The sequence below is a fragment of the Azolla caroliniana genome, unplaced genomic scaffold (assembly GCF_043228905.1).
Source record: "Azolla caroliniana isolate FFs.n. ecotype wild unplaced genomic scaffold, voAzoCaro1.0.p SCAF_20, whole genome shotgun sequence".
In the NCBI taxonomy this organism is placed as follows: Eukaryota; Viridiplantae; Streptophyta; class Polypodiopsida; order Salviniales; family Salviniaceae; genus Azolla; species Azolla caroliniana.
Genome location: NW_028230455.1, coordinates 1,567,967 through 1,639,742, shown reverse-complemented (window position 1 = coordinate 1,639,742; position 71,776 = coordinate 1,567,967). Strand labels below are relative to the sequence as shown.

Below are 71,776 nucleotides of genomic sequence, written 5' to 3'. Positions count from 1 at the left end.
GTCTTCTCGCCCTTGGTGGCGTCATCTTCCCCATGCGTGGTTGGCTTCGGTCTCTCCTTCGGCTGCTTTCGGACTTTTCCGTGGGTTCGCCCTCGGCTTCTTCAGCCGATCCGAAGTCGAACTCGACAACCGAGTCAACAGCCGAGTCAACCGACTCGGTGTCGCGGCCTCCGCTCCTTTCCTGCTGCTTTGCTTGGTCGTTCGGGACTGTTCTCCCCCTCAACTTTGGCACGTGGAGGTGACGCAATCCGAGCGCACCGGAGAATAGCCGCAACTTGTCCAGACCAAGGGGCTTAGTGAAGATGCCGGCAGTCTGCCGATCCGTCGGAATGTACTGAAGTTCGACTTCACCGGAAAGGACACGCTCACGAACGAAATGGTAGCGCACCTCAATGTGCTTGGTCCGTGCGTGGAAAACGGGGTTTTTCGCGAGCTAGATGTTGCTGAGGTTGTCGCAGTAGATCGTCGTCAGATTTGACACCTCCTCTTGCAGGTCCTTAAGTAGCCGCTTCAACCATATGGCTTCGCATGTCGCGACAGCCACTCCTCGGTACTCAGCTTCGGTGCTCAACAGTGCAACTGTCAGCTGCTTCTTACTGCTCCATGCGATCGCGGCACTCCCGAGGGAGAACGCGTATCCGGACGTGGATCGGCGATCGGCGGCGTTGCCCGCCCAGTCAGCATCGGTGTAGCCGACTAACTGCACGGCTGCACCGGTCCGATATAGCAGTCCCCGGTCCTTAGTGCCGTTGACATACCGAAGTATGCGTTGCGCACACTAAAGGTGTTCCTCGGTAGGTCGCGCCATGAACTAACTGATCACTCCAACCGGATAACTGAGGTCGGGTCGGGTGATGGTCAAGTATATGAGGCTTCCGACAATTTTTCGGAACCTCGTCGGGTCGCATACCGTTCCTGTATCGAGACGAAGCTTGACGGTTCTGTCCAGAGGAGTCGAGACAGACTTACAGTCGGCCATCCCGAATTTGAAGAGCATACTTAGAACGTAGTGACGTTGGCTGATCAATATGCCTTCGGGGGTACGGATCACTTCGATCCCGAGGAAGTAATGAAGGTCCCCCATATCCTTCATGTCGAATGATGCCGCAAGCTGGAGCTTCATGCGGTCGATTTCACGTAGGTCGGCGCCGGTGATGACCAAGTCATCAACATATAGTAAAATACTGACCGGTCCGAGTCGACCTTTCCGGATGAACAGGGAAGAGTCCGATTTTGACGTGACGAAGCCCATCCGACGCAGTTGTTGCGTGATCTTCGCGTTCTTGACACACGGGGCTTGCTTCAGTCTGTAAAGGGACTTCTTAAGTCGGCATACTGCCGAGGAGTTCGTTCTGGAGTGAAATCCGGGGGGTTGTACCATGTACACCTGTTCCTCAAGGTCACCTTGCAGGAACGCATTCTTTACATCCATCTGATGTAAGTGCCACCCTTTCACCGCAGCTACTGCAAGCAAAACACGGACGGTCGTCATTTTCGCGACCGGCGCAAACGTCTCATCGTAGTCGATGCCATGTTTCTGCGCGTAGCCCTTTGCCACTAGCCGAGCCTTGTACCGGTTGACCGAGCCATCGGTGTTGTACTTGACCTTGTACACCCACCTACACCCGATCGGTTTTACTCCTCTTGGTGCGTCAACCAGGTCCCAGGTCTCGTTCTCCGCCAATGTGTGCATCTCTTCCTCCATCGCGGCACGCCAATTCGCGTCTTTAGCCGCTTCTGCGTAGCTCTCCGGCTCACGCACTTCAGCTACACGGGTCATGTACGCATAATGATGCGCCATGTACTCGTTGTATCCAAACCGCAAAACAGGATTCTTCTGGCGGGTAGATCGGCGTAATCTCACATTAGCCGATGTCGAGGCCTTCTCGGTCAACGCGTTCTTCACCTTTAAAGACCCGTCACCGGTTCCCTCGGAGTCGGACTCGCGTCGGTCTGACTCGTTCCTTTCCGTGCCGGAATCCAACACCTTCTTCTTCCCTTTCTCTTTGCGCGTAAGCCGTCTCCTCGGCTTCCTCCTCACGGTATACCCTCTAATGCAAAATGGGCAACCCTTTCACAAAGGGCGTTCCCTTCCTTTTATAGAACAAGGAGAGGGATGCGTTACAATCTGGGATAAATCCCGACTTACACGGGATCGTCTGTCCCGACTTGACTACTCTTCGGCGCCATAAATGCGCCCTCGATATTCACACTAAATGTACATGGGTGCGTACACACGTTGCACCCCGCCGATGTAGCCAATGTTTCCCGGTTTCCGCCTCTGGCCGAAATTCTTCACGACATCCGCCCCCACCTAACTGCATATCCACCGGTACGTGCCAAATCTGGTTGAAGGGTGAGTGTTAACTCTTCGGGCCGGACAATGGCCTAACACAGGGTGTCTACGGGAGACACTTCACCAAAGGGTGTTACGGCAACCGGATTAGACTTCAACGCTTAATCCGACTTAATTAAGTTACTTATTAGGATCGTCTTTTATAACACGCATAAGATATAACAATTAAGACAGAACGGCAATTAACACAGAGAGATAACAACGCTTAAGCTTTCATTAATTAACTGCTAACTATTACATTGTATCCGGGCCTTTAAATAGGTTCCCGGTCTGTATTACAAAACGGTGCCATCCGCACCTGTTCGGGATCGATCCGGATCCGGAACGGCATACCGTTTCCGGTCCATCCGTCCACACTCATAGCTTAATTACAACCACATTCCTACTACTTAATTAGCTCTCCGTTTCCCACTCTGGACTCCTTTGCCGGCCGGTAACACATGGCACGCCCGTGGGACAGTACCTTGTACGTCGAATCCACAACTGACCCTTGCTATTCTTCGTCCAAAATGTCCAAAATGCTTTGTTCGAGAGGCTCCAATGGTTCATCTGGAAGTGGTTGTTGTTGTTGTTGTTGCTGCTCTGTTGTTGTCTGCTGCGGCATGTCCGTTGGTGGTTGTTGCGGCTGCTCCTCCATTTGTGGCTCTGACATGTTGTTCACGGTGCTCGGCCAGAACCGAGGAATAGAATCAACTCACAGAAAATAGGAAATACAAAGTACACGAAGACAATAGAGAGAAGAGTACACAGGATGTTTTACGTGGAAAACCCTAAATGGGAAAAACCACGGGAGTCCTCAAACTCCAACTATCACTATGAACAGAGATGTACAATGGTGAAGCTTCAAGGCAACAACCTTGAACTCACTGTCTTCGCCACAGGCGGCGGTAATACACAGAGGCAACGACCTCTTCGTCACTCTCTCTCTCTCTCTCTCTCTCGGCTGCTCTCTTTTCTCTCTCACGGCTGCGCTCTCTTCACTCCTCTTGAGTGGAAAGACAGAAAAATGAGTAGCACCATAAACTGTTTGCCCTAAGTCATATTTATACACATATGACTTTCGGGCTATTTACAAATATAGCCTCAAGGGCTCTTAGCAAACATATTCTCAAATATGTCCCCGCATCCGGATCTCTCTCCGGGTACATTCGTCATCCGGCTCCGTAACCGGGGTCTTCATCATCCGGCTCCGTAACCGGGGTCTTCATCATCCGGCTCCGTAACCGGGGTCTTCATCATCCGGCTCCGTAACCGGGGTCTTCATCATCCGGCTCCGTAACCGCAACCGGGCTTGTCGTCATTTATCTCCGGGGACATCCCATCCGGAGGGACCGAAATCCCAACATGACACCGGCGTCTCCGTCGTTGCTCCCTGCGTCGTAGTGGTCTCCGGTTGACTGGTTCCCGGCTGGCCCTCAGCCGGCGACGGTTCCTCATCACTAAGGTTAACCGTTGCCGCTTCCCGTGCTTTTTCTTCCCACACCCGGGACCGCTCGTAGCTTTCAAACTGGATTTGAGCGTCCAGCCTATCATCGTCCAGCTGAGTTGCAAGCTGCCTGACCTGCGCCAGCTGTTCATCTGCCAGGACTTGGAAGTCGTCAGCCAGCTCGTCCCGTATGGCGGTGAAGTCCTCAGAAGTCAACGTATAACAGTCATCTCCTTCCTTCCGCCGGTTTGCCACATCCGCCTGTAGCAACTAGAGTTCCGCCGCGTTTTGCGCCCACTTTGTCCACCATTTTACGGAGCTTTCATCAATCAGGTGTTTTGTCTTCTTACATTTTCTCCCGCGTGTTGTCCACATTTTCTTTTTGTCTTCTTCTCTTTCTTCCTTCTTATTTGTGTTTCTGTAGTCTTCTCCCTCCTTGGTGTTAACCGTTGTTTCTTCTCCACTTCTTGTCTTTCTTTTCCTCCTCTCTCTTTCTTCTTCTATCTCTGTCATTCGTGCTCTCGTCTGTCTGTCCATGCCTTTCTCTTCTTCGATTTTCTTCTTTCTCTTCTTCTTTTTCTCTCTTATTCTACCGCTGCTTCTCTTTCCTCTTTGCTTCATCGTTTCCCTGTACGGTGTCGTTTATCTCTTCGTTTGCCCCTATATGGCCGTTGGTTGTTTGGCCTTCGCCGCTGTTTTAGGATTTTCGGCCATTCTCACAGCCATGCCTGTTCCGCCGTCGCAATCTGGTTGGATCCGGTTGCTGGTTATTCTTGGCCACTATTGTTTGTTGTCTGGCCATTGCAACTTCAGTCGCTGCTCCATCGCCATCTGTCATTCTAGCCCTTACGGCCATCTCTCCGACGCTCTGTCTGGCTTGTTTGGCCGCTGTCCCGACCGCCTTTCTCTCCATCTCTGTCATCTGTATTCTGTCATTGTTCGGTGTTTCAGTTGCCATCGCTTATCTTTGTCGCTTGTCCGATCATGACTGTTCCACCCATGTTTTGTCCTTGCGCCGTTCAGCCACTCCGACTGCTCTTCGGTTGCTCTTCGGCCGGCGCTTTTCCGGCCTCTCCTCCATATCTATCAGTGTCGCCATTATGGCTGTTGTCGACCGCTCTTCCGCTCCTATCTGGCGGCACCGATTTCTCTATCATCCCTATCCGGCGCCTGTCCATCCGGCCCGTCCTGCCATCACTATCTTTCCGGCCTTCACTCACCGTTTCTCCATCTCTCCATCTCTATTGGTCACCACTCATCGCTATTCGGTCGTGTCTTTTTGGCTTACGACCCGTCATTTCCAGTCGTGCGTCCCGTCCATCATCCCGGCGGCATGTCTTCTTCCCCAGCCTTCTCCAGCCCTCCGGACACTTCGGCTGCTCCAGCCACTGTCCGACTATTTCGACCAGTTTCCGGCCCTTCTAGCTGCACTTTCCGCTGTCTGGCTCATTCGGCCATGTCTGTCCGGTCCATCTCTAGATGTCTCTGTCGCCGGCCTTGTCGGCCCTATTCGGCCGTCTGTTTTGGCCGAGGTTCGTCGCTTGCCGCTTCAGTCGTCATCCGGTTATCATGTGGTTGTTCATGTCTGACGGTCTGTTCAGTCATCATCCAGTTGTTGTTCGGCCATTACGGCCGCTTCGGTTCTAACCAACTCTGGTTCAGGTTCCGACTCTCACCGTGTTGCTTCTTCTGGAGACTGTGAACACTTCCGATTTCGGTCCCATGCATTCTCAGCACATCATGCCGGCCTCCGCTCCACACACTACGTCTTCCTCCGCAGTCTCTTGGTGGGCGTCTCTATCAGGTCATGCTGGCACCAACTCCCTTCTATCCGGAATTTCTGTGTTGTTTCCTCTGCACACGCATGTTGTCGTTAACCGCACACTCGTACATACGTCATTGCTATTCCCGCACTCTTGTTGATTCCATTGCGGGTTCTCTTGCACAGACTTCCTCTCGCACAACATCATCGTGTTGCATTCATTGACCTTGATGACTTCCAATCACCATCACCATTTCCTACATGTCGTCCATTTGATTTCTTGCATATTTCGTTTTTGTCATGTCTTTGCCGCTTAGTAGTCTTCAACTTCGTCTTCAAAGGGGGGTTGCCATCGTGATCGCCAAAAGGTGTTGTACGTTTTAGGGTTAGGGTTAATGGTAATGATGATTGGTGATGGAGATGGTGTGTTTAATGAGGATGTTGAGCGTTATGGGATCGATGGTGAGAGAGACGACAAGCATTGAGAAGCATTGTGGGGTGGGGGGTGGTGCCTTGAATGGCTCCACCCCCCTCCCAAGGGGGTTCAACGTTAAGGGGAGAGAGAGGAAGAGAGATGACAAAGAGAGAGAGAGAGAGAGAATGATTATTCATGTTTCATTCACTGCCCCCCCGTTACCGGCTCGCCTTCTATGCCGTCTTGGTGGTTGTTGTTTCCCTCACTGGTGTCAGTCCTTCGCTCAAATGGGTTCTTAGGCATCGGTCCTCTATATGCCTTTAACCGGAATCCGTTGACCCATTTGCCTAGCACTTCGCCAGCAAGTGTCCCTAACTGGTAGGAACCATTATACTCCCGTGTTAGCCAATATGGTCCGGTCCATCTAAACCGTAGTTTACCTGGCATCTTCCCCATTCGGGTTTGGAATACTAACACCGGTTTGCCGATTGCGAACATTTTTTCATTACCTTTCCTGTGTCGGTCGACAAATGCTTCCCGTCTGCGTTGCTCCAATTCTAAATGTAGGATGCTGGCCAGTCGTTGTTCCTCGAGCTCACACAACGCTGTCAACCTTATTGCCTCCGACTCCTCGTTCAGCCTTTCCCGTAGTTGGATCCGTAAGCTAGGTACTTGGAATTCTACCGGCATGACCGCCTCGAGTCCGAACGCCAACCGGAACGGTGTTGTTCGGATGCTTGTTTTGTATGTCGTCCGGTATGCCCAAAGCGCGCTATGTAGCTTTGTGTCCCAATCCGTCCGGTTTTCGTTGACGATCTTCCAGAGGATATTCTGGAGCGTCTTGTTTGTTGATTCCGCTAAACCGTTCGCCTGTGGATAGTAAGGTGTGCTCCGTTTGTGTACAACGGCATAGAATGTCGTCAGGCTTTCCACTACTTGGCCGAGAAAGTGCCTCCCTTGGTCCCTTATCAATTCAATGGGGCATCCGTAACGGCACCAGATGTACTCATATAGAAACTTTGCCGTTGACACAGCGGTGTTATCCCGTAAAGCTTTGGCCTCCACCCATTTCGTGCAGTAATCCGTAGCAACGATAACGTACCGATTACCCGTTCTCATTGCCGGTGGCTTGAACGGTCCTACAAAGTCCAGCCCCCACTTTTGGAATGGCTCGAGTGGTAGTACCGGCTGGTGTGGCATACGAGCCTGCTCCGTTGGCTGGCCCATTCTCTGGCATAGGTCACATTCTTTTGCGTACCGTACCGCATCTCTTAATGTCGTTGGCCACCATAGGCCACTTTGCCATATTTTTCTGGCTGTCGCATCTCCGGCATAGTGACCTCCGGCAACTCTGCAGTGGGCTTCCCTTAGTATCAGTTCCTTTTCATCGCTGCGCACCGCCCGTCTCCATATGTCGTTCGCGCCCTTGTGGTACAGTGTGTCTTGCAGTAAGCAGAAATGTCGGCTTTGCACCGCCAGGCGTTTCCATTCGTCCCGGTTCAGCTCTTCCGGAGGCAGTCCTGTGCTCAGAAACTGGTGCATATTTGTGAGCCACTTGTCTTCCTGGGCTACTGTCTCATCTGCTGCCGTCTCCGTAGTGACTCGAAACAGCTCCGCATCTGGAAACTCATCCAGTACTCCGTCACCCGTCTCTCCAGACTCCAATCGGCTTAAGTAATCCGCTACGGCATGCTATATACCGGGTCGGTGGAATATTTCAAACTCGAACTCCTGTAACAATAAGGTCCACCGGGCCAATTTGCCGGTGAGTGACGCCTTGGACACCAGGTAAAGGAGTGCCGAATGATCTACATGGAAGGAAAACTTCCTACCCAATAAATAGTGCCGAAACTTTGTCACACTGTAGATCATTCCTAGAGCTTCCCGTTCCGTAGTAGAGTAGTTCCGTTCTGCTTGGAATAGCTTCCGGCTGGCATAGTACACTGGCCGGTACCACTTTGGTTCCGTAAGCTGCATCAGTACGCTTCCGATTGCGATGTCGGAGGCGTCCACGAACACGTGAAATTCTTTACTCCAATCCGGAGGTTGTACTACCGGTGCCTGCGACAATAGTACCTTGAGGGCCATATACGCCCTATCCTCACTGTCAGTCCACTGGAATGGTGTCCGATGTACGGTGGCATGCAACGATGTAGCCAGGTCGGCCAAGTATCGGAGCATCCGGCTGTGCCATCGGATCTGGCCTAAGAACCGGCTTAATGCCTTTGCCATTGCCTGTGCCGGTGCTTCTAATATGGCTTTCACTTTGTCCGGGTCGACTGCAATACCTTCCTGGCTCACGATATGTCCTAATAAAGTTCCACTGGACACGCCAAATACACACTTTGCCGGATTCAAGCTTAGCCGGTACGCTCTACACTTTTCTAGACAAAGACGGAGGTGCTGAAAATGGTCCTCCTCCTGGCTATAGACGGCGAAATCGTCCAGGAAAACCTGCATAAAAGCCGGTATATATTCCCCAAAGATTTCCATGATGATTCGTTGAAATGTTTCCGGTGCCGTTTTGAGTCCGAACATCATCACCACGGCCACAAACACCCCCCATTCGGTGACGAATGCCGTTTTCTCTTGGTCGTCGGGGTGCATCCGTATCTGATTATACCTGCTGAATCCGTCTAGGAAGCTATAGACCTCATGGCCGGCGACGGCATCCAACACTCCATCTGTGAACGGAAGTGGAAACGCATCTGTTACCGTAGCCGCATTGAGTTTCCGGTAGTTCACACAAACTTGAATTTTTCCGTTCTTCTTCGGTACAACTACGATCGGGCTCAGCCATGTCGCTTTCTTTACCGGACAGATAAAGCCAACTCTTAGCAGTTTGTCGATTTCCTCCTTGACTTTGGCGGCATAATTGGGATTCATCCGGTACCGTCTTTGTGCCACTGGTTTTGCGTCCTTGCTCAAGTGCACTTGATGCTGGTATAACTGAGGGTCGAGTCCTCGCATATCTTCGTATGACCAGGCGAACACATCGCGGAATTCCGTGAGAAGTGTTATCATCGCCGTTTTGTCTTCGGACTTCATCTCCTTGGCGATGTGCATCGGTTTTGCTTCGTCCGTGGTGCCTAGGTTCACCTCTTCCAGTTGCGACGCTTTCACGTGCTGTGAAACGGCCATTTCCCATTCCAACGATTCCTGCGCTTGCCGTAACTCCCGGATTGCGTCTTTATCCGGTTCTGCTTCAGTCTCTTCCGGTTGTGGTAAGTATGGTGCTACTGCTTCGGCAATGTCAATTTCGAAGAGGGGTATGATCTTCGGGTTTTCCTGCAGGTATTGAGCTTCTTCTTCGTCCGCTAACCCTTCTAGCATGTTGACGCATTCCGCATACAACGGTGTACATTCCTTGCCAGTGCTCGTCCTTGGTTGTGTTGGTACCCGTACCTTGGCTTTTCCTCGCCGGAAGGTAATTATATTTTTTCGCCAATTCTGTTTGATATGTGTCGTTTTCAACCATGGCCGCCCCAGCAATAGCGGGTATGCGCCTTGTGCCTGTAATTGTAGCACTACGGCTGAGATGTGAGATGTATGACCGCCGACGGTGACTTCTAATTTCCATATTAATCCTATCGGCCGCACTGAGCTTGTATCGGCCATCCGCAACCAGAACGGACACGGCTCCCACTCGTGGATTCCTAGGTCATCACACGTCCGGAGGCTTATTACATTCACCCCAGAGCCTCCGTCTATAACTGTGCCGGGGAGTTCTTTCCCTTTCACAATGGCAGTGATTACCGGACTACTGGTGTCCACCACCGTTGGTCCCTCCTCCGGATTCGAGAAGAGTACCGGTGCCGGTGATGGTTCTCCTGCCGTCATGGCCGTCTTCAGTCCTTCCGTGAATCTTGGCACGAGTTGTAGGAGTCTTCCTAGTGGTAACGTAATCTGGCATTCTTGCAACGCCTGCCATGTCTCGTTCTCGGACTGACTACCGCCGGCAAGCCCTGCGGTGTTCTCCTTTTGCTGTTGTAAGTCTATGACATTCTGCTCGTTTGCTTTCTTTACCCATTCCGTTGCTTGTTTCCGGATGGTCTCCTGTGTCTCCCATTCTTTGGCCATGCCCTTTGACCTTGTGGTCACCTGTTGCAGATCCGCCACCTCAGGGACTACCATATTTACCGCCGGTCGTTTTTCATAGCTCTTCACCGGGCACCTGCTGCAGATCCGCCACCTCAAGGACTACCATATTTACCGCCGGTCGTTTTTCATAGCTCTTCACCGGGCATTGGTTACTATAATGGCCTTCTTGTCGGCAGTAGTAGCAGTAGGCCTTCCGGGTATTGCTAGATTCGGCATTGTCTGTTGTACCCGGGGCAGGTCCTACGGTACGCGCGGGGTTTTGTACCAGTTGGCTACTTGGAGCTCCTTGTTCCGGATCCCGGGGGTAGCCGCCTTTTTTAAAATGCCGTTTTTTGTTATAGCTCTTCTTATTACGGTACTCTTGACGGGGTTGCCCGTTATATCTGCCGTATTCCTCCCGTTGCTGACGATACCCGGGGGAGTGCTCCTGGTCGTAATGTTCGTATCGTCTATTGTAATCCTGGTACCGATCATGTCAGTCATAGTTATCCCGCCAATCACCGTACCGGACATCATTTTCCCGTCGATCGCCATACCGGACATCATTTTCCCGTCGCTCGCCATACCAGACATCCTGTGTCGGTCGGTCACGGTCCATTCGCCGCCAGCGTTCGTCTTCTTCATCCCGGTTGCTGCGTGGCTCAATTTGTCGGACGGGCGGTGCTTGCCGATTCAACAGATTATACTCGCACCTATCCGTCGTATGGCTCTTGGATTGACAGATTACACATTGCGTCCTCATAGTGCATTCTAGAGCCGAGTGTCCGGAATTCAAGCAGGTTGTGCGTGCTGTATTGCTTGCCGAAACCGGAGGTCTTCATCGGACGGTAACGCCCGTTGAAGTGCTCCCAGTGTGAGCCAGGAGCTTGTCTTTTCCATCTCTCTCACCCGGTCAATGACCTGGTCGATGGTACTTGTGCGGAAGTCGATTACCGTGCAAACCGTGCGTAGGGGTTCCCGGAGCACGTTTAGGAATATCGTCTGTAATTCCTCCTCCGGGGGTGCACGGGCAAGCTGACTATGCATCCGTTGAAACCGGATGACAAATTGGGGAATGCTCTCCCTTGCCTCTTGCCGGATGGTATAAAATAAGCCTACCATTACGGTCTGGTCCACCTCCTTTTGAAAAAAATGCAAGAATTTAGCTTTTAAATCTGCAAAGGTGTTGATGGTAGACGGGTCCTGCGTCCGGCGCCATCTTGCTATCGGTCCCTCCAATGTGACGCCAAACTCTGCTATCTTAGAGCGTTCTTCTTCCTCCGGTGTCAATCGCTGGGACACATGGTTGGCTTCCCATGTCTGTTCAAAGGCGTGCACATGAGCTTCCGCGTCCGGATCATCTCTATACTTGGAGTACTAGAACGGCATGTCGTCGTCCAGTATCGATGCGCGGGCTGGTAGTGTTGGTGCTCATTCCGGAATTTTCTCCGGTGTCGGTGGTCTTTCCCGATTTGATTCCGGTGTCGGTTGTTTTTCGTCTTCCTTTGGTGACGGAGGCCTCTCCTCTTCGACTTCCGGTGTTGGAGGTCGTTCTTCCTCTGCTGGTTCCGGGGTTTCCAGCGTTAGCACTTCCGGTTCCGGTGTCGGTAAAGTATCCGATCCTTCGTCCTCCGGTTCGCCCGGGGTTTCGTTGCTGCTACGGTAGTTCGTGTGCACGCTGTATTACACTTCGGAGTCCGATTCATATGCTGAAAAGGCTTCTGCTTCGCCTTCTCCGTTTGCCAACGCGTGGAGAAGGGATTCGGTTTCCCGGAGGCTGCTTAGGCTGCTGCCGTCGTCCGGGTGCGATGTTTGTTGTAACCAAAGGGAGTCCTCCGCTACTCTCCGGATTACGTTGGAAAACCAGCGATCCACTCTAATTTCCTGCGCCGCTTGCTGGAAAGCCTCGCGTCTCCTTTGCCTTTCGGCAAGGCGTCGAGTTCGATCTGTAACCAGGTCATGCGTTGATCTTGACATCCATCCGTGCCGTCGTTCACTGCAAAAACAGGAATCGTGGTCGCCAAAAACTGTGTTAACTCTTCGGGCCGGACAATGGCCTAACACAGGGTGTCTAAGGGAGACACTTCACCAAAGGGTGTTACGGCAACCGGATTAGACTTCAACGCTTAATCCGACTTAATTAAGTTACTTATTAGGATCGTCTTTCATAACACGCGTAAGATATAACAATTAAGACAGAACGGCAATTAACACAGAGAGATAACAACGCTTAAGCTTTCATTAATTAACCGCTAACTATTACATTGTATCCGGGCCTTTAAATAGGTTCCCGGTCTGTATTACAAAACGGTGCCATCCGCACCTGTTCGGGATCGGTCCGGATCCGGAACGGCATACCGTTTCCGGTCCGTCCGTCCACACTCATAGCTTAATTACAACCACATTCCTACTACTTAATTAGCTCTCCGTTTCCCACTCTGGACTCCTTTGCCGGCCAGTAACAGTGAGAGATTTCGGCCGACGAGAAACCGGTCTTCCGTGATCCGCATCCCGGCTCGCTGCCGGTTTGATCCGTCGGCTTCGATTCTTCCTTCGCGCTTACCTCCCCGTAGCTCATTCGACCCGTCGATGGGTCCTCTGCCGCGATCTCCGTAGTACGCGTACTTCCGCTGGCCCTTGTTCGGTCGTATGAACACCCCGCTCCCGTCGTATGCCCGATGTCCTCCACTTGAGGCATGCCCGTAGTGGCCCGCTTGGCCTCCGTTGATCATTTGCGTCGTCCTGATTGCCGTCCCATGTCGTTTCTCGTTGCCCTCGTCCTCTTGCCGCCACCTTCCTTCTCCATGGTCTTACATCGCCGCGTCGGCTCGAACCGCGCAACCTATCTCCGCGCTCGCCTTTCCGCTCCGGCACCTCCATGTGCCGCATACCCTCATCCGTTGTTTGGCACTGCCTGTGTTGCACTCCTTGTCGGCCCCCTTTCCGGCCAGATCGTGCATCGCCGTTCACCCGCATACCAGTGTCCTTTGCATCCGAGGAACACCCCGTAGTAGCCCGCTTGGCCCTTCCCGTCTTCGTGCTGCCGCGATAGGTCCTGAGTCTTCCGATTGTCGTCGTCCCCTCGCCCCCACCAGCTCGTCATCCCGGCTTGCCGTGTCAGTCTTCGCTACTTCGACGGAGCTACCGAGATCTACGAAGCGAGTGTGGAGGATCCTCCTCCGGCCTCTCTTGCCATCCCCTGACTCCGACCCTGTGCAGTCCACTAGGCACTTGTCACCTCGTTCCCGGCACCTCCCTTGTGTCGTCTTCCGCTTCCTTCGTTCGGCCCCGCCCGCGCTGAACACCGTCCCGTAGTCACGCTTCGATCCAGCCCGCGATGGCCACTTGCGAGACCCTTGTTCTGTCCCAGGTGTGCCTTTCCGGCCTGACACACCTCCCCATGTTTGCCCCTACCGGCTCCTTCCGAAACCTCGTGTCATCGGGTCCCGTTCCCTGCCGCCACCATCCTTCTCCATCGGTCTTACGTTGCCGCGTTGGCCGATCAGCCGAGGTCTCCAGATCGGTGTGAGGGTCCCATAGGACCGGACTCCGTTTCTATGCCTGCCGTAATTCGGGTGTCTTTTGTTTGAGTCCCTCCCGGACTCTCCTCGTGTCTTCCGCGTAGTCGGGTCCTGTTTCCCGCCGCCACCAACCTTCTCTCTCTCGGTCTCATGTTGCCACGTTGGCCGAACTGCCGGAGTCTCTGGTTAAGTGTGGGGATCCCGTAGGACCGGACTCCGTTCCGCCCTTGCCTTCGTCACCTCGCCGCCACCGTCAGTATCTCGGTCTTACGTCGACAGCATTGCCGACTGCCGAAGTCTCTAGAACCGGTGTGAAGGATCCTCCGTAGACCGCCGTTTTGTCTCCCTGACCCTGTCCCGGGTCGTCCTTTTCCGCATGCCGAGAGGGCGTTTTGTTCCGCACCCTCGCCCGTGGTACCGACATACCGTGTCCTCGGCCTCTTCGTAGGCCTGCTCTCTTCCTCCCTCCCGGAATGGTCATCCGGGAGTCCGCTCCGCCCGGTTCTTGCTCGGGTTCGTTCGTCTTTCTCCGAATTGCCGAGTCCCGTTCTCTTGTCGCCACCGATCTCTCTTATAGGACTCACGCCGGCACTCGGACCTGCAGCTGGGTCGGCGTAAGGAATCCCATAGGACCGGCTTTCATTCCCTTTCCAAATCTCGACCTTCGCCCGGTCGGTCTTTCTCCCCATGTAAAAGAGGGCGGCTCGTCCCGCACCCCCTTCCGTGTCGGCACTTTCATGCCGAATCCGGCCCCGATCGAACGATCCACGACCGGATTACGCTCCACACATATCGGAATGCCAATCTCCTCGTGCCGCGTCCATCCTCGGCCTCCTCGCAGGCCGTTTCTCATCCGACTTCGCTTGCATCGTGCCAGGACTCCTCGGTACCGCCATCCATCTCGTCGGTCTTACATGGGCATACGGGCCCGAATGCCGAGTTCTCCGGAATCGGGTCCGTGGGCTTTCGTCCGTTCCTTCCCCGTATCGTCTCGCAGGTGATTCTTGGTCTATCGCCGCCGCCTTCCTCCGCTTGGGCCTTACGTGGGCACTCGGGCCCGACTGCCATCGTCCCGGGAGCAAGTGTGGGAAGACACAAAGAGTCGCTCGTCCGTTTTACGCCCTTGTCCGTAGCCATTGACTCTTCGTGGTCGGCGGTCGTCTTCTTACAGATCGCGCAAGCCCCGTCTGGGCTTGCTTCTCCAATGACCGGGATCTCGGGCTGACACGCCCGAAACCGCTGGTCCCAACGTTCCGGTTCCGCGATCGGTATCTCGGCCTCGTCCTTGGCCGTTCTATCTCTGCAAGTCGAGAGGGCGTTTTGTTTCGCGCCCTCTCCCGTCGTACCGTCGTACCGATCTTTCGCCGTTGCGTGGGGCAGGTCCGTCTCCTCAGTCTCGGCTTGCGGCCTTGATCTTTCCTCTTCCTCGAGCATCGCCTTGAGAGCTGCGTACGCCTCCGCAATCCTGGCCCCAATGCCGACCCTTGCCGACTCCCTTTGCCGTTCGGCCTCTTCCCGCTGTGATGGCACGTCGTCGCGTCCCTTCCTCTTAGCCTTCTTGGCTCGCTCGTTGTCTAGCCGTTGGCACACCCTTCCGACCTTCGACCAGTCCTCCGTAAGCCCATTCGCTCCATCATCGTCTTTGAGCTCAATCCCGATGGCCTCCCGTTCCGTTCGGTCGATCGACCTGACGAACAATAGGACCTTGTCCGCCCCCACCAAACCTTGTTCCCGCTCCGAGAGCCGAGCAAGCCGTCGCTCGAACTCTCGGAACGCCTTGGTCGCGCCCCGGTGGGTCTTTGCCGATGCTACCCACTGGTCAAAGTCGTGTCGTCCCCGGCTCTTCCGCCGTCCTCCGTATGCCTTCAGGAGCGCCTCTTCGAAGGCCTCCCACGAACTATGAGCCTCACGGAGCTCCTTTATTTCCGCATGCATCCGGACAGCCACGACCCGACAGAAGAACTCCAGCCTCAACGCCTCGTCTACGCCACGCTCCTCCATTTCCGCGTTGTAGGCTTCCAAGTAAGATGGGACTTTGTCCCCGTTGAAACGGCCGACTCTTTCGACCACTCGCTCAACCGCTTGTTGCGCTGCTTCTCGCCTCATCACCACTCGTGCCGACTCCAATACCACTTCGGCCACCATCTCCGCGAGGTCGTCGTCTTCCGACTCCATCCTCCCTTGCCGCCTTTCACGTCAGGTTCACCAAATATTTCGCGTTGTTACGCGCATGCGTGGAGAAAGGCGGGACCACGGGGGTCTTGGACTAGGGAGTGATGGAGCGTAGGAAGTCGTGCTTCACCGTTTCCGGGGCATCCCAGAAGCACACCGGAAGCAACCGAAGGGAGAGAGAGAGAGAGAGAGAGAGAGCGCTTAACACCGACTCGCGCACACTCACTCAAACACACACACACACACACACACACACACACAGGCCAACCCGACTCACACCCTTAAGTACAGGAAGTGCAGGAAAGGGGAAGCACCCGACACCAACGAAGACGCAAATATACACAGACAGACGCAAATGTATATATGTATATAAAAGAAGAATACATTCCCGGCTTCGAGCCGGACCGAGGTAGGTTACAGTAGTCGTCAACTGCCAAGCCGCCGGTCGGGGAGCTCACGGGCTCGTCGCTCCGAGTGGGGTCTTGCGCAGGAGATGAGCTGCAGCAAACCCTAAGCGAACACGAAGGGGGAGAAGAGGAAGAAACTAACTCTAAACCTAACGGTATACCCTCTAATGCAAAATGGGCAACCCTTTCACAAAGGGCGTTCCCTTCCTTTTATAGAACAAGGAGAGGGATGCGTTACAATGTGGGATAAATCCCGACTTACACGGGATCATTTGTCCCGACTTGACTACTCTTCGGCGCCATAAAGGCACCCTCGATATTCACACTAAATGTACATGGGTGCGTACACACGCTGCACCCCGCCGATGTAGCAAATGTTTCCCGGTTTCCGCCTCTGGCCGAAATTCTTCACGACAACGCGAGGCAGTATAATACCCTGCTCGCCGATTGCTCCCACAACGGGAAGTCTTTGTGTGTCGATTCGGGTGCCACATCATTAGCTCCTTCGACATAACTCCAGTAGTCGTGCCCGAGCAGGTACTAGTGCATCTTGTAAGACCAAGACGCGTAGTTGGTTCTGTCGAGCTTCTCTGTTGGAAGCGAGCTCGCCATGCCTCTATCCATCATTCTTCTTGTTCTTCTTCGTCAAGCTGTGTCAGCTGTAGAGAGGTTCTCAACCCTCGCGCTCTGATACCATGTAAAAAGTAACGTGCGGAAGCAAGTATGAAGACCGAACAAAAGGAAGAAAACTCAGGTTTAATGGAGAGCTTGAGCTTACGCAGTATACGCGGGAGAGACAGAGAGAGTGAGAGAGAGAAAATACAAGAACTATATTCAACAAAGGATCTCAATTCACTACACTGTACATATGTGTGTTCCATGAAAACTTTTATACAAGTCCTCGAAGGACTAACCGAAGTACTGACCATACTTCAATGCTCTTTAAGAGCTCCTACACTAACTCCCAAATATATTCCTCACATAATATCTTTCCTAACGGCCTCCCGGTTTACGCACTCGGCCTAACCGATCGGTCCCAACCGATCCGGTCCTCGGCTTCTTCAGCCGATCCAGCCGATGTTGAGCTTGTCTCTCAACAAACACTCTAACTCACCTATATGGAACTGTGCTAGAAGCAATTTGATTCCAAGAATCAAAAGGGATTTCTTTATTGGGAGATGCAGCAATAGCTATCCCAACATCTTAGAGAATCCGTATGTGGACTCCAAAAATGAAGTCGTCTCATACAATACCATCTCATCTATTTAGTCCCAACTGTCAAATTAGTTATCACCCAGTCTATTGAAACGAATAGAAGGGGAGGCATGGAAATATGGACTAATGTTAGTCCGACCCCCGAAGAAGCTCTATGTAAGGCACCTAAAAAACTAACCTATTTATTAAAAAAACATTTGCATGTTGTCGTGTTATTTTGCACGCGCAGGAGAAACAAAGGCAGGACCGCGGGGGCCTTGAACCGGGGAATAACTGGACAGAGGGAGGAGCGACACAAAACCACGGCCGAGCCGTGCACACAAATACACAGAGAACTCACAGCAAAGATCAAACAATGAATAAGGAAAATATATATTTATGATTAATATCACAGTCGGCTAGCCGGTGCGTCAATGCGCTAACCCCAACTCACACAACGCACACGGACAACGCGAGATGGAGCCTCTGCCGGAAGCACTCAGGCTTTCCACGAAGCAGAGGCAGCCTCCCAAAACCTACAGAGCACGATGAAAAGCAGAGGAGAAGAGCTCGGTTCCAGTCCGACAACACTTCGTCCTCCACAACAGCCCCCCTCTCAGTCTCGTTTCCTCTCCTCTTATAGCCCAAGGAGAGAGACATTACAGTCTGTTCCATCACTTTTATTCTATATCCTTTTTTATAGAGATACTCCTCGATTCTCTACCTAATGCATACGCGCTACCTAGGATATTCACATCACTGACGTGTACCTAACTATGTATAATACATCAAAACATGTGCCCGTGTGTAAGGGCCGGTTCACGCACACTATTCACCGATTCCTCCTAGGGACGGTTTTCTCCACAACATCCACCCCCACCTAACCGCGCATCCACCGGTATGCGCCAAAATAGACCTTTGCCGGAGAAGACCGACCCACGTTTATCTTTCGTTCTCCGGATCGCCATCCGCTTCGAACCGGTCATCGTCGCTATCCATGTCCTCTATGTCTGGTTCGTCCTCGTGCCGCTTCTTGAACGCCTTGATCTTCTTCCCGACCACTAGCACAACTATTCTCGTTCCGTCGGGCTCCGCGAGATGGTAGGTGCCGTTGTCGTTGGCGCTTGTCACTGCGTAAGGCCTGAACCACCTCTTCGCAAATTTCCGCATCGCCTTGTGCTGGTTGTCAAGGTTGTTGTCGTAGACCAGAACCCAGTCGCCTTCCTCGATTTTCTTCGGTCGTAGTCGGTGAGTCCGGTCGAATCACCCCTTGTTCTTTGTCCTTGCCACACGTAGCTTCGTCGTTGCTCGTTCCACGTCCTCCGGTCTTCGCTCGAGTTGTCGAATTTGCACCGTTAACAGCTCCTCCCGGCTCATCTCATCTCTCCAGTCCACCGTGGCCCATGAGGAGATCGTTCGCTCCATCGGCATGATCGGCTTCGGCTCGTACATAAGCTCCGGCGGCATGAACCCGGTTACCGAACTGTGCGTAGTTTGGTCCGCCCACAACGCGTAAGGTAGGAGCCGCGGCCAGTTTCCGGCTTGGCCGTCACATGCCCATACCAACACCTTTGCGATTGGCCAGTGTCCGCGTTCCACCTTCCTGTTTGCCTCCAGATTGTACGCCGTGGTGAGCGAGAGTTTAACCCCTAACCAATCAAACAACTCTTCGGCCTCTTGCACATCTAGTTCTCCACGGTCCGCTACAATCTTCCCTACGCATCCGTACCAACATACCACCTCTTCGATCAAGAACCGGCACACAACCACGGTCGTCTTGTTCGGTAACGCTCAACCTTCCACTTGGTTCGTTAGGTCCTCTCATGTTAGCACTAGGTATCGCATCTACCCTACCCCCATTTGCATCGTCACCAGATCCACCATCCACTTGAAGTGGATGGTCGGTGGGTAAGTCGGGTGCAGCTTGTCCCGATGTCAGACTATGGAATGCATCTGACAGCTTTCGCAAGTCGTTACGAACCAATGCACGTCCTGATACAGTCCTGACCACCAATACTTCTCCTTCAGCTTCTCGAACGTGTGCCCACGTCCCCCGATGTCCGGCCCAAGGACTCTCGTGGTACGCCATCAGCAATGCTTCCTGCTCCTCCTCCCTCGCCACTACCCGGAGTGGGACGCCATCTCGCTTGTTCGGGTGCTTCCATATGCTTCCGTCCTGTAGGAAGAATTGGTACGCTTTCTTCTAGATCCAGTTAGCCTCTTCCTTCGTCCACGCTGCATCTGACGCCAACGTCCTCAAGAACCTGCCGATCTAGAGCCACTTCCCGTCGTACTTGCTCTCGTCGAACTCGTTAAGCGCCAGAGTGCTCCCCTTTCTCGTCGTTACGTAAGCCGTCTCGAAGAAGTCCACGCTGACTTCCTCGTCCTCTAAGACCATGCTGCCCTCTCTCTCAAAAGCATGTCGGCCATGGCGTTGTCCTTCCCGGAGATGTGTCGTTGTCGTGAAGATTCCGGGCCATGGTGAGAAACCGGGGGATATGAGAAGAATCGACAGAGTGCATCATGTGCACTTACCCTTGTAAAAATGTGTGAATAATAGGGGTGCCTTTATGGTGCCGAGTAGGAGTTAAGTTGGGACACAAAATCCCATGTAAATCGGGATTTATCCCACATTGTTACACATCCCTCTCCTTGTTCTATAAAAGGAAGAGCGTGTCCCTTGTAAAAGGGGTTGCCCATTTTGAGTTAGGAAGGGTATACCACTTAGGTCTAGGGTTTGGTAGTGTTCTTCCTCTTCATCTTATTCTTGTTCCCTTAGGGTTTCTACTTTGGTCTTTTCACTCTATTTTGTTTTAGGGTTTTACTTTGGTCTTCTTTGTCTTATGGGTTTGATTCCTTCTTCTTGAATGGAGGTTTAGTATTCCGTTTAGGTTCTTCTTCTTGTGAGAGTTCGTGCGAGTTAGGGTTTATGCGGTTTCGGGTTTCGGGTTTCGGGTTTCGGGTGTTACTCTCTCTTCTTTGTGTGAGAGTTTGGTTTGGTTCGGGGGTTCCTACAACGGCAGCTTTAGGCATTCCAGTGGCGGCCGGTTCGAGAAGGGAGGGCGAAGTGGCACAGGAACACTCCACCGTCTTCGGGGCGTGATCAACAGTGGACGGCCCACTTGACTTGCCTTCGCCGGTTCCCACTCTTAACTTGTTGTATTAGCCTATTGATATGTAATAGCCACTAGATTCGGGGCATGTAACCGTCTTGTGGTGAAACTCTTGTAATATATATTCATGTTAGTGTATATCTACCTTCCTTGTAACATATTTGAGTCGGGCCCATAGTCGTGGTGAACCGTTTGTGAAGCCCTACATTCGTTGGAGCCGGAAGCCGATTCCGGACCGAAGCCCACAAAGCTTAAGGACTCCACCATCCATCTCCCTAGTCCAAGACCCCCGCAGTCCTGCCTAAGATCCTACATGTACTCACGGAATACCGTGACACCGTATCTCCGGATTCAGGGACTTAATGTACGCTATCCACATGAGCATTGCTAGGTCCAGCAGCGCACATCCGGAAACCATACTGAGAATCAGTAGGCATTCTGTCTCTATTATTACCTCTGTCCCGATCAGGTAGTCTTTGTTGGCCTTGACCACCGAAACAATACCCCAGAGCTCGCGTTTAACCTGGACGTATCCTCATTGTCGTTCACTAAGTACTTTCGCACCAAACCAGATGGGGAACCTCGTGTCGTTCTCATCCTCCTAGTTGATCACCCATCCGATTCCGATCGAACTCGTGTCTACTGTTGCGCAAATCGGAACATGTTTGCCGTAGACCGCTTTCCGAAGTGTTGGTGCCGCGGCAAGCGCTTCTTTCATTTTCCGGACTGACTCCGCATGCTCCCCGCTCCACTCGAACTTGTGCCCTTTCTTCAACAACCCGTAGAGCGGCTCTACGATATGGGTGTAATGCGGGATCCAAATGTGGTAGAATGCGCAAGCTCCCAAGAACCTCCGGATTTCTATAACCGACCTACGGTCTTCCTTCATCGCAAAGATAGCTTCCACCTTAGCCGGAGACGGTTTCCAACCGTAAGGCCCACACAAGTGTCCGACGACCATGATTTTCGACTGTCCGAAAGCCGATTTCTTCCCGGAGAAGGTGAGCCACGCGCCTTCCAGCTTTTGTAGCACCTTCTCGCAATCTCCGATGTGGTTCGAGACGAATTTCCGACACCCGTCTGGTCCGACCGTTTCGTCCTTATCCTCCACCGGACATCCCTTGATCGGGATGTCATCCAAAAACGGCATGGTGATGTCCGGGATACAGTCCCTTAGCACCTTATTCATCACATTTACCATGTGCGCTACCGAGTTTGTCCCCCCTTGCGGAAGGGTACACATCCACACTAGGCCGAGAGGAGTCCGCATTGTTGTAATATCCCTGCTTTCTACGGCTAGTTGGAATTGGCCGTACCCCAAGTACAGATCCCCGATCGAGTAAATCGACCTTCCGGCGAAGGCCTCCGCAAACTCGTCAATGGTCAGTTCGATTCCTGCGTTCTGAATGGTCATCTTGTTGACCGGCTGCAGGTCCTAAATAAAGCGCAATGTGTCGTTCTTCTTTGGCACGGTAAACCACCGATTCGAGTATGGGGCACTCGACGGTTCGAGGATGCCCATCTCCACCTTCTGCTTCAGCAGTTCCATCAGCTTCGGGATGTGAGCTCTAGGTACTGGAATCGGTTTGAGATTCCACGACACATGCGGTACCGTGAAGATAACCATCAGCTCAATGACCGTCGGGTCTACGCACCCGATCTCTTCCGGCGAGAATGCGAAGGCCTTCCTGTGCCTCCCGAGCATTCTTCGAAACCGTTCCTCCTCCGCCGGCAGTAGAAAGCCACCCCCACCGACCTTGAGCTCCCCTAGCGTTATGTCGGTGAACCGGTGTCCTATGCCGGCCGGATCTCGTAAACTTGGGTCTGACGCGACCCTTTTCATCCGTAACTTGCTGCCCTCCGGCAAGGGTGCCGCGACTGGCCTCACCTTCCGGTCCACAATCTTGTACCTTGTATCCACACGGGCCATCTGATCCGACTCGACCCCTTTGCCAAAGTCGGCGATGACTTCGTACATCCGTTCCGAACTAAGCAGAATCATCCGGTCTTCCCTAAGGCCTTCTTCGAGCACGTTCCTCAGACCTCCCAAGGTATCATCGAAAGAGACCGCCTCCACGGCGCTACCTATCACTTCGTCAGGGCCTAGAACTCCGCATGCCCTGAGACGTTCTTCTGCCCGCTTCTTCTCCCAATCGCTAATGCCATTTATTGTACAGCCTCCGTTGTCGGAGAACCAAAATTTCCTGTCTATAGTCCAGGGTTTCCTTCCTATGGTACACGTGTGGGGTTTCTCCGGGGTGTCCAGACTACCGCGGCCCCACGCCTTGATAGCCCTCTCTAAAAATCCCCTCGGCTTTCGCCGCCAAGGGCCTCGCGGTTGCGCTCGTGGTTCGGTCGCACCGTCAAAAATTGGACAAAGTGTCGCTCATCTTGGCTCTTCACACGTGCATACGCCGAACCATTATCCAGCACCTTCGTCTCCATGCATGCTACCGTAATGTATCGTTCTCCGAGTATCACCAGCTGCGAGGATGTCTCCTGCACGAAGAAGTGTTGGTCAATCTCGATATCACCGATTTTCACCCGTACATTTGGGCAGGCCCCCGTGTAGCTCCTTTGTGGCGCGCATCATTGCTCGTATTTTCCACCCGTGTTTGGTGTTGATCGGCCACTTACCCTTCTTGTAGAAGTCCATAGACATCAGGTTGATCTCCGACCCATGGTCGATCAACGCCACTATCGGCTCCTACACGTCCCCGACTCGAACGGGGGTTTCCGTAGTAGCCCTTGCCCAGTGCAACTTCAAATAGTGGCTCTCTGCCAACTCGTCTTCTAGGGCCACATCCTCCAAGTGTGTCGTTCGCACCTCAACCAGCTTCTCCGGCTCCAGCTCCGTTGAGAGCCGTTTACGCTTCACCAAGTCCACAATGGAATCGTGGAACTCCTTCTTGGCAATCCCGAGCACCTTCCTTAGCGACAACTCCACCTTGTTGTCGATAATCTGCTCCTCAAGGACCTTCCACAGGTCCGTCGTCCTCTCAATCTCCGTGCTCAGCCGGTAACCGGCCCGCTTCGTTCTATCCGGTGCACTGGGTTTACCAGCATCATTCTGCTTCGGCCCGAACCGGGTCTCATACTGCTAGGAGGTTCCGTCCCCTCCAGCTTTTCCCGCACGCTTGTCTTCTACCAAAACCTCGTAGTTCTAGCACGCGGCTTCCACGAAGCCGGTCTTTTCCTCGACCAGATCGCTCCACCCGGTGACCTCCCGGACCCGTCTTTCCGCGCGTTCCGCTTCCTCCTTCCTCAACTGCATGCCGGCGAGGCCTCCTAGCACCAACGGCCAGAACCCGGAGTCCTTCGTCCTCCGGCCTTCGTCACTCCCGACCCGTATTCCTGCCAACGCCGAGTAGTGGATGGTCTCTGCATGGTGCGCCGCCGCTTCTTCCATCAACCCTTTCATCCCTCCTCCTTGTTCCACAGGTACACCACGTTAGCCCTTATCGCTTCTGCGAAGTCCACGCAGTCCTTCCGGATGTGACCGACCACGTCACACCACAAGCACCGATGCCCACCCGGAGGCCTCCGGTCGCGAAACTGCTCGTCGTCGTCCCTCCTTTCCTAGAAGTTGTACATGAAGAGCCTACAAACCATGATTAGATTCAAACTTTAACAATCTCAAAGAAAATAAAGGAACAACTGCCTACGAATGACAAGGATAGAAAGACTCTACATGATGAATGGTAATGGTCAATAATTGTTGGAAAGATGATGAATTTTAATAAGAATGTTGGGCGTAATGTATCTATGGAGAAGGTAACACCAATTCAACAAAAAATGTCATGCGGAATAAACCATGGGGTGTTCAAGAGGACTATCCAAAGAAATTGTCTTTTGATAATAAAGGTAATTTGTATGCTCCTTGGAATAAACGGAAACAGGTGCCTCGTCCATAAGAGGAGCCATCGAGGTTGAGTTTTGCATTCCCATAGTAATTCCTATGCAATCTTAGGGAATTTATATGAATATATGGTAGAAACATTAATCCAAGTGACAGAGAAGGAGATTTCTCGTATTAAAGATACAAATAAAGTATGAAGATCACAACATGGAATGTAAGGGGATTGTGTTCTAGGTTTAGAATGCCTAAGTTTTGTGGGATCGTGTTAAGTGAGCAGCGGGATGTTTTATGTGTAGTGGAGTGTAATGATAATTGTAATGTTGGATTAATTAGTTATTCTAAGGGTTATACACTAAGTTATGTTGGCAATGTTCATGGATATTATTCCGGGATTGTCATGTTTATTAGAGACATATTTCACCCAAAAGTAATTGTTTGAGAGGAATTTGGAAGATGTATAGTGGTTGAGATATGTTATGAAGGGCAAGTTCTTTGGTTAGTTGTGGTATATACCTTGAATGATTCACAAGAACGTAAGTTGTTATGGAGATCTCAAATCTTGATGCTTGATAATGGGTGATAGGGTTTATTAATGGGAGATTTTAATGTCTCTTGTAAGGCAAATTAATCAACATTTATTCACTCTATTATGGATGGACTAGAGGCTCAAGAGTGGGGTGAATTTGAGACAGAAGCTATAGTAAGGGATGTATAGAAATGGATTAAGGGAGATGAACTTGGTTGTATCTTTCAATCGCCTCAATATAAGGATACTTGGAGTATGCTAGATTGAATGTATATAATATATACCGAAGGGTTTTTACTAAAGATTTTGGATATTTCAGTGTCTTATGGGGGTCAATTATATTAGATAGATTTCTATTATTTTTTGAATTCTTGCACCCTCAATTAGAGCTTTTCATGAGTTCTTAGAAAAACTATCATTGATTTTTAGTTCTTCTTTTTTGGATTATGATGTCTTCCATGCCTATATGTGCCACTTGATTGATGTATTTGTCTATCATGTTCAATTTGATGGGTATGAAGCATGGGAAGTGTTTGTTGTGAATGTTCGGAAGTTAACAAGATATTATGGAATTCATCACTACCTTTAGAATGAGAAAATACAAAAATACCCACAATGAGGTATATATACATCTCATGTCCAAAGGTGCACATGTGTGAGTAAAATATAGGTACAAAGGTGTAATTCCTATATTAAATGAACATGGGAGTGGAGGATCTACAATGTATCCTACTCAAGTACAAAATCCTATTTAAGGCTTTAAAGTCAACACACTAACTAGATTTTATCTAGGTAACTACTACGTTACGTGTGTTGACTAACTAACTAAATCTAGTTGAGCTTGATATCTCAACAATATTAAACACAATTGTTAGATATATACAATTATGTATTGATGACAATGTTAAAAAGGATAGAGCTGGTTTTTTTAATGGAGTGAAAAATCATGTATCACATGATGTGGCACAATCATTAGATGTTGATATTTCATAGGATGAGGTGGAATACATCATATCACATCTTACTAATGATAAGAGTCTTGGGTGGGATGGATTAATAAATGAAGTCTTTAAGAAATATGTAATTAAGTTAAAGGGGCCTCTTATAGTCTTATTTCAAAAGCTGTGGACATTAGGGGAAGTGCCTCATTCTTGGAAGATTGGTTTTATAAAGCTCTTAGAAGGTACCTTTTCCATCTTCTTTTGCTTAGTGGAGGGATGAGGCCTATTTCATTCATGGGGGGAATGTACAAGATTTTTGCAAAGTGATGGTCAATAGATTACATAAGATTTTACCTTATGTTATTCATAAAGCTTAATATGGGTTTTTAACAAAAAGAGATCTTTTAAATAATATTTTAAATGTTCAAATGACAATTGACTATGCAAATGAGTGTTAACAAGAATTAATCTTGTTACAATTGGATATTGAGAAGGCCTATGATAATGTGGATTGGTAATTATAAATCCTTTGGTGACTCATAAAGGTTTTGGTGATCGTATGTTTAAGTTGATATATACATTAGGGGAGGGTTTTGTTTCATATGTGTGGTTTAATGGAGTAACAAAACCTTTTTCTATTCGAAATCGATTAGATAGGGATGCCCATTCCATCATTTACTATTCACTATTGTGACACGTCCTATTCTTGCCAAATTACACAATATGGATGTGGAAGTAGAATTGTTTGGACTAAGGTTGCCATCAAAGAAGCCGTGTATTGTTCAAGATCTTGTGGATGACGATATCATGTTTTTGGCACTTAATCGAGAAAATAGTAGTAAGACAAGAGATGTGTGGATTTTTTTTCAAATGCTTCAAGTTTGCGAATTAATATGCATAAATTTGTCCTCATTTCATGTACAAAACAAGTTGTGTTAGGGTTAGGTCGGTGGTATAATTTGTGGTCACCTTGGATTTCCAATTGGGGTGGACATAGATTGACACATACGTTGTCGCGAAGTGTGCATCTCACATGCACAAACAAGCACTGGGCCTCTATCCGCAAGTGGTGATGGTGGATCCAAATTGTCAAGTTAATGAAAAGACGATGATGTGAACGTATGAGTTGAGGTACACTTGAGAAGGTGAAGGAGAATATGAAAATGATGATGAAGATGGAGATGATGAAGAACACACAATGAAGAGGACAAAGTGAAACCCTCAAAACCTCAAGTATCTTGATAAGAAGCACTATCAAATGAAGAAGAACATGATGATGGTGATACCACAAAAATTGAGCCCCCCAAACCCTAACCCTAAAGAAAAAGAAGAAGAAGAAGAGCCATGAAACCCTAGTGGTCCCCCCTTAAAGACAAAATGGGCGACCCCCCAAAAAAGCCCTGAAGCGCCTATTTTAACATTACATGCTTTTATTATTTCATTTCTCACAAAAGCAAGGGGTACAAAATTTTCCTTGATTCACACCAACAAACACTTGAACTCTACACTTCTTTGTATATACTTATTGGCCTAACCATTGAACCATTGCCAATGGCCACTTATTAATTACTTATTTATTTTCATATTTATACTTTCTTATGTAATGTCCGTGGTACCTCACTTTCTCACATTTTCTCACACTGGACACGCCACATCACACAATGTGATATTCGAGAATAAAAAATGACTCCAAGAATATCCTAAAACCATTCGTTTTAAATTTACATAATAAAAAATATTTAATTCACTAAAAAAAGAATTAATTCATGAAAACATTAGTTAATTAGCAATCATTAATTTAATCACGAAAACATTAATTAATTCACTATTAATTAATTAATTAGGGTTTCGACTAAAATTAGGGTTCTAATAAAACCCTGGGTTTGTAGGCCTAGAATAGGTTGTAGGCGTTGCATAGAGGATGCAAGGGGAGATGAGGATACAAGCCAAGAAAAGGAAATATGGTTGAAATTAGGGTTTTGACTGAAATTAGGAATTTCAGCTGAAACCCTAATATGTAGGCCGAGAATAGGATGTAGGGTGAAGCTTCTTCACTAGCTATTTGTTGTTTGCTCGCTTGCTATCCGCTTAATTTTTTTTCAAAATGATCATTTTTGTTTCAAAAAAGAAAAGAAAACGGATACTTGTTCATGTATTCTTATTCGTATTCGTTTGCATTTGTGGGGGAGGCCCCACAAATGCAAATATGTCAATCTATGGGGGTGAGTGTTTCTCATGTGAAACCTATTTAGTGGGTATCTAACAAATTAGAGGATAAGTTATGTATGGTGGTCTCAAATTTGGCCTTTTAATGTACGGCTTAAGGCGATTCAATCGATTATGAATTCTATGGTATCTTATTACCTTCCATTGCTAATGTGGTTAAAGAAAGCCCTTGAAATGGTATCACACTCAATGCATATCCTATTATTGAAGAGAAAAGGGAAAAGTGTCATTTCATGGTAGGCATGAGATCATATTTGTACTTGAAAGTGCATTGGTGGGGCATTGATATTGAATCTATATTCACAATGTCAAGATTCGAACTATTGACCTCATATATTATAATCAATTGTTATGTTTTAATCAACACATCCAATACATAGTCATGTTATGTCTTAGTAGATTATCATGTCAAGATTCAAACTCTTGACCTCTTGCATTACAATTAATTGTTATGTTTTAACCAATGCCTCTAATACATGGTCATATTATGTATATCTTAGTAGATTATTAGTAGATTATCTATTTCCACATGCTAGGAGTTCTTAGAAGCTTCTAGAAAGCTTTAGAAGCTGGAACATTCTAGAAGCTTATGCATGAAAATGGGTCTCTACATGGAACTACATTTAGAGACTACAAACATGTATAAATAAAGGGGTTCACCTTGACCCCAGTCAAGGTGAACAACGCCACTTACAGAATCCAATATTCTGCTTTGTCTATCTCTTACTTCTTGCTTCTCTCTCTATTTCTCAGTATCTTACCTTTTGCCTAGCTTTGTTTTGCTCTACTCTATCTGTTTGTAACATTATACTTTATAGAAAAGACAATAATTTAGCTTGGAAACATGATGGTTGAAGCTAATTGGTGGAATATCATTAATTTTGAAAGGAATGTCACATGTTTGCATGGTCTTTGCTAGTTAATCATTTGTTAACATATTGGCAAAGTATGTTGGATTTTGTGAAATGGCACCCTTCACAAGAAAGAGGATGTGCCAAATCATTACAAAATGAGGTTTTGGCGACATCAAGGTTGTTGAGATGGGAAAGTAAACGACTTCTTAACCTTCAATTTAGTAGTTACTTAGATTGGGTTTGGTAACAGCTAATGATGCTATGCTAGTGTTAGAAATAAGATTAATGGCCTTTCGAACAACAAAATCAATATTTTATATTCCAAGAGGTTATACCTTATATGGGACAAGTTGCAAGGATTATTATCATTGTATGCGCCAATTCCTTATTTAGATGGGGTATGTCAAAAGTTTGATTGGATTTGTTAGAAATAGGATATTGACTATCATATGAACAAAAGATGTTTGTCATAACTTGATTCACAAACATAAGTGGATGGATGAAAGGGTTGTAAAGATATGGGGTTTTCATAAGCCCATTACTTACCTGATGGTTTCATGTGATGAAAGCATTTTAGGTATTCTTGATTGATGCTACGAGGTAAAGTATTAATTTGGAGACTTATGGTTGGAGCTTTACTATTGGGGGATGCATTAAACCAAAGAAATATTGCTAGAGGAATATGTTTTTTTTGTTTAGTGGAATTGGAACATAATAGGCATCAATTTCTTCCATGCTTGATGGCTAGAATGGTTTGGAGGTGTATCAATTTAGTGTGGATGTCTATAACTGGAGTAAGACTATCTTCACTCGGTTGGGTTTTTGCACATATGGAGAACAATGAACCGATGCCTTATTTTCAAATGATTTTTGAGTTCTTGAGGTATTGGAGGTTATGGTTCAATTAGAATAAGCGGAATGTCTTCACTTTTGATTCACAAGTTGGGGTGAGAAAATATGTTGTAAAGTTAAAAGGACTTCTTTTGTGGCAATTGATAGTGCTAGAGAAGTTACAAAACCTCAACCATGAAGAAAGAGAACTTTTCAAGGTTGCATATCATCATATTCAACATTTGAATTGGTGTTTATGTTGGGATTGAGTTCATAGTTGTAGTAGTATTTACATCCTTGGAAGAGTTCTATATTTTGATGTAAGTTAGTAGTCATGGTGGTGTTTTTTTTATTTTGTGATGAAAGCCATTATTTACACACACACAGATATGTGTAGATGTAAATTGCAAAATAAATCTATAATACAATATGGATATTAGCAATGGGTTGCATGATATTGTGGTAGTGAATGAGGAAGCACATTGAGAGAAAATCTAACACGAGGATGTGGTTAATAATAATTTGGGCATAAGAAAAACCAAAGAGTCCTAATCATGAATGAAGGCGAATGGTTTAAATACATAGGACTCGGGCTAGGTTGTTTGGTTCCAATGTCCATAAAGAAGACAATTGCTTAGTTTATAATAGAGAATGTTCGTGCAAAACCCATATTGAAGGATGAGTTAGCACATCAAGGTGATCGTTATATTGCAAGCATACTTTGCCCATTGAGGAAATAAATTTATTGCCCATGGGAAGCAAATTGGCATCAACTTAGGAGGGTTAAGCACTTTCGCAACTCTGGATGCCACAACGACGGAAGGAGGAATTTCCGATTATTGCTTCCAATAGCATTATAAGAGGAGCCATTGGAATCAATGAGGAGAGTGCCAGGATGGCCAGGGTAAGCATCAGGGCCGAAGATGCCCGTGCATGCAGTGCCAATTTCAAGTGGGACTTGAGGGCTACCTTGATAATAAGCATTTCCATGGGGGTTAGTCACTACTCCAGCAAGGATGGTGGCAAGGTTGATTATGAGGCCATCTACTCCAACATCATTAGGGGCCTTTCGAGGGGCATGATTAGCCATGAATTCAGGGATGGCAAATGGCCATGCACATTGGCCAGGGCATTGAGTGCCTGAGTTTCCCACCCAAATGTAGGGCACACTAACATTAGATACTTGTATGGTGGCATGTGTAGCACACTTACTCTCACAAAAGTTTTCTACCACAACTTGAGAAGATGTGAAGACAATGTACACTCCAAGAGAAATATGATTGGAGAACTTGACCATAGATTGGAGAGCTATGGATTGCACATCATAGGCTTTGAGACGCCTACCTAGGGAGTATCTGTTAGATATTTGTCCAACAAGTTTGAAATATGGAGCAACACAAGATCCCTTATGATCCTTATACAAGGTTGTTGTTTCCCACCATTTCCTAACTGTTGGTCTAGAATCAACACTATAGTTACTCATTGGAGTTGCCGAATTTTCTTGCATAGAGTTGAGGAAATCCACAACAATTCTTCGTTGAGAATTCGAGAATTCACCATACCACACTATAACAAGATCGATAGTAGATCGATCTGATAACAAAGGCCCGCCATTATAAGTGATGCTAGGGTTGGATCGGTCCTTCACAAGGAAGCAATAAGCAAGAGAAGGAAAGTAAAGAATTAGGGTAAGGGTAAGGGTTAGGGAAAGCCTCATGTTGCAAGGAGAACTCAAGTATGATTATTCCATTATGAGTTAGGGCTTGTATAGGGATAACGGTATGATCAATTCCTATATTACGTGCACAAGGTAGGGCTTTTCTCAGCCGAAAGATGTATAAGGATATACTATATATTATACAAGAGGCATCATGGCCGACCTTCCCTTTATCAAATAACCTTTTTCATTCTTTTATTGCCTTATATAAAGCCCCTTCTTAAAATGCTTTGGAAATATCCCCCACGTTCTCTCTTTTATTTTGTTTTCCCACGTAAACAAATATCCAATGGGAATGATGAATACTCTCATGTGAGATCATAGAGGACTTGTATTAGGGATCGTGATTGTGACGATCGAGACACAACCTTTTTCATGTAGATGATTGGGACTCTCGATGTTATGCACTCCATGTCAATTAAACATATTACTTTAATGATATAAGAGAAAAGAGTGGACACCAAGACAAAAGGGATTTTATGGATCCTTATTATTGTGATTGAATTGAAACTTTGATATTGATATTCCATAATATCACGTTGCCCAATAATTGTTCGTGTTGATTTCTCGATTTCTTTCATAATCCCTTGCTTGCTTTGATTTCACCTTTCTTTAACAATCCCTTATTTCCTCATTAAGGCTTTTGAAAATACATCATTACAACTTGGTCCCCCATGTTCTATCTTTTTGGTTGGCATTGACTCTTAGAGAAGGAAAACTCATAGTTTATGGAAGGTCAAAGTTTAAAAATAAGATGTAAGGCCTTAATACAAGGATAAAAATGCCTAGTGGTCTTTCAACCTCCAAGATCATACGACATTTAGGGTTCCTATATGTTGGGGTTTCTAAACTTGAAATCATGCATTGAGTAGAGTGCAAATAAGAGGCAATGTATGCCGTAATGCTTTTGCAATTAGTCTTTTTTTGTTTTGTTTTTTCACTCAAGATAACATCAAGATAGTGGGCCCCTATCTTGCTCATTAAATAGTTTAATTGTGTTTATATGTATGTTTGCATATATATCACTAGTTTACACTCTTTACTTATTATTTTGCGCTAACTATAGTGAAGTTCCACATTCCTCACTATTATGTGCATATGTCAATCTTGTTTTGGCTGGTTAATGCAATCATTTTGCTAAAAGTAATGAAGCTTGATAACCTTGAAGTCTTCTCTGAGTTCTTTTGAAGAGAACTTGTGTGGTTCATTGATCACCCTTAGGTGTCAAATGGTGGAAGAGAAAGTGAGAAAAGCCAAAATTTCTACCATTGAATTGATCATGAAAGTTTTAATACCTTCAATTGGGAAGTTAATCCATAATGTTGTTTAATGATGTTGTATTAGCATCATCACAAAAATTCTAGATGATTGATTAACAAGTTAGCATTGTTCCTATATGCAAGTTGGTCTTGTGATGTGGCATGTACGAAGGGAGTAAATAGCCAAAAAGTTAAGTTTTACAATAAGTAGGGATTATGGTCAAAGGGATCATCACAAGATTAGATTAGATTAGGTTTTTTTTAGCATCTATAGAGAACCCAATATTGACCCATGGGATAAAGTACAAAAGTTTTCTTGATGTGTGTCTCTTTCCTAAGAAGGGATATCATCGTTCGAAGCACAAAGTCTCAATGTGTCTCTCTTTCCTAAGAAGGGATATCATAGTTCCAAGCACAAAGTCTCAATGTGTCTCTCTTTCCTAAGAAGGGATATCATAGTTCGAAGCACAAAGTCTTGATGTGTGAATAAGGTATACACATATGAGTTCAACCCTCCAGGTGTTCTCTTTAGTGTGACACTCAAAATATCACCTCCTCTTAATATATTATCATAGCTTTCACAAATTGCACTGTATGTAGAGCATGTAAAAAGCAAGTGATATTCATCCTTTACTAGCCCCCTTCCTTACATATCTTACATGCCTTTATATTTGATTGATTATGATGCCATATCGCGATTTCAATACCTAGGTTGTGTGATGGATTGTGAATGAGTGTTAGGAGTCTACGAGAGTTATTACTCATGCTAGTAATGAGATAAGGTTGAATAAAATCAATAGGCCTTCTTGCCTTAAGTAGAACCCAACATTCAACATTGATGTTTGCATTAAAATATTATAATTTTGTCCTTTTAGCATCTTTCCACTTCGTCTTTAATAGTTTCGTTAATCTTTCCTCAATAACTACATATTTCCTAGCATCACTTGAGAGCTCTAAGAGATCTTTCACATCCCATTTTTGAACCATTTTTTGATGTAAACTAGCATATTTGAGGTGGAGAAGGCTCGAGGAGAAGAATGTTTGAGGTGGAGAAGGTTTGAGGTAGAGAATGTTGGAGGAGGAGAAGGCTCCAACTTCTCACCTAGTGATCAGAATCATTTTCCGAAAGATCAACACGAAACCTTGCGATGAACTCTTCTTGTCAATGGTGTGAGTTTCATGAAGGAATAATTTGAGGACTCTTCTTTTATCAAATTTTGTGCCAAATCCACATAAGCTAACACTCCAAACTCAGAATCACAAACTGAAAATTCTAACATGATCCTTGACAGATTGAGAATAATAAATACTATATAGTGGATTTCTAAAATTAATTTTATATGAATACCAAAAAGCTCATTACATCGAAGATTAAAATATCGGACTAAATACAAACAAGATCATTCTCAACTCCATTACATGGGGTGGATTGAAAGGGAAGAATATAAGAAGATAGAGCTCTAAAAATTGTGGTTACATTTTTCCTTCATTGTCCATTACAAGATTCAAACCTTTGAACTTTGGCCCCTAGTGTAGGCTCTTGACATGACGATTAAGCTATAACCTTTTATTGGGTCGTTTCATCTTATCTTGTGACCTTCTATCTGCACTTCTTCCCTACCCTTCAACCTTTTATCTTGTATATGTATAGTTTTAACCCCATTTCCTCATGTTCGCTCCTCACTTCACGACAACGTACCATCAAGGGGCCGCGTGCATGTAGATGATTTGTGTATGTTGACATTCCACGAGCCATCAATGGGCCATGCACTTGCTCAATCATGTGTGTCTATAGACCATTGGCATTCCACACAACCACTTGGGTATAAAACCTATGCCCATCATGTTGTGCGCTTCTTGTACCTAGCAAGCGTGCATTCCATGATCTATAATCCTATGAGATAATTATTGCTTCACTTCCATTCTTACATCTGTAATCCTATGAGACCATCACATTGTGATGGCACCTCAAAGCAATAAGGTCATCAATGAAACCCTTCTTGAAGCAACATATTGAAGAATCGATGCCCTTATAAAGGTCCAGCCCTACAACCCATAACTAAAGGATTTTGGAGACGGAACGGTTTATGTGCGGAAAGGTAATCAAGCCTACAATGTCCGAGTAGTCTGAAGTGGAGAAGGGCATGAGCAGGAAGGCAATCCAAGCTAGTCTAGTCATGGACCAACGACAGCCTGGTTGGGCATGACCGAGAATGCAAGAAGCGTAGGGTTCTTATAGAATGGCACATGTTTGTTTGTGTTTCTTGTAGTTGAGTAAGTGTGATTTTTGTGGATATCCTCTGTCCATCGATCGGTCGATTGTGGGTCCTTTCTGTTTCATACCAAGACCAAGGCTAAGAAAAGACCAGGACCAAGACAAGTGCAAGAGCGAGGGCAAGGGCGAGAGCATGGAAAAGACCAAGAGTATGACCAAGACCAAGACCAACCTACAAGGCCACGCCAAATATTAAAGTCGTTGGCCAAGTCCAAGACCAAGACATGCCAAGCATCAACACCATGAACAAGACCAAGACAAAGAGACATGATCATGCAAGCATCAAGACCATGGCCAAGACCAAGACCAAGATTATGAACAAGGCCAAGACCAAGAGCATGACCAAGACCAAGACCAAGAGACAAAGATCATGCAAGCACAAGATTGTGGCTAAGACCAAGACCAAGACTAAGGCCATGCCAAGCATAAAAACTATGGCCAAGACCAAGACCAAGAGACAAGATCACGCAAGCATCAAGAACATGGCCAAGACCAAGACTAAGACCAAGACAATGCCGAGATTCAACACTAGGACCAAGACCAAGAGACAAGATCATTAAGACCATGGCCAAGTCCAATACCAAGACCAAGACAAAGACCATGCCAAGCATAAACACTATTGACCAAAAGTAAGACCAAGACCAAGACCAAGACCAAGATCAAGACCAAGACCAAGACGATGACTTTCCTTTACTACTACAAATACTGCTATATTTATATTTGAGCAAGATTTCTAGGGTTTCGCCTTTTCCCTTTCTTTCTTCTTCCCTCTGCGTGTGCGCTGTCCCCTCTCTCAGATTGCAGGAACGAGAAAGAGAGACGAATTCAAGATGCAGAACGAAGAAGGAGAGAATGTCGATCTCTACATCCCACGGAAATGGCAAGTGTCTTCTTCTTCTTCTTCTTCTTCTTCTTCTTCTTCGTTTTGTTATTGTTGTTTCTTGTGATTCTTCGCTGCAACCTATATGTATTTCGTATGGTCACTGATCTCAACATTATTCTTTTTCTTCTCAACATTATTCTTGCAGTTCTCGATTTCTTGATTTTTGTTAGTCCTGTCATTGTTGTTTGTTCTCCTTTTCCTTCATCATTACACAACCTGCAGGTCTTTTGTATGTATACTACTCTTGGTTATCTGTGATTCTGTCTTCTTCTTTGGTTTGGATATAGTCAATCGCCAATTCTCTGTCTTGTTATTACTGTAATCGATGTCAATCGAACTAGCTTTAAGTATTACGATAGCTTGCCTAAATATGGTGTTATCTTTTTCATTGATGCTGTTCTTCTCTCCAGCTCTGCGTCGAACCGATTGATCACGGCCAAGGATCATGCTTCGGTGCAGTTGAACGTAGGCCATTTGGATGAGAACGGTCTCTATACTGGCCAGTTCACCACGTTCGCACTTTCAGGGTTCGTTAGAGCTCAGGTAAATATTAAAACTTGTCTACAGAAGGTGCATCCTGTTTGTCTCTATAAGTTACTTCCCGTCTTTGTTCAGTTGTTCAGTTTGTTGTTTCCAGATGCATTCTATTTTCTTTGTTTTTATGTATCATAAGATTTATTCAAGCAGTTTTGTTGTTACATTGTTCGAGTTAATTCCCTAACTCCTCATAGGAATTCTCTCGCCATGATGTATTTACTCCACGTACATTTCTTCTTGTTTTGGTCATAGTGTAATTTGTTGAGTATGCAGTTAGACTTTTTTTCTCAGGTAAAGGTATAGGTATTGATGCTAGCATTTCATTTCCCATCATTTTTGTTTCCTGGGTTATTTATCAAGACTTTTTCTTCTCATAAAATATGGATGAATATTGTCTTTCTGTATGTGATTTCCATCTAAATATTTGTATGTTTATATGTATGAATGAACGTGTGTGGGTATGGATTTATGTATGTTTACGTAGGTGTAGGTGTGTATGCATGTGCGTTTTCTTCAGTGTTACAGTCTGATTAATGATGGATTCTGTTTGTGTATAATAGAGTCAAGATAATGAATAATGCTTTGTAATTTTGTTCTATCAATAATAGTTTTCAACGAGGAAGAGGGCTGATTTTTCTGTGTATTTGTATTCTTCAGGGAGATGCAGACAGCGCTGTGGATAGGTTGTGGCAGAAGCAAAAAGCCAAGCTTGGGCAGTAGTGGGCTCACCTCATTGAAGAGATAAAAGAGAGAAGTTTGGAGATTTGTGAAGAGTTATATGATTAAAGACAAACAGACTTAGAGAGAGAGAGAGTGAGAGAGAGTGAGCCATTACTACTAGAGAGATTCAACAAGTTTTTCACTTTTATTAGTTTAGTCTCTCTGGTTTCTGATTATGGTTTTATTTTTTTCTTTTGATGGCTATCCATGCATTGTGAATTTCACTGTACTGCAAGTCTCAGCTTTCATGGTATTTTGCAACATACTAGACAGAAAGAAAGAAAAGAGGATGATAAAATCTCAAATTCTTCAATGATTCATTATATTGGAGATTATTTTATTTGTTAAAGGAAGGATGATGTTAGAATTTAGTTTATTGTTAGGATGGTAACATCTTGATTTCTTTGTGATTGATTGATACATTCATTGGAGAGAATAACATTATCATGTGGTGTCTTGTGCCTCTGTGCTATTACTAAGATTACATTAGGATATAATATTCATTCTCCTATAAATGTGCTGTCTTGCTGTCTGTCTGAAACTGTGATATATTACTGCAGTTTGTTTGTTCCACAAGATTCAGAGTATTGTCTTCATTTAGTTAGCACTCCATATTTACGAAGATTTGCATTTGTAATGCAGTCAACTAAGTTGGATTCTTGCCTTCATGTTCTATTCTGGATTTCCTAAGCTCAACACTTGTAAGGCAGTCTGTTAGTTTTGTTCAAATTGGAGTCATGTCTTCATTTACGAGTCTATATTTACAAAGATTCACATTTGCAAGGTGTTAATTTTGCCCTGTTCTGTTTCTCTTAGCTCAGGTTTACTAAGCTGAGCACTTGCAAGGCAATCTGTTAGATTTGCACTATTTGGACTCCTGTCTTCATTAAGTAGTGTACAAGATTTACATTCTTATAAGCAAGGATTTTGTGTAAGGTGTGTATTATCTTTGAGTATGTTGTCTATGTTGCTATATACACGGTTATTTCAGTGTTAGAGCATTGGAATATTACTTGCTGTCCTGCTGGGTCAGATGATTATGTTACAGAATTAAATTTAAAGTTGTGTGCACATAAAGGTATTATATTACAAGAGACCCTTTTCTGTAGTAGGTTGGTCATGTTTCATATGTAAGGAGTCTTTTCCCACAAGAGTTTATGACTGCATTACATGGTAACCTTGTTAAAACCTTGTTGCAATGAAATTGAAAAAAGATGTAGGGTTCCAAGAATCATGTTTGACATGTAAGTACTCTTTTTGCAGAGAGTTTATTATTGCATTATACAGTAACCTTGTAAAAACCATGATGCGTTTGAGCTGGCCAAGAAAATGTTGAAGATTTAGGGTTCTACGAATAATGTTTCACACTTAGTACTCTTTTTGCACAGTGTATTATTGCATTACACAATAACCTTGTACGAAAACTGTGTAACAATTGTGCTAGCCAATGAAACATCAGAGATTTAGCTTTAGCTTTAAAGACAACTTTTCCTCATACCTAGGCTTGGAAACTTATTTCCTTGTCCATGCTCGAAAAGAACTCAATTTGTGTTTTGTACAGACAATGTTATATTAAAGAACACAAATCGGCTCCATGAAAATTCTCAAGTGTTACCAATGGTTATGGTTAAAGAAGGCGAGCCACTTGTAGAGTATCAATCATAGGAGCATATAACTTCTTCATTTAATGGCTATACGATCCCTCCATCACATAATGGGTATCACATGGTAGATAAACCACATGGTATCACACATAATGTTTTTGCATCTATTGATGGCTCTTTATAAATCCCAGACCAGAACTTTGGAGCAACAGATGTCTGAATATGCTATTGCTTTTAGACATTTTGCTCTTGTAGGGTCAGTCCATCAATAACTCTTTGATGATTATGTAATTGGGATGCTATTTTAGGTTCAAAACATTCTCCGTCATAAAAGCAAAGATTTTGGTCTTCCTCGCATTTTATGTTCTTTTGTGCTACCGATGAATTCCGTCTCCACAAAACAAAACCGGTATTAATAGAGATAGACCCCCCAATAAATTCTTTTTACAAATACTGAACGTGCACCTTCTCTGACCTGAAAGCAAAGATTTTGATTGTCCTTGCATTTCATGTTCTTTTGTGCTACTGTCCAATCACATCTCCACAATACTACACAGGTATTAATAGAGATGGAGATGATCCCCCAATAATTTCTTCTTACAAATACTGAATGCGCACTAGTTTGAAACCTATAACCTCACATTTTTGGACTCATTAAGAAATCCATTTGTAACTCTTGTTGCTCATCGGTCTCCACTTTAAAGCGGCATTAATAAATCTTTTGTTCGTTCAGAATTTCCATGTCCTTACTATTCTCTTCACACTTCTGAATCACCAAGGATGTCTTCCCACCCACTACCGGCTGCAAAGATGTTCGACAAGAGTACATAAGTTGCATTATCTTGCGGTTCCAAAGAGTCAACAACATATTTGGCCAAATCTATATCATAACAAGTTTTACAAGCTCCAAGAAAAGCCTTCCAAATTGCCGCATTTGGCTCGAAAGGCATGTTTTGAATGACATAAAAAGCATCATCAAGGCAACCAGCACGACCTAGAACATCCACTATACAACAATAGTGCTCCATCAAAGGTTGAACAGCATACCCTCTACATACGGTTTCGAAACATTTATACCCTTCCTCAACAAGACCAGCATGACTACAGGCAAAAAGGAGTCCGACAAGTGTAACGTGGTTCAAATCCACTCTTTCTTTCTTCTCCATTCTCCAAGAAAGTCTGAAGGCCTCTTTAGCTTCTCCATGAAGTGCATATCCTGATATCAATGTGTTCCAAGTGACCAAGCTACGAGAAGACATCTTGTCGAACACTTTCCTTGCTTCCTCTAGATTACCACATTTTGCATACATATCCACAAGATTGCTAGCAACAAAGAGATCTGTTTCGAGCCTGTTTCTCTTGATAAGTTCATGTATTTCACACCCTAGATCTAGAGCCGCAAGAACACTCGATGCTTTCAAAACACTTAAGAATGTGACCTTGCTGAGTTCAAGGGTTTTACACTTCATTTCTTTGAAATTTTTGATAGCTTCTTCGGGAAAGCTGAGCTCAGCACATCCACTAATCAATGCATTCCAAGCACCTACATGTGGTTTCTTTATTCTCCCAAAGACTCTTTTTGCGTCTTCTAAGCTTTCACACTTGCAATACATGTCTACTAGAGCATTCTCTACAAATACAATCTCCTCGAAACCACCTTTTAAGATACCCGAATGTGCCAGTTTACCATGTCCTAAATCTTTCTTGCTTGCACACATTTTGAGAACACTCAAAAACGTTATCGGATCAGGTTCGATACCTCCTTGCTTCATACCCAAAAATAGAGAAAAAGCATGCTCATATTCATGGTTCTTAACATAGCCAGAGATCAATGAGTTCCACGAAACGACAGTTCGATCATACATTTGGTTAAACTCAATTTGTGCCATTTCAACATCCCCACATTTTGCATACATATCGATAAGTGCATTTCCCAACACAAGTTCGGATCCCGACGAGTTCACACTCACATTCACATGGACATATTTTCCATGATCAATAAACCCAAGAAAAGTACAAGCTTTTAGAACACAAAGGTAAGTGACATGGTTAGGGTTGACACCTTCTTGAATCATTCTGTGATATAATGCCACAGCTTCTTGAACCATATCTCTATTCTTAACATATTCATTGATCAATGAGGTCCAAGCCACAACACTTGGCCGTTCTATGGCATCGAATGCCGATCGCATTTCGGCCAAGTTACCACACTTGGCATACATACAAAAGAGAGTGTAATTGAGGGTTGAGCTTTTCCTTCCTTTCTGGAATGTGTTGTCCACGTGGGCATGGATGAGTTTCCCGGCATCGATAACTCTCGATCGTGCACAGCGGCGGAGAAGAGAGACATACTTTTCTTCGCGATTGGGGACCAAAGATGTTTCTATCTGGACATAGTCTGATGTTTTGATGGATTCCCTAATTTTGTTGGTTGAGAACTCTGTTCTTGGGGGGATCCATCTCATTATCTCATCTGTATGTTGTCTCTTCTTCTTCTTCTTCTTCTTCTTCTTCCTCCTCTTCTTATTTATTTCACCCAAATGCCCCTAATATTCTCATTAACTCCAAAATTACCCTTGCTCGCCCCCACATAATGATATATGCATGGTGCTCCTCAGCAACTATATCTATTGTCGGTTACTTCTGTCTCCAAGTGGGGGTAGATAAGACCTACCCTCACCATGGCATTTTCCTTCTTCTTTTTCTCTTTATCGTTGGTCTCTATGATAGGCAGGAAACATAGAGGAAATACGAAAAGCTTTTTAGTTGCTCTCTAGATGTGAAATATGCCTAGGGACTGATTAGGCTTGCTAGGCTCCTGTCACAACATTCTTGACTCTTTGTCCCTTTGTTCCCCCATAGATTGTCTATTGTCAGTGCGTTTAATCATTGTGAGTCGATGCTCATATGTTCACTACTATATGGGCTCTAAAAACACTTTGAAATGAATGAATATGGTAAGGTTATCCACAATCTAGTAACAATGCCATTGTGAAACATTGGCACCATGCCCATGGGAGTAGAAGCATGTCATATGATTCGTTTATTGGGTGGGTAGCAAACTGATCATGGATTGGATTCGACTGTTTGTAGACTTTTCAAGCAAGCAAAGGAACTAACTTGGGTCGAACATAGAGTTATGAATGTCCATGTTGTGAAAAGCACAAACATTACCTCTTGCCATTGAACTTTATTGTTTACATTGATATCAATGAAGATTTAAGACACTTGACAAAGAAACCTTGTGTCACCAGTGATGTTAACCATGGAGCTTGATTTTCTTTCCCATCCTTATGGGATATTGATTGACTCCATCGAAGTGTAGATGAGACGTGATATTTTGGATTCAAAGTTGAATGTGACAATTTGGATGCCTCTCTTAGTGGCCTATATTAAGAATGCTTAAAAGTGGAGCTATGAAATCTGATGTTGACGCAGAATATTGAAGGAGTGGATGGAACTCAAAGTCAAATGACAATGTGATGCACATTTAGGGATTGTCAACTTGGCTTGAAATAAAAGCACAAGAAAACATGTGTAGCTAGTGTGGACTATGGTCCAAACGTGTATGTGAATAAAATGTTTTGAAACTTAACCCTTCAGTTTGAACAATTTGTCTCACCCCCTTCTTTCACAAACTCGCTCCTAACAAAATACTATAACAAATTTCTCAAGAAGAAACAAAGATAGAGAACGGACAAAATTAAATTGTAAAAAAGAAACATAACAAAATCGAAAAAAACAACAAGAAGTAAAATAATGTATATACGAAGATTTTATTATCATTGTTGTAGCCTGTAGGAATATTATGACGCTAGGTGGGGCTGAAACCCATAATCCCCGGATGAGAAGTCAAGTATTAAACTTAAAGTGGCCAAAGGCAATATACAAAATAGTCTACTATTACACAGAATATCGCAACATATGTCACTATTGAACACTCATGTAGCTTCAGCAATCCAACCACATTTAGCATCTATATCAAGCAAGGAATTACCGTCAACAACATTGGGTTCAAAAAAACCCCTCTTTTTACAAGCTGAATATGGATTTTTGGCCAAAATCATTCTACTTTATTATGAAGGCAACACAAAAAACATGTTTCTCCACATAAAGATTATGTTTTCCGGAAAAAAACACAGGCCACCATCCAAAGCACTAGGGGGTTTCTGACTAGGCGAGAAAATAAAATATTGTCAACAAGACACATGGGGGGAGGGAGAGAGATGTCAACTTTCAAGGAGCTTGAAAGCTAGTCATCGATTCATATAACTAACTCATAACGATCGAGGGGGGTGAATGAAGAAAAGAAAAAACATGACACTCTTGACTACACAAACTCGCACCGATATGAAACATAAGATGGCGATCGAAAGCCGAACAAATTTGGAAACAACGATCAAAACCCTAGCGATTCGGAGATGCCGACAAAAAGACTTGACCCACAAGCAAAAGTAGAAGAATAAAAAGAAAAGAACATTCTTGTGCTAATGCTATATAATGTTGAAAGTTCAAAATATGAGATGCAAGAGAGTATAGCATACACATAAATTACCAAAGAAAAGAGAGGGGGTGGGGCTTCCTTTAGAGTTTCTTAAAAAGCAATAAATTCAGAGCCACAAGTTTGCCCCTTAGATGCCCTGGCTATGGCTGAGAAGAGGTCCCAAAGTTTTGTACCAACACACCAGATCTATCACAGAAGCAATGATGGTGGTGGTGGTGATCATCATCATCATCATCACAACAAGATCAAGATCATGTATTCGGCTCTCCGGTATTGGTGTGCCCACCATCCGATTGTGGCCGATTTCCGTTGGGATCACAATGCTTGGGGCTCCTCTTGGCTCTTCCTCATCCTCTCCATACTCACATACCTTGCCATGATACAAATTGTGAAGCTAGGGATGAATAGGAGGACGCAGCCCATCCCGCTCGGCCCGCTCCCGGCCCTCTATCGCCTCACATTGTTGTTGGGATCATTGGTCATGTTTGTCGGGTGTGCGCAATCAGCATGGGTAGAGATGGAAGAGACCCGGTGGCTATGGAGTCGATCCAAGTCCCGTCTCGGGTGGCTCGCGTGCTTCCCCGTGGGCACACGGCCCGCGGGCCGAGTCTTCTTCTGGACCTACACATTCTACCTAAGCAAATTGTACACATTCCTCGGCACTTTCGTAACCCTCCTCTGCAAGGGGACATTGACCGCCAAGCATGTGTCGAGGAACATCACCATGGTCTTCTCGTGTTTCCTTTGGCTCCAATTCTCGCACTCTTTGCAAATCTTGATGCTACTCGCCCACACCGGCACCTATATCATTTCGGTCTCTTTCCACACCAATGTTCGGGTGCCTTTTGTGCCCCGATACACAAGGAGGATGTGGGTCCGCTTGTGTAAAATCACCCGATTAGGTTTTATGGTCGTAGCCTCGTTGGCGTTTGTCGGGATCCATCTCTGGAGGGGTGGGTGTAGCGGCATGGGGGCATGGATCGTGATCTTAGTGATTGATGTCGTCATATGGCCATTCGTGGTCTTTCTTGATAGGAAGGCCCCCAAAGTTGTCCTAAAGCTAGATGCTCAACAACATCGGCATAGGAAGACCCCCAAAGTTGTCCCAGAGCTAGATGCTCAACAACATTGGGAGGGTAGTGTGATTGCAAAGCAAGAATGAATCTAATACGAGGGACTGGGGTTGGATTTGGGTCAACATCTCTCTTAATCCAATCGACCTAATAATGCTCAAGATTTGACATCATATACATATGTGTACTATACCTTGTTTGTGTTCATAAAGAAGCATATGCAACAACATAAGCCAAATTCATAAGGTGATTTACCTTTGCTTGAGAAAGAAATCTATAATGTATTTCTTTTACACATAACTTGGGAAGGGAATTCATGCTTTCAAATCAATAAGATTATAAGGTCACAATATGTTTCCCAAAGCACTGTCCAATATTTCTTTGATTGTTGGCTTCTATGTTTTGCATCATATACCAAAGTCATAAATTTGAGAGAACCCAAGTCGATCTTCCCATGGTCTAGGCCTCGTCCCATAGATTGCAATTTGTCTCTTGTAGATGCTCTAGATGATGTTCCTTCATCCATAACATCTCTTCGAACTCCTTTCTTACCATTCCCTTCATTAGGAACCTCCAAAGCCAAAGGATTATGACATTGACATTTTGCAATAAAGTGGCCCCATTCACCGCATCAAAAGCAATGACTTGCAAATGTCTCCCACTTCAATTTAAAACAAAGTTTTTTCATAGTAGGGGTGTTCATACACACCCATCCGAACCTCTTATGACTTGTATCCCATAACACACAAAATCTGCACTTATTTGTAGCATTTGCATGTGGGAATACCAACACTTTACCCATTTTGACTTATCAACTATGGTAAAAGGGGCCATAAAAATGCATTTTTACAATCCACTATCACTCAAACGAGGCATTCTTGCAAAGCATGATAGTCCGCTATGGGGGATCATTGCATTACATGCATTAAGCGTTTATCAAAGAACATTTGAGAGTATCATAAGGATAACTCTTCAATGCTTCGATGAATAGTTCCTATGAACGACTTTTTGAGTTTTTGGTTTTCTCTCCACCTTTGATCACATTTGAGTTTGCTTTACTTCCATCTTCAACCCATGTCTATCCCTTAAACATTTCTCTTTTGGTGACAATATGCATTAACAATTGGCGCATCCAATTAATAAGATTCTTGAACATCAAAAATCACTGATCAACTCACACAACGGGAAAATGTTTATCTTTCGTCGAGAGATCATACTTGGGGTGTCTAGAGACAATAATAAAACCTATCTTTACCTCATATGAGCAAACAAACTCCTATGTATACATGGTGTGCTCAAGGAAATCACAAATTATGCATTGAAATATAATCATTACGTATACACATAAAATGAAAAGATTTTTTTATTATCTTTGTGCTCATTCAAAACTAACTCTTATTTCACATGACTCTTGATTCCTAAAAGACATCAAATGAATTTCTTTCTAGAACTAACACATGTTTCAAATCAATTTATGCTATAACATTGATGATATGTTATATTATGTTACAATGCCAATAAATAACTAGCAAGTTTTTGGTTTATTATGAAATCAATAATGACACGTTTAGTTTCCAATAACTTTCTTGTTTCCTCTCTCTAGATTCATGCATTTGATTGAATTCCTAGCTTTCTTAAGAGCATCTTGTGTGTTACATGTTTATATGCTCAATTCATCTTTCCATAGGTAAGGATAAATGAAATCTCTATATCCATGGATGTTTCCGACATGAAGAAAAGAAACTAGTTGTGACTTAAGAATTTTTGGCGAGATAAGAGGAGCAACTCTCATGGTTTCATACTTACAAAACAAATATGAAATTCACATATGAAAACCCCTTATATGGCTTGTAAATAGGGTAAACTCACAAACTCCGAAAGTTGTGGTTAACACATTATTGATTTTCATGCCATCAATGCGAAAATGAACATGACGCAAGGCACGATCTTAGAGGTAAAGAAAACAAATGTAGTGAGTAGAAACTAATCTATTAGATTGCATGAGTAGATGCAAATAGTTGTTAATGTCTTAGAAAGTTAATCTTGGCGCTTGAGGTGGCAATCCACAATATGACATGTTATGCAACTATGTTGAGCGGCAAGCTCAACTGGAGCCGGATTGTCTGGATAAGCCTGAGCTCGCAAGCGAGACGGATCGGTAAGTGAGACGGATCGGTAAGCCGTGAGCAACCGAGCCGGCAAGCAACAGAGCCGGTGAGCTGGGGAGCCGGTTAGCCGGATCCAATCGGTAACCGGAAGCCTAGTATTAGTTTAGACTACTAGGCAATTATAGTTTCGCAGTAAGTGTCAGAAGCTCGTGTGAGCATTGAAGTACGCGGTACTTTTGTCAGTCCCACGAGGACTTGTATAAATAGTGTTACTGAGCACAGTTGTAAATACAGAGTGATTATATCGTTTTGAATATAGCTTTTACGTTCTGCTCTCTCTGTCTCTCCCGTGTACTCTGTGTATTCCCTACTTTCTCTGTTTTCTAACGCTTCCGCAAGTAATCGTTTACAAACTAGCACGACCTTTAGAAGCTAGATGGTGCCCAATGTGAAGTGTCATTTTGGCCTCCACTAACCATTGAATGTTCTTCATTTGCACAATTCACAAAACTTGCATTTCTTCTCAATATGTTATTATTGGTTGTTCCTCAATCAATCTTAGTAGAAGTTAGATATCACCAATGTACAGTGACCCTACAAAACCCACCTATATGTGGTATTTGAAAGACATTCCGTTATCTAATGAATTGAGAATTATAAGGGAACTACTTATCATGAATTTGTATATCCCTTTTAGTATACAACTTCACATTATACATTATCTTTCTAAATGCATCAAACACAAAAGCAACCAATCTAGTATGTAGAAAAAACAAGATATATGTGTTCAATATCCTAAATACAAACTTGTCTTTAAGCGCCTTACATACAAGTTGTACATTGGTGTTTTAAGTTACAATAATGCAAAGGGGAAACATGTTGGCCGGGTAGGACGACCAAAGTTGTGAAAAGGGACAGAAGGTCAAGCACAAGTCGGAACCAAATCAAGAAAAAGACAAACAAGTGGAGCTAACCGAGAACCAAGAAGGGCAGTACGATAACGCCTAATCAATTAATGATTTGTAAACATTTTGTAACCGATCATGCTTCCCATAAATAGGAAGCATGGAGTCTTATATAAGGGGGTATTGATAGACGAGAGAGAGAGACAAAGAGGTACGCATATTCTCAGAGAGTCGAGATTCATAACCGATAGTCGATCGGTTTCTCCTTGTAATAGTTCTGTATCATTAATATAATTCTGTGTTTGTGGGGAAACCCTGTGTTTTGACATCTAAAGTCTCTAAGTGTATTAATGTTACTATGAAACCTTGTGCACGCCTTGCTGGTAGCCGATTTGGTAGAAACCCATACCTTGCATCCCTTTCGGGCCTCGAAGCAATCGGTCTGTATTGACGAGTGTCGTTCGGAGCGGACAATTGAGGGGACTATTTCTAGTGTGAGATAACTAGGTAACATTTGCGTAGAGTTAGCTCACGTCCCAAATATGACTAAGTACAGTGTCGGTGGGACATCCCGAAACCTACCTCTCCTTCATAGCAAAATACCTTGATTCGGCTACTCGGGAGTAGTAACCGACAATGTGTTCCTCTAGAGGGGAGTAACAAAACAATCCACTAGAACATCTCAAAGAACCTTCCTCTCCCATATATATATATATATATATATATAGGTGTATGTAAAACCAAATTCCACTAGTTGTTTTATGCCATATATTTGACAAATAACCTTGCAATGCGCTCATTTAAGGTTTCAGTATTTCAATCGCAAATGACATGCTTTGACAACTCTGGGAAGTTGATTGACGTTTTCCTCTAAAATTTTCACAAAATGCAAGGTCACTGAAGAGTTGAGAGTCTGACCCAATGTTCAATAGTAGCACTATATGTAGTTTTCCATAGTAAAACTATAACTCTTGGTCTACAAGAAACATGGGACTTTGGTGTGCTGAATAAAATTTCCATTCCTCATAAGCTCCTACTCACCATTCACATGTTGGATCCTCCTATAGAAGTATGATTCTCATAATTAATCAACTTCTCATTATATTTCAAAAGACATGTAATTTGTTTCTTTAAAAGTGAAGATAGTAACATTTAACAAGCTTGTAATTGTAGATAAAGAGTGAAAAGCATTAGTTGATTAAACATGAAAGCCTGCATGTAATTTTGTTTGGAGCATACACAATACATGTTCTACATTTTTCATTGGGATGTGTTATGTTATGGAAACAAGATCCATTCTAGATATAATAACAATATGACATGTTGAGATGCTTGTGGGCAAAAAATTTGACAAGTGTCATGCCCGTCAAAAACATACACCTAATAAAAATGTATATCAAGTGACATATAAAGTTTAAATTTCTATTTTCATGTGAAAGGCACCTACAAATTATACATATAAAATGAAATGCTAAAATTCTATTTTCTATGTCATATACATCATATATTGTCATATAAATATATGTATGTACTATGAAGTGTGTTAATAATATATTTATATTATATGTTTTTTATAACACACTTAAAATAATATTACCATCCATAGAAAGCAATAAACATGTTCGTGCAAACATACATTTGAAAACGTTTGGAAACACACACATTTGAAAAGGGAAAAATGTATCCTCCTTTTTATCTTTTTTTTTATTAGAGAGTAATTCACTCTAGTGTTATGCTATTGTTGTTTATGTCTTGGGTTTGATTCCTAATTTTCTCATCTCTCTCTCGTTATTGTCATGTTGTAGCAAAATTTTATGTTAGTTTCCTTTGTTTTTCGCTTTTTTCCTTTATTTATTATTGGAAATTAGCTCACCCTAATGGTAAGTTGTTATTATGTTAGTTTCCTTTGTTTTTCGCGTTTTTCCTTTATTTATTATTGGAAATTAGTTCACCCTAATGGTAAGTTGTTATTATATTAGTTTCCTTTGTTTTTCGCGTTTTTCCTTTATTTATTATTGGAAATTAGCTCACCCTAATGGTAAGTTGTTATTATGTTAGTTTCCTTTGTTTTTCGCTTTTTTCCTTTTTTTATTATTGGAAATTAGCCCACCCTAATGGTAAGTTGTTATGTGACTATTGCCTATGTCTTGGCTTCGATTCCCAATTTCCTCATCTCTCTCTCTCTCTCTCTCACATTAGTGTCATGTCATAGCAAAATTTTATGTTATGTGTCATATTCGTTTTTTTCTTTCTTTATTGTTGGAAGATTTAGCTCACCCTAGTGGTGTTTTTTAACCCAATTTTCTCATCTCTCTCTCATTAGTGTCATGTCATAGCCAGTTTTTATGTTATTGTCGTTTTCCTTTTTTTTCTTTCTTTGCTATTAGAACTCAGCTCCCCCTAGTGGTAAGTTGTTATGCTTACTATTGGTTATGTCTTGGGTTCGATCCCTAATTTTCTCATCTCTCTCTAATTAGTTAGTGTTATGTCATAACAAAATTTTATGTTAGTGTCATGTTTTCTTCATATTCTTGAATATACGTTTTACGAGGTTTTGAATGTTTGATTATAATTTATAATGACATATTTTGATTCAATCTCTATAGTTCATAGTCATTTTTTTGTAAAGTTCTAAAGTGAAGAAATTGATAACTTCACTAGTTGCAAGATGAGAACATTGATAATTGCAAGATGAGCTCATCATCAATAAAATTATGTCTTTGAACTATTTGATTTGTATGTTCATGTTTTCTAATGTTTAGTACTTAAGTAATTCCTAAGTTTTGAACTTTCAATTGTGTTGACATTTGATTCAATCAATATATAATATAGACCATAGTCATTTTTTGAAATTCCAATCTTTATTTTTTTTTCCAACTTATAAATCCAATCCAACTTTGAGATGATGTACCATACACGTTTGATTGAATCATTCTCGAATGCGAATGCATGTATGGTACTTATGGTTCATTCTATGTTACCATCATGTAATGAATCATAATTATATATATTCTCAAATCTTTATTCTTTGCTAATAATATTAGTTGAATTTTTAAACAAAGTGTAGACTCTAGGTTTGATTTTAACATTTTTAGTTTTAAGTTAAAATTAAATCTTTTACTAACCTTTTTCTTCATACTTATTAGTAAAAACATTAACACGATATTTATTTCATGTATTTCATTATCTTTGTGAGGTAATTATAGTCGTAGTACATACTACATAATGTACACGAATGCATTGGCAAACATTCTTTTTCATACGAATGGAAAACATTCTTTTCCATATGAATGCTTTTTACCTTAATTTTCTTACCTTAAAAAGACTTTACCTTATAATAAATCATAGTATGAACCATACTTCCATTCGCATTCGGGAATGTTTCAATCCTTCAAGTATGGTAAACACCCTTGAAGAATGGTAAATACCATTATTTTGGATTAACTATTTATTATGAGGTAAATAAACCTAAAAAACAAAAAATAAATAAATAAAGGGAAAAAAAACACAAGAATGTTTGAATAACATTTGCATTTGTTTTCCAACGTAAAAAAACGAATGTTATGCTAGGTGTAAATAATGAATACAAAAGTATGGTATTGACCATACTTCGAGGGTGTTTACCATACTCGAATGATTGAAACATTCTCAAATGCAAATGCATGTATGGTACGTATGGTTCATACTCTAATTATAGTAATGAAATGTAGCATTATATGGAGCTTTTCATTTTTTAAATTTATATGTCAAATGACATGTGAGTTTTTGCAATCTTATGTCATATGACATACATCTTTAAAAAATACCCATATAAAAACTTTGATACTAACCCATCAAATTTAGGCCATGCTTGTCATCATCCTTTTTCGATTCTATATTATTACATTGCAAATTTCCCTATAGACGTGAAGCTTGCAATTGCTTAAAAAACACAGTTTATATTATAATATGCATTAGTTACCTCCACTACACCCACTTGTATCTCCTTTCTTACTACAGAAATATGCCATACTCTTTTATTAACATCCAAACACTTGACTCTAAACCTTAAGTTTTTGGGTAGCCAAAATTGGCCAAAAGTGACTTCCACAATCGACACTCTTTCTAAAATAATAAAAGAATCAACAATATGGTTTTTATTACTATTAACCCAACTTTCAAGATAATTATAAACAGCACTACATACATGATGTTATGGTATCAACCTTCCAATGGTCAATGCACCATTTGTAAATAAGGGTTATCTTGATTTTAGATACCGAATAATCTTTAGCTCAATTTGGTTTAGCACATTCATGCAAGGAATAAAATAAAAACCATGAGAAAAACAATCAAAACAATAAAAATTTTGACTATAAGCCATCTATTGGATGTTATTCTATGTAAATACTTCAATAGATTTCCTTGTGCTCCTTTCACGTTACCCAGTGTATCCTCCATGTTGTCATCTATTCTGAAACAAGGCAGAAAAGTGCATAAAGCATTTTATTTTGGCATTGAACTTACAAATGTCATAGAGGCTGATGATTGATTCTGAGAGTTTTTCACCTTATTGCTAATTCACCCTGTTGTGAAACCAAGGTAGCAACTTGTGTAAACATGCCACTTAGTTCAGCAATGGTTGATTCTACGGCATGTAGAGCACTCGATCTATTATGGTCAAGCAAAGGGATGGCTTCTTGTTGCATTTGCATCTGTGTTTGCATGGGAGAAAATGAAGCAACACCTCCGGTTCGCCGCCTTCATTCATTTAATCAAAATGCTCTTCAAATCAAACATGAAACTTGTAAGCACATGTCAAGGTTGTGTCACTCTTACCTGAGTTGAGTACTTGTTGAAGTATCAGAAACTGCATTCCTAAGGCAATCAAAATAGAATTGAACTCACTAGAGTGACCATTGCAAGTAATAAAAAGACCATTGATATTTTTTGAATGACCAAAAATGTCATTATATGTTTTAAAAACCTAAAAAATACCCCCATGAAGTTGGTTAAGCTTTAAAGCTTAATTATTAGCACACAATTCAGATTAATTAGTGCAATTAATAAGCTTTTACTCTAATTAATGATGACTAACTATGAGTAGTTGCTGGATAACTTATTAATTGCAAAGTTGAGTTGTGAATTCCCTGTAAAACATTTCTTACTTATAGACAAACTAACCACAGAAGAATAAATCATTAAATAAATCCGAAAATTTGCTGTTTATTTTGGTTATTTAAAAACCCAGGGGTATCCCGGAGATATGTGTAAATTTGCAAAGAAAGGTACAATCATGTTTTTCCCTAAATAAAAACTGTATTCTGCCTGAGTGTCCTTTCAGTAAAACCTATTAATACTCATTAATGACTCAGTAACAACAAGAAAGACACAAGAAGCTATTTTAAAGAAAACTGATGGGTTATGCATATTTTCACTTTCACTTCTCCTATCAATCAAGAGATAATGAACTTAAACACTTTCTCACTACAATGCTAGATAATTATTGTATTCTTTTCTTCACTTCATGTAGCATTCAACTCTTTCTCAATGCAATGCTAGAGAGATTATTGCATTTTTGTCTTCGCTCAAATTAATAGGCATTCTTTCTCACCACAATGTTACATAATCATTGTTTTCTTTTCTTCATTTTATGTTGGCAATATTCTTTCTCATTATTCATTTCTTTTCTTCACTCTTTAAGTAGTTGCATTATTTTTCAAAATTACACCAGAAATGTACCTAGAAATAGGTGTTTGAGATGATGAGCTCTTTGCCCAAGGAGGGGGTGTATGGTTTGAGGACGTCTCATTACCAATCGAGGAATTTAATGCATTTGCTCCGCTTTTCTCACTAGCAGGAGCTGCTGTAAAGAGTTGTCGCCTATTCTCGTGAACCTTCAGGTGCTGAATAAAAAGACAGACACAAATGATAACATTTCCTACCCAGCATATAAATAAAGAAATGAAAATGATACCACGTGGATGATAATAATAGAGGTGGTATTTGGCCATCTCCCTACACAAAGTATAAAGAAAGAATTTTTTGCAGACTTAAATTTGAAAACAAAACAACTTTCAAGAACTAAATAAAGAGGAGCATACGGAAAGATGGTTTATTACATCAAACTGGCTTTAAACTCTAAAGATAATAACCTCAGTTCTCGTAGTTAAAGCCTCCTTGAAACCACTGGTGATTTGCATGAGCCTTCCTTTCAGGTTTTCCACGATTGTCTTGCAGTGCTCAAAATTTTGTGAGCTCATATCGGTTCGGAGAATATCATTAGATTCCAATTGTTGAATTGAAGAGTTGAGCCATGTAAGATCTTGTGACATCACAACTGTAAGTTCTTGGATCTCTCTAGTAGGGTCATCGAACATCGAAGAACGTTTGGTCACTGTTGTCAATTACTGTACAATTGTCAAGCATATTCTATAATAATTTGCTCTACTTAACCATACTACACCTCAAATAACTGCGATAGAGAATTTGGCAATTTAACTCAATAGATTCATATATATACACACGCACATAAAATCTCAATAGATTCAAGATAGCATAGTTAACAATGAATTCATTTTGGAATCCACGCAGAAAATATGCCATCCCAGGCTCCTATCCCCTTTTGCAGTTTTTGTGGGCTTTGAATATCTTCTATTAATTCTTCTCAATCAAATGGTTTAATCATAATTGCCTCCACTTCCATCAGACCTTGCACAGAACCACCAATTTACCTGAAATTTCACCACCGAAGAGATCTTATATAAATGAAGAACCGTTGGTTCAATAGACCCTTTACTGTGAAATCAACATAGAGTGTGATTGAGAAGTTAATAGGTGTTAAGAGTTAGCAACCTCAGGTATTAATTCAACCTTAGTCACAAAAATAAGGGTTGTTGAACACGTCAAACGACTGAGTTGTATTTGGATCTACATGCTGATATCCTGATACCAAGATATGTTCAGCTGGCCTAAACCTTCCATAGAAAGCTGATTTCAGCAGCTCTTTAAGTGCACTAAGTGTACTTTCCTTTTCAATGCCCAGTAAGAAATATTGTCTACATATAGGACCAAAATGATGGGGCTGCAATCTACATCCCTTTTTGTGTACAAATAATGATCTGCATGGCTCCTTTTTAATCCATGTGATAACAAAAAAGCATCAAAAAAATTGTACCACTGTCCAGGAGCTTGTTTCAGCTCATATAGACTCCTCTTGAATTTGCACACTAAATGTTCCTTACCAGGAATTGTGAACCCATCCAAGAAAGCAGTCTTTACATCTATCTGGTAACGCACAAGCCACGAACTACATGGAGAGCAAACAAAGTTTGCAAGGTGATTATTTTGGCTACAGGAAGAATACCTCTTGAATGTCAACCCATCTTACTTGCATATAGCCTTTTGCAACCATGCTTGCTTTGTACTTGGGTTTTCCATCCACAATCTTGATTTTATACACTCACCTATTAGGAATAACATTCATACACTCAGGCAACTCAACCAGGTTCATGGTATCATTTGAATGCCAAGCTTTTATTTCTTCTTGCATCGCACACTCCCACTTACTCTTTTGCTCACATGATCCAGCCTTGTAACATTCATCAATTAACATTATGGACTGAAAGATGGATCACATCTCTAAAAAATCTCCCTTAATCTAGTAGACCTTACTCAATGACCTAGATTATCAGGCACGGGGTCTACATTAAGAGGGAACAGAATCTTCAACACTAGGCTGTTGACCATGATTTTCAGCCTGATTTTCAGCATTATTCATTGGCTGCTCATGACCTCCAGATGAATGTAACTTACTTAAATGACTTAATTAACATGTTTAAATGAAGCAAAAATATCTATAAATACATATAAGACAAACCACATAGATTTTGATTACATTACAATCAACTTTATACAAAGGAGTCCAACTCCTTAACCAGGAATGCTTAATCTCAAGTGCCCTCTGTACACTTCATTTCCACACAAATGGCAGAGGCAAGACATTGGCCGTCAAGTGGTGAGAGGAAAGGGGAGAAGAGATAGGAAAACCAAAGAGAGAAGAGGTGTGAAAAGGCCTAAGGGCAATGTAAAGACTATATAAGCCACTTTTTACCTTTTTTACATTTCATTTCCCTTAATCTGTCTCCTCTATTCCCCCAAGCTTAATTTTTCTAGTCAAAGTGCCCACGACTTAAGCATCCCATCTTAAGAACTTGAACTTAGTTGTATGAAATTATGTGGTTTGATTTAATCATGTTGTTTAGTCATTTATGTTTTGTTTAAACATATAGATTAATTTGTTGAAATCATACAGCTTTCAACTGGTATCAAGTTTAAGGACTATTAAGTGAAGTTGTCATGCCAAGTGTGCAGCAGGTACTTAACATCCCCCCAGTTGTCTAAAGGAATAGCTTGCATGATGTTGATTGTCTGGAAAAACTCTTGAGGTGACTGACTTAGGTCTGCAGTTGAATTTTTAAAGCAAAGGTCTGATATTTGATTTGGGACTCAAATCAATTGGCTATTCTCTGTGTTCAATGTAAACCATGGAGTCTTGAAGGGTGTGGGTGAGCTGGAAATGTTCGATGAGCTCGTTATATAAGTGGGCAACATCAAATCGTTCTTGGAGGGTCATAAAGGCAAGGTTGTCAATGGTATTCGTCGGGGCCAGTAGTTGATGTAGCATGAGGTGGGTCGAATGGAAGAGTCTTCTTAAGGATGTTATCGTCGAGGCTTTTGTCTCTCTCTGTGCAAGGGCTTTTGAAAAGGCCGAATGGAGGCAGGAAGTGTGAGGTAGGTCAGGACTCTTCATGGGTGCGGCAGGCTTGACTGGTGGTGACTTGTGCAGAGGTGAGCAGTGGATGGTCAGTAGTGGATAATGTGGGTTATAACCAAACATTGGTGTATTGTGGGGTGGGTGCAAGAACGGTTGAATAGGAGATGCTTCGTAAGGATGTTTTTGACCATGGCTCTTGCTGTGTGATGTCTTTTTTAAGGGCAGAATGAAGGTGGGGAGTGCAAGGTAGGTTGTGACTCTTTGTGGGTGGGCAATCATTATTAAGGCAAGGGGAGGAGGGTTAGCACAATCAGATGAAGGGTCGAGCCCCAAGGTGGGGTGGTGTACGACCTACATCATCCTCAAGGGCAGAGGGCAATTGAGGAAATCATTATGTCAACATAATTCACCTGATGTGCAACTTCATCTCATATGGTTGTTGCCAAGCACCCAATTGAAGAAGACACATCTTTGATATTACAAGGTGTTTTGTACAGGCTGATGCACGCACCAAGCGCCTCGTATGATTGGTTGGAGGGATTCCTCACAGAAAGAAAAATCAAAAGATATTCAGGGGATGTTGCCCTCAACTAATCCTCAGTGGCGATGACATGGCCGTAACTTGCAACACAGAATCGGACCTTGGTCTGATAAAGCTAAGTTTCAGATTCATGACGCTGGATCTAGGTCTATTGCACTTATACAAGGATAAGTTTGTTGCTCAAACCAAGTCAGGATGGATTTTTGTAAGTCGATGTCAACACTGATGGAGGTCAAGTTAACGAATCATTGGCAACCTGGGATGCATGTTCCAAGATACTTAAGGATATGGTTGGATTTGACGTCTGATTTAGTCAAGGTACCAAGCTGAGCAGAAATTGAGATTCAGAATGGACATTCTCTCTGGGATCCATGATATATTCCTACAGTAGCAAGAACCAATTAAGTGTCTCATTGTCCTCGGCAAAAGACATGTATATGGCAGAGACTGGATGTGAAGGTGAAGCAATGTGATTGAAGAATCTATTGTTTCTATTTTTCCAGGAATTTTGATGGATCAAACATTTCTTTTATATTTCATAATGTGCCCCGAAACCCATGCACAAATTAAAGGATTAGAATCCATTGTCTAGAGATGATTAAACTTCTCCGTTTCGATGGATCAAGCATTCCTTTAAGTTGTGGATCTAACTCCAAATCTCTAATATACTCAGATCATTCCATCGATAATCGTTTTTGGAGAAAAAGCATTCATTGAAACAAGATTACGGAAAAACTTAAGAACCATGGTTGAAATTTCATGGAGAATTACTGGGCATGAGTAACATTTAACCAAGGAATTGAAGAGCCGAAACCCTAGAATAATTGAACATTATTAACATAAATAGAACAAGGCCATGTCCGTGAAATTGATCGACATAAAAGACAAGAAGAAGAATGGAAAGGGGAAAAAAAACATAATTTGAGTATGGGGAAGCAAAATATAAGGATGAAGAAAAGAAAGCACCATGAAAAGGAGAGATGCATATACATACACTTAGAGAGGCGAGAAAGCTTCTTCTCTGCATCTTGTATTGAGAGGCCGATCCGAGAAGCTTCTCTGTTGAAATCAAAACGGTTTGAAGAAGAAGTTGAAGAAGAAGAAGAAGATGGTGTTGTTGATGATGATGATGATGAGGAGGAGGAGGAGGAGGAGGAGGAGGCTTGTCCTTGAAGATTTATCTTGAATCTGTCGACCACAGCGTCGAATTCTGCGGTTCTGTCTCTGTAGGAAGAAGATCCCATAGCCATAAAAGCACACAGAGGAATCAAAGACTACAGAGAAGAAGAAGAAGAAGAAGAAAGTAGTGCTTGTTCTTCAGTTCTTCTTTCTTCTGGTTTGGTTTGGAAGAAGAAGAATGACATGAAGAAGTAGACACATAATTTGTATGTGACTCCCATTACATACATACATACATACATACCTCAAATGATTGAGAGATCTTTCAAATGTTTCAAAGATTTTCTTTAAACATCATTTTACTTGAAGAAAAGAGTTCCGGCAAATGCTTCTCAAACTTCTTTTGCATACATCGGAGTCCCAGGAATCGGCAACGGTTCCGTTTCAGCTTAAACGGTTTGGGAGTTTCTAAACTTAAACCGAACCAATTCCTAAACTAGTTAAGCCTAAATTGATTAAGCCTTAACTAGTTTAGGAACTAGTTTGGTTCAAGTTTAGAAACTCCCAAACTGGTTAGCTTCAATTTAGGCTTAACTAGTTTAGGAACTAGTTTGGTTCAAGTTTAGAAACTCCCAAACTGGTTAGCTTGAAACTAAACCGTCGTCGATTCCTATTATGTCGTGACAAGGTTCGAATGTTGTATTAGTGTATCTATCATTTTTCACTTTATTACATTTGTTGATGGATTGTGAGAGAGTGTAAGGCCAACCCAAGTACAAGGGCTTATGGTCCGAGTGAGGGGATAGAGGACCAATCTTAAATGCATACACTATAGATAAATCACATGCTTCCATAAATTCATAATCTACTACACTTGGTCCTCCCAAGGCTAGTAAACATGTGAGTACATTTGTCGAAGGAAAAAAATTACCATTTAAGACAATCAAGTTTGTGTAGTCAAAGCATATGTATAAGAAGTCTTCCATAATTCATCACAATACAATCCTTTGAGTCACGCAATACACAAGGATCCACTATACTTTCTTCAGGTATCTCCATATGTTGGTATTTTCCAACTCTAGCATTAAAGTTTCCCATAATCAACACTTTATCGAGCTTCTTAGAAATAGGTATGTTTTTATGTAAGTCTATGAAAGGCTCATCACCGTCCAACCCAAATCTATTATAGTTCTTTAACTCCTTATGAAGAATGTAGCATCCAGCTATGTAGAGATTCTCTTTGCCCAAACCAATTAATCTCTATCCATAGGTATCGATTATAATCATCATATTTACATATATAATTATCTAACCTCTCATGGTAAATAAATGCTATCTTTGCACATTCAATATTCCCTTTAGATTGAGGCTATATTGATTTTATAAAGTAACTATCTATCTTTGGTATGTGCTTTGCATCATGATCCCATCAATACCTTGTGCTAAAATGCTACATCAATTAATCCTAACCCATTATCTCATGAATATCCTTTGCAAATCCAACACATGATTTTCAAATTTGAGGTATCTATAGTCTCATGGGTCATCACTTGCTATGCATTTTGAATTCATTTCCTAGATGCATATGCTTGCCTTCTACCTTCTTGCTCTTTTGGAGTTTGATCCTCCATTTCAAAGAAACTTGTAATTCATTTAAGTGATAAGAGACAAAATTACCTTCATTATAAATTAAATGCATTGCTTTTGTAAGCAAAAACAACTTATTAATACCCATCTTAGATGTATATAAAATTTCAAGTTTGTTCCATAAAGCTTTGGTATGAGTTTCATTCACAATATGGTTTAAACATTATATCCTACCCATCATCGGATAAAACCACATACTTGTTGGTTCTCGGAAAACCTCACCTCGGTAGTTTTATTCTCAGGTTTTGTCATTCCAAAAAAAGGTAAGCATAGATTTTTAACGAAAAGTAAATCTTTCATATTACCTTTCCATTTGTGGTAGTTTGTGTCGTTCAAGTAAAACTATCACCAAAAAAATCGCCTCCAAAAGAAAGTGTTAGAACGAGGCTTTAATACAACTTGTTAGGATTCAAGATAGCACTTTACAACTTATTAGGAAACGAAAATTATCTTATGCAAGTTATTCAAGAAAAACAACTTAAATACACGAGAAAATTATGCATGATACACCACAAAATTTTAATATAGAGAACCGTCAAGGAGGGGAAAAAAACCACAAGACAAAGTCTAGAAACAATTCACTATCAATTAGTAAAATTTGTACATCAATGTTTCTACTCTAAATAGATTAGAGTATTATGTAAAGAGAAAAGTAAAATGTTCCTCTTAAAACTTAAAACCCAACCAATAAGACAAAAAGACCACAAAGAACTGAGAACACGTTGCTAATGAAGGTGGTGATGACCAAAAATGTTGGTGATGTACTTAGAGGCATTGATGGAGAAGGCAAAGAAATTGAATATGAGTTCTTGAAAATTCTATTCTACTCTCTAATAGAAATTTGCTCGTTTTTTCCCCCTTTCTCAATTTTTAAAAGATATGTAGATACATATATGATATGACTATGATTGTTTTCACATTTTCTTAAAAATAATGACATTTGGCCATCTAATACCCATTTGCACACCTAAGTAGTGTGGCCAGAAACACGAACAAGATGTTGGTTTCATTTTGGAACCATATTTAGTGAATAAAACATGACAACCTTGTTTGTATCCACACTTGAAACCTTGTCAATACACCAAAACACATAAAGCTTATTGGGAACTAGGTGTGGAAGAAAGCGAAAATAAAATAAAACACTAGAAAAATGCAAATAAATTGTAGTAGCAATGCCATATAGAAGTGCACTTTGGGCTTAAAAAAGATAAAGATGTAATAACCTTTTTAATAAAGATATTGTGAAAATAAATTATTAGCCACTTTCATATTCGTATTGCTATAGTTAAAAGTTGCTATAACTATAAGCTATTTAAGGACTCCCAATTAGGATGGAAAGGTTTGGACATTGTATGTTGATATATTGAAAACATAATAAGATATTAAGAAACACAAAGTTTGGAATGATGTGATTCTATAGTGAGCATGGGCTTAAATGTTAAATTATTTAATTAATATGATAAATCATTCCACTGCCACTATTCTTTGGATTTGGTTGTATGGGCAATTTGTGAACCCCATATGCATTCATCACCTGTGAGGTGATTTCAAAGTTCCTATGGGATGCAAGGTGATGGGGTCAATTCATGGATCTTGATTTTCATTTGCTATATTTCACCTAGGGAGTTGAAGGGAGATAGTCCATCAAGTCTTTTGCAACGCTTGGCCCAATTCTCTTCTAAGTATTACAATGAGGGGCCTCTTTATACAAGCTCATGACACCACATTTGATAATCTAACAACCAATTGGACGATGTTTTTGGTTTTGGTTTTTCATTCACATAAATGGCACATGCAATGCAAGAAATATCCCAACAACTATTAGGACTTTCTCATAAAATACACAATTATCGAGGAATATATTGGAGTTGCACAACTACAAAAGAATAAATAAGTACAGGATGCCACTATATATGAGAGAATTTTATGAAATATTATTTTCACAAAATCATCATGAATAGTATGATATTCTTGCTTATCCTTGAAGTCCTTCCACAAAATGTCACCCAAGCACTTTCTAGACATACCATACAATTCACATCTATACCATGGTATATACTTCAAAACCTTGCTCACACCCTTATGTCGATCCTAGCAACTCCACAAAATGAACTGAAATATCCAATTTCTATGGAACGTTGTGGAGCAATCAGTTGATAATATGGTAGCTTCATGATTTCGTTGATAGGATAAACATGTTCCATTATTATATGGATTAATCCATTATAGGACTAACACTGGAAAATGATAGCTCTTTTCTCCCGAGTATTAACTTAGTTTTTCCTCGATCGTTCACTCCAAATGCAAAACCAGAGGAATAATAAACTGATATCAAGAGAAAAGAATTGTACGTTTAGTCCTCCATGACTTTTCTCAAATTCATACCATTATATAAATGACGACGGAGCTCCAATTAGTAAAGGAACATTTCCAAGTAATAACTCGCTTACAAGGTATAACATTCATACAACCAATAAGTTGGTATCCACTGTTGTATATGGGCAAAGTTACATTAAGTGCACAAAGGTGCAAAATCAATAGAGTAGATCTTTTCACTGAAGGATGTGGAGTAGATCTTCTGAGACTTCCATTGATGAAAGCGAACATTAGCCTGAGCTCTCACTATTATCATGTTTTCTCCGACTACGTTTCCCATCACGATGCCTTTTATCAACATCAGAAGTGGTAGAACTATGCTTCCTCTTTTCCTTCTTTGCTTCCCTCTTCTCCTCCTTCCTTTTCTCCTTTGCTTCCTTCTTCTCTAACTTTCTCCTCATTTTGGTATCTACATGATCATCCTCCTTCTGAGGCTCCTCTTCTTTCGGGCGATCGTCCATGCTGTGCTTAACAACTTGTTTTTGTGTCATCTCAGCTGAATTTGATTGAGGCAAAGGTGCAGCTTTATTGGAGTAATGTCGGGGTGCCCTATCAAAAATTAAAACTGCGTTAGTATGCTAGAATCGTCATTACAATTTTCTGAAATTTGGTACCTATGATCCATGTTCAGTTGTATATACTTTAGAAAGAAAGAGAAAAAAATGATGTATAAATGTCTCTAAAAGATAAAAATGGTGTCACCCACCATGAGGCTACAACTGAAAATTTGCCTCATCTCTGAAAAATCTGAAAAGAGAGTTAACTATCTAAAGGCTACTTAGAAACTAGTAAAGTTTGTACTTCTAAATTTGGTGTCTTCAAAAGATATCCATCAATGGTGGGTCCAACATTGAGATGTCTCCAACATGAGGAATTTGCCTCTGATATCAAGCAGTATTTGCTGAAGATGTGCAAATCTAGCAAGCCAAATATATAGGTCTTAGCATAGCTTCTTGGTTATCTGGTTAGGTAGGGACCTCGACCAATTAACTCCCCTCATTTTGGGGAGTTAGTTGGAGCCTATGTACACCTAATATCCTGCCATTAGGTGCTGACATATCTCATTGATTGCGTGATTAGGTCGGGACAAAAATCTGCTTCACAAACCATCAGGGCTCACATTTATCTCTAGATTGTAGGACGAGAGTAAAAGTGCATGAAAAATGTTTAATGAGAGGCAAAGTAATCTGTTTGATAAAATACATAAATTAATTAATCAATTATATGATTCGTGGGCCTTTCAGGATGTAAATCTCCCAGCAGAGAATCCAAAATGCAGTTTTTGAATGCATTCAAGAAAGTTGCCATTTCTTTGTGTAATGCATTTAAATTAGATTCAACTTTATATACAGTAATATCCTTTGCAAAGATGGAGTACACTGAAAAGTGATGTTTCATTACATTAGAAACAACAGCAATAAATTCCTTGCTAACCTTTACACCTAACACATGAGTCTTTATTCTGTGTTCAAGAGTAATCATTTTACCATTGATATCTACCTGAATGAAGCCTATACAACCAAGGCATACTCAACAACACAACTCCATCTTCCAAGGGCATAAATGTGAAAAACACATTCATTGGTTACATAGCTTTAAATTTGTCCACATACCACTTGCTTGGCCAATGCAGTGGCTAGAAGCCTATACAACCAAGCATACTCAACAACACAACTCCATCTTCCAAGTGCATAAATGTGAGAAACACATTCATTGTCTACATAGCTTTGAATTTGTCCACATACCACTTGCTAGGCCCATGCAGTGGCTAGAAGCCTCTGGCATCACCTATATATGCAATTGGGATGTGTGCAGTATATGAATCCATGTTATGAAAAGTGTGATCTTCCAATGGGTTTTCAGAGGCTGTCCACTATCTCCGAGTCTCTTCGGTTTTTATATAGATGAGGTATTGCATTGCATAGAGAGATTTGATCGTTCAGGAGCTTAACAGGTATAGTCATACAGATATTAATACATGTTGATAAAGTTGTGCTGATCTCTGACTCTCTGAGAGGATTACAAAGAACATGTAGACGCTTTAAAACTGTCGGTAAACCTTGATAAAATTAATGGTGTTTAAGACCATTCAGGAATGGGTAATGAGATCAGGGCCAGAATTCTTCTTGGGAGAGGAAAAGATGGTGCACACACAACAATCCTACAAATACCTAGGAGTATCATTCAAAGGGCCTTCGTTCTCTTACAGGAAGCTGCCTGTGCTCAACTTTCTCATGGATATGCAGCCTTTGGTGCTCTTGAGAGACAATGTGCACACAAAAACTTCCAAGAACCACAAACTAATTGTGGTTACTTGATATGCATGTGACACTGACTCTTCTCTATGGAATAGAACCGTAGGACTGAGTCTTCACAAGGTAAATAACTAAAGAGATTTGAAGAGATCTTTATCCTCAATGGTTGATTGCTCGCATGATAAAGAGCAAAGCATTAGTGCCCCATGATATAATTTGTATGAGTATGGAGCAGACCCAATAATCAATGAATCATTATTCCGATTAATTACCAATATCCACGCGCATTGGAACCTCCCTAAACAAAGGTACTCGAGGTTTGCACTTATGTCATCAAAACATGTTGAACAAGGAGATGGTCATTGTCGGTATGCTGAAACATAACAACAGTTTGTGTCACATGGCATAAACATAAATCAGTAACCATGTTCCAATATAGCTTGGATTGTCCCCATCTGAACATGACCAAAGTGGAAAAGAATAGAGTGATCTAAACTGATATTATGATTGGATAATGGACATGCATGGATCAACCCAGAACATCTCTTGGTTGGAAGGTGGCCCACATAAGGAACACTTTTTACACACATCAGAAGATGAGTTCATCATCAGCCCCTCTTAGATGGATATACATCTATCACATTCGCTCTGCAGTGTGATAGGCCAGCTACAAAACTCTTCACATCAGTTAGAGATTCAGGTAGGTAGATATGTCCGCAAACCTCTACAAGCACGAATCTGCCAATTGTGTCATCAAGAAAGTAAGATGCGGTACCATCTTTTAAGAGGCTAGAATGGTCTATGAGACCAAACAAGAGATTACATCTTAAAATGTTGTCTCATCTTTGAGAATAACAAATCAAAATAAATGTAACTAAGTAAAAAAGTAAATAGAAATAGAAAAGATGTAACTAAAGAATTTCATCATCTATACATGTTGATGTAAGATTATCAAGGGGAGGAAGAAATTATGTTTGCTAGTGTACTATTTTTTTTATGAAATAAGAGGGAGATACTACTGCCTCTTTAACCAAGGAATTGGCCCACTACACAAGTAATGGAATATGGGAACCAATGGTGCTTGGGGTAACTAAATATTGCGTGCAACCAAGGTTTCACTTGCATTTGTTTTAGTGATATGGATCCCAACACCTTTTTTGAATTGGCCTCTAGGCTTCGTGCCTCATAAGACTGTAATTTCTCTTTTCTTCTCAGAGCATTGTAATGGTTACACAAAACGGTCAAAATCTTAAAGACTTTGGGATTGAGAGATGGAATTGATATGCATGTACTTTGCAAATCTAGGTTTTTGATACATTTAATAGTTGTATCTTAAATATGGTCCCATTCATCTCATTCTTCCTCAATGATTAAGATACACTCACTATCTTGGAAGAAACCCACCAAAAACATGTGGTACTTATAGAGTTTTGTGATTAGGTAAAGTAACCTCTATCTTCTCTCTGATCAATCACTCACAGAAAATTGTTTTGCTTTTCTTACTTTTACCCACAACTAGCCCAATATCACTTCTTGAAGAAAAAGTGATCAAATCACATCGATGAAACCATGGAACAGGCTTGCAGAATTGCTTGCGAGAGATAAAACATTGCTCAAACCCCCAATTTCACTAAAATTTCACCATCCAACAAATCTCAACCAACTCATTTTATCACTTTTAAGTGACTTTATGTAGGGCCTAAGTGAAATTATATCAAAAACGTTGCACACACCCGCACACACATTGGAGCCCAATATTAAATGGATCAACCACATGGTAGTCACTAGGCCTATCACCATAGCTCCTACAGTTTAGGAACCATTGACCATTGGGGGACCAAGCAATCAAATAAAATATTGCTTAAAAAGAAAAAAATCCTCTTAATGGCACTGTCAACAATGGCAATCTGTCAACCCCCTATAGGTTTTAATCTCATCTTAGTCTCTAGCTATAGGATTTTTACTATTTTTCTTTTCTTTGGCCTTTAATCTGATATTGGTATCAAATCATATTATGGCTTGTAACTTTGGCCTTTGTTCTCATTCATCATTTTGATAATTTTGCAAAAGCTAATAAGACACCTCTCCCCTATGCTCACATATAGAGGTGAACATATACAATTTGTTCGAAGCTTTAAATATCTTGGTATTGATGTACCTGCCACAAATAAATGGAGTGCATGCTTTGATTCTAGACTCCAAGCCGGTTGGAAATCATATTACCTTTTGGAGAACCAATGCAACCAAAGTGATACTTGTGGATGGGAAGTAAAACTAATGTTGTTCAATGCCATGGTAACTCAAGTATTGTTTTATGGAGTAGAAGTATGGGGTGGCACCATCTCTCTTAATGCATGGAATGAGATTGAGAAAATTCAAAAGATGTTTTTAAGGTTGATAATCTCTCTCTCTCTCTCTCTCTCTCTCTCTCTCTCTCTCTCTCTCTCTCTCTCTCTCTCTCTCTCTCTCTCTCTCTCTCTCTCTCTGTTTGCAGACGATAAAAATTCTAAATTCTAAATTCTTACGGGGCAAATCCCAAGCCTTGGATACGCTCTCCTTGTGCATAATCTGGCAACAGGTCTTCCTCAGTTTTCCCTCTCTTTAACAGCTCCGCAGTTTCATGCTTGTCCAATCTATTTCCTTGAAACTGTTTTCCCCTTTTTGGAGCTAAGCCAAGAACTTCCCTCATTGCCTGCTCTTCTTCCTCTTTAATTCTCTGAATCTCAGCTTTTGTTTCCTCGTCCGCATTCAAAGCGGAGTTTTTATCCCTAGCATACCAGGTTAGGTCCTTCCCTGTTTTTTTAGGAAAATAATAATAAGGTAAGGTCATGCATAATGCATTATAGAGAGAAGGCATACATTAACCTGTACCTTTTTGCCACCTTCCCACAGGAGCTTTAACACTATGACCAAGATAGTTCTCCCTGTGTTTATCAGTTTTAACATCATCCCAATTGAACTCTGCAATACAGAAAGGTGATTAGACCTGGAAGGAGAAGTGAATATTTAAATAGAACAATAATATGGGCAACAACATTCAATGAATATGTATGAATAAAGGTATCTTCTTTATCTAATCAACCATCAGCATAAAGATATTGACAAAAAACTGTCCATGCCCCGCAATTTCCACAAAACTGTCCATCCCCCAAAATTTCCACATCAACATAGATTTTTCATCCACACACACAATCTCCAAGCGTAGTCAGAAGCCTAAAGCTAAAGTTATTCTTCATATACAGATGTACATAAAAAAAAAGCTTATGCACATGATTTTCAGACAGTGATCTTTGATGGTCTGAAGAACATATAAATTATTAGGCAATCTAAATCCATTCATTGTCAAATTTATGTTTTTCTGTTTGGAATAAATGAAGACTCAGAAAAGACAAACAGGTATTCACTGATAGTCTGAAGAGTAAGGAAGCCATCAAAACGAGCAACAATTCCGTTTTCCTGTTTGGAATAAAATGAAGACTCAGAAAAGACAAACAGGTATTCACTGATAGTCTGAAGAGTAAGGAAACCATCAAAACGAGCAACAATTCCGACAACGTAGAAATTTAGGGTTTGAACAACAAAACACACACATACAGCGAGACAGATAACGAATAGAATCGAACAGGGAATGGAATCAAAACAAACGTAGGGTTCTAACTTACGATCTCGACCGCCCCTGACTCCACCGCGAGAGGGATGATACATTCTCCGTTTCCTGCAGAGCGTTTCCCGACAGAGCCGTTTCGCGGGGCCGAGAGAGAGAGAGAGAGAGAGAGAGAGATTTTCGTTATTTCCCGAAATGCCCTTCCTCTTCTTTTTACTCTCTCTCCCTCAAAATATCGTCTCTGTCTCTCTCTCTTTCTGCATCTCTCTTTTTTCTCGGTAAAAGGCTAAAGCACACAATTATTTTAAGCCTGAACCGAACCGTTAAACAGTTTGGAGGTTCGGTTCGGTTCGGTTCGGTTTAGTTTAGGCTTGAGCTTCCTTGACCAAACCAATTTGGGCTAAACCAAACCAATTTCGGCTTGGCTAATCCGGTTTAGCAACCGGTTCGGTTCAAGTTCGGAAACTCCCAAACCGGTTACGACTTAACCAATTTGGTTTGGACAAAGCCAAAACCAAACCATTGTTGATTCCTGCTTGTTACGACTTCTTAGTCTTCTTTATCTGCCTATGTCGGGAGAGGAACATCTTGTAAAGCCATTAGAAAACCTGAATATTATGCACTCGAGGAAATGAATCCCACATGCACTAACATCCAAAAATTCCACACGAGAATGCCTTTCAACTTCTTTATATAGGCGTTCGTCTCATCTCACTATCAAACATGAAAGAAGAATTACGCATATTCCGATTGTGTTGCAGTCCCCAATATCTTAAAAATTGGAACAAAATCTCCAGATCTTCATTTGGACCATTTTGAACATACTCAGCAAAACCCCATTGTTAAGGCCTCAATTAACAACGGGTTTATTAAGCTTGCCAAATATCCGATAAGTACTTCCAAATTATGTGAGCTATATGACATTTAATGAACCTATGTGTATTGTCTTGCAGTGGGATGGTGCAAAAGAAGCGCATGCTTGACCCTAGTCCTCGTTTCTTTAAGGCTATTGTCTTACATGTTGTCACAAAATGTCAATATCAAGATTCGAATTGTAACATTTAAACAAGAGTTTTCATACGATTATTATTTACTGTTATGTGACATAGGACACAATGGATGATTGCCAAATGGCATGCATGCATGTATGCCAAGTGGCGATCATTCGCGATCCTATGTATTTTATATAAGTGTAAGATCTACTTAGTGTCAAACCATTCTGGTGCAAACTATCACGACCAAAGCTTTGAAGATAATGTCGATTTCGATGAAAAGAAGATAATAACAAAACAAGAAGACAATAAAATCTTGTATTACCCGAAGACTGAGATGACAATGGTGCTGAAGATAAACCACATCATTCCAAATCGTGCTTCTTGTTCACGCTCCAAGTTTTCTCGTATGGATTATGGGAACTTTAGTTAGCATGATGGGTTGTTTTTTCGAAAGAACCATATTTATATTCCCGATGGGCTTTCTCGACCCGAAGTCTTGCAACACTACCATGATTTGCCATTAGTGGGAGATTTTAGAGCTATGAAAACATTGGAGCTAGTTGCCCAAAACTATTGGTGGCCTCATGTTTGTCAATTTGTCATGGACTATGCTTCTGCTTTTGATGTATGTTGTCGATCAAAGATTTCTCGACATCCACCATATGGTTTGTTGTAACCATTGTCCATTCTAGATGGCCTGTGGAAATCCATTTCTGTGGATTTCATCACAGATCTCCCATTTTCCAAAGGTTATGATGTTATTCGTACAATGGCGGATCGTTTTACAAAAATGACACATTTTTCTTCCATGTAGAAAGACTTTTATTAGTCATGAAACGACAAATCTTGTTATTCGAGACGTTTTCAAACATCATGGCCTTCCAGATGAAATCATTAGTGATCGTGAACCACAAGTTATTGCGAAATTTTGGACAGACTTAAGATCCTAAAAATTTCTTGTAAAAGTTATGATCCTCAAAACAATGGTCAAACTGAATGCACAAATCAAACATTAGAGTAGTACCTCTATTGCATTATCAACTATCAACAAGATGATTTGATGTATTTCTTACATATGAGTCTGAGTTTTCTTACGATAACTCAATCTATTCTTTGCAAACAGAAGATGTCATCCTCATTGCATGATGCTCGAATATCCAAAAGTCTCAAGCAATCTCGTTGTCAAGGATAGTCTAGAACAACTAAAAGAAAACCGGTAACTGATGACATCCGACGTCGGCATCAGGCGAACCGGCGACTAGATAAATAAATAAATATATATACATATACAAGGAGGACAAGTAAGGATTCAAACCTTGCACCTCCAAGTTAGGAGTCAATTGGCTTACCACTAAGCCAAGATATTTAGTTGAAATTATATTTCTATCATCGTACTTTTACATGTAAATTCTTATGCATGAGAGCTAAAATGAGTGACATGGTTATCATGCACCACATGTAATACACGAGCGCCAAATGGCAAACATGCATCATATGCATGGGGCATCTATAAAAGGATGGATGAAAATGTATTATGGATCCATGTATGGACGAAGAAATTAATGAGAAGAAAATTCATTGATGATATATCTTGTTTCTTAAATCAAGAATTAAAATCTTAATCTCAATATATCTCTCTTGGCCATATCAATCTTTCTCAATCTAAGTCAAGTGTTTAATCTTAATCTCTTTCTCTCTTTCAATCTATCCTAAATACTTTCTTACTAAGCTTGGTGCGAACTTCGATCCTTCCGGTCCAGAACCCCGACGGTTCCGCCTCGCAATCCGCGCCTAGTGACGGATCTTCACGACAACGCTTGATGATTGAACATGGGAATCTATAGAGAATGTCACAAGTGCCCTTGAACTTATATAGGAGTTTCATCTTCATTACCTTGCGACTCATGGAACTCATCTTCAGAGGAGGGGATGATGTCAACATCAAGATTTGAAACTATATGCTTTAAACAAGAGTCTTACACTCTAACCATTACAACCACTTCTTTCAATTAATAATATATTTTTATATTATTATTATTTAATGTTATGTGGCATAGGACACAATGGATAACTACCAAATGGCATGCATGCATGTATGCCAAGTGACCCACAACATGTATGCCAAGTGACGATCGTGCATGATCCTATGGAAGATATGCTTGGTGTTTACCCATTCTGGTTCAACGCCAGTCTTTAGCACTATTATCTTATTGTTAAGAATTAGGTAAGTAATTAATCAAGGATTAATTAGTACCTAATTATGTGATTAGTTGATAAGCGGAAGATTATGTGATATATGTGTGTATGTGTGTGAGAGGAAGAGAGAGAGAGAGAGAGAGAGAGAGAGAGAGATACACTTATGAACAACACAACTTCGCATTTGGTGAACCACATCTCTGTGCCCTGTCGCCAAATATGTATAAGAACACATCTATACACAATCCACATGAATAAGGCATTGCAATTACACTTACAAAAGTGGGAGATATCCATCCTCGTAAGAACTCTTCCACCAACATCTAGATAGTCTTCATCACGTAAAAGCCACAATCCCAACAATTTGGCTGAGTTGGGATGTGTAATATGTGATGTCGACCATCGGACACAATGGTGTGGTCTGAGGGTTCAGATGAAATGGTCTGAATTGCCAACTCTGCCATTCCCGGCACGTTGTCGTGAAGAAAACCAGCCAGAAGCGGAATCGACGAAGCAGGGCGCATGAACCGGGCCTACACTTTTCCACACCAATTGATACCTTGTAAATAACTAGGAGTAGGACGTTGGGAGCAAAGAGACTAGATGTGACGCATTGAATGTCTTGGGAATCAAAGAGTATCTCCGTTCAAAAGGACAGAGAATAAAATTGATGAAAACGAGGGTGCAAAGGCAGGCCTCAACGGCCTACAAAGGGGAAGGAAGAAGGCGGATGAAAGGATCGCGTTTTGGGGAGCGAGGACGAAGTGTTGTGGGACGGGGACCGAGCTCTCTCCTCCATCGTTCGTCATTCTCTACAATATTTCGGACTGAGTTGCCTCTGCTTTGTGGACAGCCCGTGTGCTTCCGGCAAAGGCTCCATAGTTCAGTCAGGTTGTGTGCGTGCGTGAGCATCGTGTGTGTGTGCGTTCGCCTGAGTTGGGTCCGTTGCTGGCTTGCCGGTTGTAATCGTTATTGATTTTGTAATTAAGACTTTGTTCTCTCTCTCTTCTTCCCGCTGTG

The 71,776-nt window shown here is 42.3% G+C and overlaps 5 protein-coding genes and 1 pseudogene across 7 annotated transcripts; 2 read left to right on the top strand and 4 right to left on the bottom strand.

Annotated features, from left to right (window-relative positions):
• Positions 1–30,079: 30,079 nt before the first annotated feature.
• Positions 30,080–31,563, bottom strand: LOC147850762 (protein PHOSPHATE-INDUCED 1-like). The gene has a single exon (XM_087336039.1). It carries the CDS (start codon positions 31,398–31,400, stop codon positions 30,453–30,455), a length of 948 nt encoding a protein of 315 aa, XP_087192165.1. The 5' UTR covers positions 31,401–31,563; the 3' UTR covers positions 30,080–30,452.
• A 4,512-nt stretch (positions 31,564–36,075) lies between these two features.
• LOC147850761 (small ribosomal subunit protein eS21-like) lies at positions 36,076–37,303 on the top strand (the record flags this gene model as incomplete). Its single annotated transcript, XM_087336019.1, has 2 exons — positions 36,076–36,360; positions 37,012–37,303. Coding segments are annotated over 2 exons (348 nt in total), but the record flags the coding sequence as incomplete, so codon positions are not given.
• A 2,133-nt stretch (positions 37,304–39,436) lies between these two features.
• Positions 39,437–40,786, bottom strand: LOC147850760 (pentatricopeptide repeat-containing protein At1g11290, chloroplastic pseudogene; annotated as a pseudogene).
• A 2,454-nt stretch (positions 40,787–43,240) lies between these two features.
• Positions 43,241–45,278, top strand: LOC147850759 (fatty acid elongase 3-like). Its single transcript, XM_087335416.1, has one exon. It carries the CDS (start codon positions 43,325–43,327, stop codon positions 44,342–44,344), a length of 1,020 nt encoding a protein of 339 aa, XP_087191542.1. The 5' UTR covers positions 43,241–43,324; the 3' UTR covers positions 44,345–45,278.
• A 6,100-nt stretch (positions 45,279–51,378) lies between these two features.
• On the bottom strand, positions 51,379–57,914 carry SYP32 (syntaxin of plants 32). Of its 3 annotated transcripts, XM_087335782.1 has the most exons (7): positions 57,711–57,914; positions 57,559–57,680; positions 53,403–53,644; positions 52,990–53,153; positions 52,087–52,125; positions 51,817–52,008; positions 51,379–51,721 (listed from the first exon to the last, which is right to left on the bottom strand). In XM_087335782.1, exons 1-7 carry the CDS (start codon positions 57,812–57,814, stop codon positions 51,562–51,564), a joined length of 1,023 nt encoding a protein of 340 aa, XP_087191908.1. In that variant the 5' UTR covers positions 57,815–57,914; the 3' UTR covers positions 51,379–51,561. The 3 variants fall into 3 exon arrangements, with proteins under 3 accessions (XP_087191908.1, XP_087191907.1, XP_087191909.1); XM_087335781.1 differs by having other exon boundaries at positions 57,559–57,914; XM_087335783.1 differs by having other exon boundaries at positions 51,583–51,716; positions 57,559–57,914.
• Positions 57,915–61,723: 3,809 nt separating this feature from the next.
• On the bottom strand, positions 61,724–67,749 carry LOC147850757 (leukocyte immunoglobulin-like receptor family A protein). Its single transcript, XM_087335793.1, has 4 exons — positions 67,624–67,749; positions 66,833–66,922; positions 66,487–66,754; positions 61,724–62,255 (listed from the first exon to the last, which is right to left on the bottom strand). The coding sequence occupies exons 1-4, from the start codon at positions 67,664–67,666 to the stop codon at positions 61,937–61,939; spliced, it is 720 nt and encodes a 239-aa protein (XP_087191919.1). The 5' UTR covers positions 67,667–67,749; the 3' UTR covers positions 61,724–61,936.
• Positions 67,750–71,776: the final 4,027 nt, after the last annotated feature.

Excerpts from the sequence above, each read along its gene's own strand:
- LOC147850762 (XM_087336039.1), bottom strand. The coding sequence starts at position 31,400 with ATGAGGCTTTCCCTAACCCTTACCCTTACCCTAATTCTTTACTTTCCT.
- LOC147850757 (XM_087335793.1), bottom strand. The coding sequence starts at position 67,666 with ATGTATCATCCCTCTCGCGGTGGAGTCAGGGGCGGTCGAGATC. Across the intron at positions 66,923-67,623 it reads AGTCAGGGGCGGTCGAGATC|AGTTCAATTGGGATGATGTT; the intron begins GTAAGTTAGAAC and ends TCTGTATTGCAG. Across the intron at positions 62,256-66,486 it reads CAAGGCTTGGGATTTGCCCC|GGCACCCCGACATTACTCCA; the intron begins GTAAGAATTTAG and ends AATTTTTGATAG.
- SYP32 (XM_087335781.1), bottom strand. The coding sequence starts at position 57,814 with ATGGCTATGGGATCTTCTTCCTACAGAGACAGAACCGCAGAATTCGAC. Across the intron at positions 52,126-52,989 it reads TCTCAAACACCTATTTCTAG|GAATGCAGTTTCTGATACTT; the intron begins GTACATTTCTGG and ends TGATTGCCTTAG. Across the intron at positions 52,009-52,086 it reads TCAACAAGTACTCAACTCAG|GCGGCGAACCGGAGGTGTTG; the intron begins GTAAGAGTGACA and ends AAATGAATGAAG.
- LOC147850759 (XM_087335416.1), top strand. The coding sequence starts at position 43,325 with ATGGCTGAGAAGAGGTCCCAAAGTTTTGTACCAACACACCAGATCTAT.